Source organism: Cololabis saira, chromosome 14 (assembly GCF_033807715.1).
Source record: "Cololabis saira isolate AMF1-May2022 chromosome 14, fColSai1.1, whole genome shotgun sequence".
NCBI classification, from domain to species: domain Eukaryota; kingdom Metazoa; phylum Chordata; class Actinopteri; order Beloniformes; family Belonidae; genus Cololabis; species Cololabis saira.
The window spans coordinates 794-72882 of NC_084600.1; the positions used below are offsets into that span (position 1 = coordinate 794).

General features: G+C 39.5%; 2 protein-coding genes across 8 annotated transcripts in view; both read left to right on the top strand.

Annotated features, from left to right (window-relative positions):
- Positions 1-8276: 8276 nt before the first annotated feature.
- On the top strand, positions 8277-51367 carry LOC133459430 (latent-transforming growth factor beta-binding protein 3-like). 4 transcript variants are annotated; one of them, XM_061739332.1, is made up of 28 exons: positions 8277-8550; positions 10225-10388; positions 10469-10574; positions 15343-15429; positions 16508-16624; positions 16767-16916; positions 19319-19426; positions 20314-20327; positions 20404-20470; positions 22017-22094; positions 23553-23681; positions 25268-25399; positions 25486-25614; positions 26805-26924; positions 28149-28271; positions 28349-28471; positions 29216-29335; positions 29625-29750; positions 29995-30165; positions 31304-31384; positions 35794-35922; positions 37189-37326; positions 37419-37559; positions 41315-41443; positions 43882-44043; positions 48911-49000; positions 49099-49227; positions 50114-51367. In XM_061739332.1, the coding sequence occupies exons 1-28, from the start codon at positions 8292-8294 to the stop codon at positions 50260-50262; spliced, it is 3471 nt and encodes a 1156-aa protein (XP_061595316.1). In that variant the 5' UTR covers positions 8277-8291; the 3' UTR covers positions 50263-51367. The 4 variants fall into 4 exon arrangements, with proteins under 4 accessions (XP_061595316.1, XP_061595317.1, XP_061595318.1 ...); XM_061739333.1 differs by having other exon boundaries at positions 23556-23681; XM_061739334.1 differs by lacking the exon at positions 41315-41443.
- A 19834-nt stretch (positions 51368-71201) lies between these two features.
- The window catches only part of LOC133459431 (spectrin beta chain, non-erythrocytic 1-like), an 84620-nt gene continuing 83732 nt past the window's right edge, over positions 71202-72089 (top strand). For 3 of the 4 annotated variants that reach the window (XM_061739336.1, XM_061739340.1, XM_061739338.1), the window contains exon 1: positions 71202-71631. The gene's annotated coding sequence lies outside the window, so the exon portion shown is untranslated. Of the gene's footprint in view, positions 71632-71870; positions 71917-72089 lie in introns of those variants that run through there. The other variant, XM_061739337.1, reaches the window with a different exon arrangement.

Sequence of the window (72089 nt, forward strand, 5' to 3'; positions counted from 1 at the left end):
AATCACTGGCAAATCACGCCCCCCTTCCCCCTTCTCATGGTGGCTTCAATTACATCCGCCTTAAACCTGAATTATGGTTCCGTGTAAATCGACGCAGAGCCTACGCCGTAGAATCCCTGATCCTGGTGGATCTAAACCTACTCTGTGGAAAATAAATGATTTTTTCTGTAAATACACACCATTTCTCTTACTATTACACGTACAGCTAGCTGAGTGTCTTCTCCTCATTTGGTCGGGAGTTGCTATGCAGTCCCGCGGCCCTCGCGGCCCACACTTACAAAACTGAATTTTTTTTGCGGCCCTCTAGAGGGCGCTCGCGGCCCAACGTTGGGCCGCGGCCCTATGGTTAAGAATCACTGCTGTAAGCAACTTTTTGACCCAAACAAGGGACTGCCATCGCAAGGGTGCATACAAATATCATTGATCTATGCTGGTAATGGCAGATTCATTTACTTTCCCAGTTTCCCATTTGATTTAGAGAGTAAAAACAGCATATTTCATTTGTGTAAATCCGAGCTGTCAGACTGGAATTGTATCACATTCCCATCTGCAAATGTAATTGAATCAATAGAAGTGAATGATTAGTTGTTGATGTGGTTGCCCAGTAGGAATGGGTGATATTTTACCGTTCACGATATACCGCCAAAATAATTCCCCACGGTAAGAATTTGTCATCTCGCGGTAAAAATGATAAATTCCCGTCGATTACGTTTTTGTGTAAATCTGATTTATGGTTCTGTGTTAAATCCACGCACAACATACGTGAAGGAATTAAGGAAGGAAGGAAGGAAGGAAGGAAGGAAGGAAGGAAGGAAGGAAGGAAGGAAGGAAGGAAGGAAGGAAGGAAGGAAGGAAGGAAGGAAGGAAGGAAGGAAGGAAGGAAGGAAGGAAGGAAGGAAGGAAGGAAGGAAGGAGGGAGGGAGGGAGGGAGGGAGGGAGGGAGCAGGAGGAAAGAAGGAAGGAACGGAAAAAAGAAGGAAGAGAGGAAGAAAGAAAGAAAGAAAGAAAGAAAGAAAGAAAGAAAGAAAGAAAGAAAGAAAGAAAGAAAGAAAGAAAGAAAGAAAGAAAGAAAGAAAGAAAGAAAGAAAGAAATGAGCCTGAAAGAAAAGGGATACATTCCCGCTGGTGTACTAATTTAATTGGTTTTTATTAATTCAATTTAATTGGTGTAGTTTAGTAGTATTTAGTATCTTTTAGAGCAGTGTTTTGGGGGCTCCAAAGACTGAATGTGGTGATAGATTTATAGTTACAAAGGTGGAGTTAAATTGGTATTTTTTTTATCGTCATTCTTATCGTTATTTGAATAAATGCCAGAAATTATCATGATACACTTTTTTGTCCATACCGCCCATCCCTATTGCCCAGAATCAAAGGCGTCCACACCAAATCTGCATCTGGACTTCATTCTGACTTTATTCTGAAAGTTCTGACAGGAAGTGGTGGTGAGCTGGCACTTTTTTAAAGATGTTGGTTGACTACCTGCTATGCTGACGTACGTCTGTTGGCACAAACAGCCGTTGGAACCGTGTCGCGAGCTTTTACTTGGTTGATGTTGAGTAGGACAGTTTGGGGACTACTGTTGTGTATTTAATAACCGGTACGGTTATGGCTAACCAGACCCACACACACTTTTGTAGAGTGAACAGATCTTTCTAACAGCTCTGTGCATCTCATCACTCACAACTTCAGACGTTTTCATTCAGAGGTTCTCGCAGCCCCGGTCTCCACCCAGGAAATGTAACCTGAAGTCTGTAACACGATTCCCCTCCTTTCACTCGTGCTCATTAGTGAGCAGGAGCGACATCAGAGCGCCTGCTCTCACTCAGACACATTCCCAGCCGGATGGAGCCCCAGCTCAGCCCAAAGACTGCAGTAATTCATCTCCTCTGTCTCTGTTGGTTTAGATTGTGTAATAACATTGGGAAAAAGGTGCTTTTGCTCTCTTTCTCACCGTCTCCAATCTCACTTCCCCATATTTTTCCCAGCCTCCTCAGAGTCTGAACTGAGCACCGAGACCAAGTCTGAGCCATGGAAATGTCCCAGTGTTGCTCAGAATCAGTATCTTTATTTCTTTTTTTTGCACATGAGTGGTCCTTCCAGCGAGATGTCTTCACGTTTGTGTTGTTAATCTGTTTCTGTGGTCAAAGACTGCTGTCACATGACCTTAAAAATACTCCTGTAGAAGTTGAAGTATCAACTCAAGTTTTTTACTCAAGTAAAAGTATAAAAGTACTGGTTTCAAAACTACTTCAAGTATAAAAGTAAAAGTAATGTAAGGGGGAAAAAAGCCATTAAGGACAAAAGCCATTGAAAATGAATGCATCTTAGTATAATGCAAATATATTAAAGAAGCATATATGTGTACTATTGAGCATTAACATGTGTTTCAGAGAGCAGGAGATATGATGACTAGTTGCCTATAAGTATTGTAATGGTGCAAAAAGTCAAACTTCAGAGGCATGTTATCATTTATCCTAACCTTTATTGGAATGTACATCCAAGTTTAGTTGCAGGAATCTGAGGGAACGGATGTAAGAACAAAACTGGACAAGAACATCTGAAACAACCACAACCAAATTCACTCTATCCGGATGGAGCAATTTAACTGGATAGTTTTTGTTTAAAGGCCGAAATGAAATAGAGTAACGAGGCTGTTTTTAAAATGTAAGGAGTAAAAGTAAAAAGTCGTCTGAAAAATAATTACTCCAGTTAAGTATAGATAACCAAAAAAAAACACCTCTGAAGGCTGCCACAGGATGATCCGCCTCGTTTTTATGTTTCAACAATATCGCTTCTCCACAGTAATTGATTGAAGTCCTTTCATTTTTCTAGCAGGCTTTCACTATGCCACGATTACCCTGCTGTGTTTAAAGTGATCTAGTCCCGTAATTACAGTGCAGCCTTCGGTCCTCGGCAGTCCACACCTAATCACTTCCATGTGTACACAGCTGGCTCCTCTCCTCTCCTCTCCTCTCCTGCAGCTTCTTTGATAAAACTCAGACAAACTAAGTATATTAGGATAAAGCATTCAGGTAGGATAATATGGAGAAATAACGAAATTCCGAGTTGTATTTACAAAAGATTATGAAGGGGAAAGCAGTAGTAGAAAGAAAACACACTGGCAAAATGAAAGGGGGAAATCCACTCATGGATTAGTCTCGGTTTGTTGCTTAACAGATGGGAGGATAGGGAATAAACTGATTAGATGGCGTGATTTAGAAAACAGGCAGGATAATCCAATGCTAGTCCATTCTGACAACACTTGTGGCTGGAACCATCGTGTTTCCCAGTTTTCTACCTGTAAAAACATTTGGAGGTAGATTTCACTACATGTTGCACAGATATCCTCCCCAGCGACAGTGAGCTCATCATTTGGTGGGCAAAGTTTGGTTTGTTAATTATGATAAAATTCCTGCTAAGATGAAATGATGATCAAATCAAAATGTTTAAGTCTGTCCTGAAAAGCAAAAATGCTACCCCTAGTGGGAACGTCTCGTGGGTTGTTTTGTCTGTACAACTTTTCAAATAAAAAAATGACCAAAAATGTAATCTTTTTAACTCTTGCTTTGATTGATGACACTGCCAAACATATCCCGTTTCCTATCACAGAAGGAAAAGCTGAGTCTGGTGAGAAAATGATGTCTGAACTTTTTCATCAAAACCCAGACTGTCCCCAGACCAATAGAAGTGAAAACAATGGTGCAGCCCATCAATCATTCAGCCATTCATCATTGCTGTAGCTGTGTCACGCACATTAGAGGGAAGGTGTATTACTGAAACATCATTTAAGTTGAGTAGGTAACATACGGAAGAGTATTAGGGCCATGCAGGAGAAAAAATATTTGAGAGGGGAAGATTTTTTTTTATTGTTCACTTTGAGAACAAAGTCAAAAAGTCGAAATGTTGAGATTAAAGTTGAAATACAATTTTGAGAAAAAAGTCGAAAAGTCGAGATTAATGTTGAAATACAATTTCAAGAATAAAGTCAAAATTTCGCCTTTTTTCTCTCAACATTTCAACATTATTCTCGACATTTCGACTTTTTCCTCAACATTTCGACTTTTTTCTTGAAATTGTACTTCAACATTATTCTCGACATTTCGACTTTTTTCTCGACATTTCAACTTTTTGAGGTGGAAAATAAATGTAAATATCAGAATCAAACACATACGGAAGAGTATTAGGGCCATGCAGGAGAAAAAATATTTGAGAGGGGAAAAAATTTTTTATTGTGCACTTTGAGAAAAAAGTTGAAATGTCAAGAAAAAAGTCGAAATGTCGAGATTAATGATGAAATACAATTTCAAGAATAAAGTTGAAATTTTGTGAATAAAGTCGAAATTTCGCCTTTTTTCTCAACATTTCGACTTTTTTCTTGAAATTGTACTTGAACATTATTATCGACATTTCGACTTTTTTCTCGACATTTCGACTTTTTTCTCAAAGTGCATAATGAAAAAAAAAATCTTCCTCCTCTAAAATATTATTTTTATTTCTCTCCTGCCTGGCCCTAATACTCTTCCGTAGTAACAGCAATGTGTCTGCAAGTGAAATAAGAAAAGAGCTCGGCTCCACATGGGATGCTGCTCCTGGTTCAACTGTCCTCATTTGTCCACCCTGGGACAGGCTTGAGAAGTGACCTGGAACCCTTCCCTGCTGGGACAACGGGGAAATCCATCAGCAGCTTCCAGTCGGAGGCAGACACAACCTTCACATTTGTCATTTTGTAATTTATCATGAGGAAGACTGTGTAGACATTTAACTGAGGACATTCTCATTTGTCCTCAGTTTTCCTGGCCGTTCACTGCTTCGTCAGCTTCCTTTTTACTTACTTTTACTTTTCTATCACTTGATAAACTGACTTTAATTTTTCCAGTTTTGGTATTGTCTCATTTTGTATTTTCTTCTGGACATATTTTTTCTGCATGGTTTACCGTGGAAACGTAAGGATATTGTTCACAGTGATGCTGGCGCTGGTATCTGTGAACACGAAGCAGAACACAGCCAGGCCTGTGTTGAAAAAATCCATTCTCATATTAATTCCTAAAAATCGATTTGTATGTCTAAAGATCAATTCTTTTTCATGATTATATTACAACTTTTGGTATTTTTTTGTTTATGCCCAAAAAAAGGAATGTTTTGTTGGACATAAGAATAACTGGTGCCATGTTTTTCGCTTTAAATATGTTTAAAGGAATGAAAACATTCAGGTTTTAAGTTATAATTGCATAAATTGTCTATATTTCATTACTTTATATACTGCCATGGGGTAATATTTGCATAAAATGCTGAAAAACGAATTCTCAAAAATTAAAAACCCAAAATAGACCGAAAATGGAAAGAATTTTAACGGAATGTGTGAAAAAATAAAAGCGATTTCATACGACTCTGTTTGCTGCCCTGGATCTGTTTGGTAATTCTGACCCACAATGTTTCTGAAAGCAGTTCTATCAGCATTCTGGGAGCTGATTGGTCCTTACAGCATCATTAGCTGCCAATACTTGCTGTTGAATCTCAATATAATACTAGTATTAATATGTTTCACAACTACATGTCATATAATTCATGCAAAAGCTGAAAAAACAGTTTTAATAACACGAACCCAAATCAATATCGGAATCGAATCGAATCAGATCGAATCAAATCTTGATAATCGATTCTGAGTCTTAAGAATCGGAATCGAATCGATTGAATGAATCCCCAGCCCTAGCCACAGCATCTCTGCTGGTGTGAGGTTCCCTGCATGGCTGAACCTCAACACAGCAGGAACACTTTCTGTTTGGTTTGGTTTAACCTCTGTCTGGAGGCTGCTTGGCGCTTTGCTCACGATCCTGCTCTTTTGCTTTCCTCTCATTGTTCTGCTGGTGAGGCTTTCAAAAGTAACACAATGGAAGGAGCAGTGAAACTGCTGGGAATAGTGTATATCTCAGGAACTTCTCACCAGGAGTTTTCCCACAGTCTTCAAGATCTTTCCCATATGCCAGAATGAAGCTGTTACACAGATCAATGGCTTTACCTGCTTTCCTGCTCGGCTGACTGGCTGGAGCGACCTGTAGGTCCGTCACGCTCATGTGATCTTTATAGAGCTCCAGTTCAAAGGGAATATTTTAAATGGCCCTGCATATGCCGCGAGCTTTTCAGTCTTTCTTCCTTGAACATGTACGTATACTGTCTGTCCAGTCGCAGACTGGATACTGAGAGAACCAGGCTAGATGTCTTCATTTTACAGATCATATAAATTGGATCCATTCGATCTAAACCAACAGTTTCAGCCTGATGAAGCATGTAAATAAAAGTTCATAGATGTTGTCTTCCACATTATGATCCCACACTTGCCATGGATGTGTGCAATTTTGAGTTTTCTTACCAAATTTCCAATTTGGTTTCTGTATTCCAGTGATCATCAATTGGCCGAATCCGGCCCGCCAAACCGTCTAACCCGGCCCGCGACTGGATTCCATAATTATGAGGATCAAAGAGAAAACATCATGTGGTCCACACTATTAAAGCAACTGAAAACAGCAACAACTGAGACCCTTAACTATCAGTAATCCCCACCATTTATGACTCTATACATTACGAACAGTACTGGAGTTGAGGGGGAATGAGGGGGGATGAGGGGGGATGGCATCCCCCCTGAAATAAAAACAGTCCAAATCATCCCCCCTGTAAAACTGCCATCCCTCCTTTCCATCCCTTATGTCATTTCATCAATGAATGTGGTTTTACTGCTATTTCAACATTTAGAGTCCAGAAAAATAACTTATTTGACAATTGTCACTTGTTTCAAGTACATTTTCACTTGAAATAAGTAGAAAAATCTGCCAGCGGGACAAGATTTATCTTCTTATTACAAGCAAATAAATCTTGTTCCACTGGCAGATTTTTCTACTTATTTTAAGTAAAAATCTACTTGAAACAGGTGAAAATTGTTGTCTTTTCCAGTGATGAGTCTTGTTTTAAGTGTAATGAGATTTTTTTTTACTAAAATGAGACATTTTAACTAGAAATAAGACAAATATTCTTGTTAAGATTTTGAGTTTTTGCAGTGATCCATTTTACTTATCCTGTGAAGGACAGAATCATATTGATAAGTTCAGAAAAGTGTTTTTTATTGTTGTGTTTTGATGTATTTGATGTAAGCCCAGTGGATATTTAAAGCTTACAGAAGGCTGCATTTAACTGCTGCTATGTCATTCCTGCAGTATTTCTGCAGGTGTTTTGGTCACTGCTATTATTTGTAATATATTATATTATTTGTAATCAGCACAAATTATCTGTCCCCATATGATAAAATCCACCATCCCCCCTGATTTTTTTTTACAGCTCGAGTACTGGGTGTAGGTGACAGGAGACTTAAGGTTGAATTATGGTTCTGTGTTAAACCTACGCTGTAGGGTACACGGCTATGCGGGAGTCTCTCCGTATCCTACGCCGTAGCCTGACGTGGACCTCCCAAAAAATGTAACTACACGTTGAGGCGACGCAGACCCAACACAGTCCAAGAGGACTGTGATTGGTTTGCTTGGCAGCAACGCATTTCCGGTTCCGGTTCGTGAAGCAGGAGTGAACTTTCAGCGCTCTTTTCTTCGTGTGTGTGTGATTTTTTTTATTGTTTTTTTGCAAAATAGTTGTCCTTATCTCTTTGATTCACTGTGACCAGAAAAAACGGAAGCTAAACAAAGTATCAACTAGCGCTCTGGGGGGGTTTTGCACCGCAGCGAAATGCAGTGACGGAGAAGTCCGAAGTGTTCATGACGGCGTCACCGCAACAGTAGGCTCTGCGTTGGTTTAACACAGAACCATAATTCAGGCTTGACTCATAAAGGCTAAAAATGCCTTCAGTTTTGTAATGAAATGGAAAAAAATATAAACAATAAACATCAAATAATGTTATGCAAAAATGTGATTTTTATTAAAAAAAATGTATTTGAGGGTCCGGCCCCCAAGGTGTCTGCCCCGGTAAAATTCTGGCCCCCTTTTGTTTTGTTTTCTTCTGTTTTGGGGGAGGAGCGGGGGGTTTTGGGTAGAATTGAGTTGCGTATTAAAGTAACATTCAGTTTGTAAAGCACTTTCAAATTTATGTCACAATATAAAAAGATTAAGTTGGTTGTAGTGATTTGCTTCTCACACTATGTTTGTCAGTTGTGAGGGTGTTTTATACTGCAATAAATGTTTTAATTATGTGTATGCTCAAAAAAAAAAAAAAAAATTCTGGCCCTCTGACAAACATAGTTGGTGACCCTTGCTGTCTTGTGTCTCTCTCTGCAGTGGTGTGTCCCCTGACCTGCATGAATGGAGGCGTGTGCAGCTCCAGGAAGCACTGCCTCTGCCCTCCTGGCTTCACCGGCCGCCTCTGCCAGTTCCCACTCCACCAGACGCAGCAAGCTCAGGCGGCACGCGGCAACAAGCAGCCCATCTACTCCGTCCCGCTGAAGCCTGGCGGCCAGAAGCTGCTGGATTCCTCAGGCCTGGGGCGGACCCAGCTCGCTCAAACACACTCCGTGTTCACCCTGCCTCTGTCGCAGGCGGGGCACCACTCATCCGAGGGTATCTATATCTATAATCTATATCTATTAAATACCTTGGGATCTGGCTGGATGATAAGTTGACCTTTGATGTTTATATTGATAGCCTCCTAAAAAAGTTAAGACCAAAGTTAGGTTTTTATTTTCGTGCAAGAAAAAGATTGGTACAAAGTAGGGCTGTTCGATTAATCGATTTTAAATCGTAATCGCGATTATGTAATTAGAACGATGTTAAAACATGAAAATCGTAAAATCGATTTTTCACTTTTTTTTTTACCTTGTCTGCACACATATTAATGATTGATTGATGGAAATACCTCTCAATACCTGCGACAAGTGCCCCATAGGAGAGGCTCTTTAGTGTAGGAGGGGGCGTTGTAACATGCCACCGGGCATCCCTCAAGCCAGATGCGGTAGACCGGCTCGTGTTCCTTGCAAAAAACTTGCAAATGTGAATAGCAAATGTAATGACTGACATTACACACCTCTACCTCCTTCATGGGTTCATTATTATTTAGCATGCAAAGACCCAGTTTAGTTTAATTAGAAAATGTCTTGTTTTATTTAATTGGAAATATAACTTACTGTATGTTTGCAAGTGCTGATTTGCTGATTTTTTTTTTCAGAGATAAAACTTTATATTTCATTATATTTTTTAAAACTTTTTTTCAACTTATTTTACAGAGTTTTGCACTTTATTCATTAATTTTTGGTTTAATAAGAGCAAAGTTTGCACTTAAAGCCCAATGGGGCAAATGTTCAATAAAAAAACAGCATATTTGAAATCATTTCTTTGCCTTTTGTCAATTCACAAAATAATCGTAATCGTAATCGAAAATCGGATTTTGAGAGAAAAAAATCGAGATTTTATTTTTGGGCAAAATCGAACAGCCCTAGTATAAAGTACCTTTTTGTCAGTATTAGACTATGGTGATGTAATTTACATGCATGCATCTTCATTTCTTTTGAAAAAACTGGATGTAGTTTATCATGCTGCCTTGCGGTTTGTAACTGGCTCAAGTGCACGTACACATCATTGTAATTTGTATCAAATGGTTGAATGGACTTCACTGAGTCTAAGGAGAAAATCACATATGTTAATATTTATTGCAAAAGCATTACTGGGTAAACTACTGCTGTACATATCCAATTTATTAAAATATTACTCTAGTAGCTATAACACTAGATCATCAGAGAAAACAAGCACTCGAACAGAGTTGGTAAATCAGCCTTTTCCTTTTATGCACCGCAAGCTTGGAATGAGCTACAACACATACTCAACCTTAAATATTTACCCTCTCTTAACATGTTCAAACATGTTAAAATCAGTTTTCACAGAACAATGTCATTGTTTTTAATCAAGTGTCATTATTTGTCATGAATTATTTTTATCTTTCTGATCCTTGTATGTTTTATGTTTGTTTGTCTCTTGTTTTGATAGGTTTTTATTTTTTTTGTAAAGTTACTTGTCCTTGTATGTATTTTCTTTTATATGAAACTGAATTTATTTTTCTGCTGCCATCTTGACCAGGACTCCCTGGCAGAAGAGATATTGTATCTCAATGGGACTTTCCTGGATAAATAAAGGATAAAATAAAAATAAAAAGTATCTGTCTGTCGCCTCAGCGGGTCTCACTCTGGGATTCTTGGGGTGTGTCTCATTCTTCTGATATCTTTTTTTTTCCTGTGTCTCCAGTGCAGATCAACGTACGTGTCCACCACACGCCCGACACCTCCGTGGTGATTCAGTCTCACGACCAATCAGACGTCAAGCCTCCTCACAAGACGGGACAACGCTTCATCCCACCACGACACAAGCCCAAGGGCCGCTGCTTCCAGGAGACCACCCCCAAACAGGCCGTGGGTTTGCTAACACGTGACCAGGCTTGTGTATACGTGCTCGTATTGGCCACCACATGACCCCGTTTCTCCATCTTTAGTGCAACAGCACCCCACTTCCTGTCCTGACCAACCAGGAGGATTGTTGTGGCAGCGTGGGGAACTCATGGGGACAGAACAAGTGTTATCAGTGCCCCAAATTACCAAGTGAGTCTTCTTTTACTTCCTCCTTTCAGTTGAATTTCTACAACGGAGTATTACGGCCAAACTAAGACAAAAGAAAATTGGAAATTATGAGAATAAAGTCATAATATTATGAGACTAAAATCGTAATTTTTGAGAATTTATGAGAACTCTAACAGGAAGAGCACATACGTCTTTTATGGAAGAGGAGCTGTCTGGTATAGTATAGTATAGTATAGTATAGTATAGTATAGTATAGTATAGTATAGTATAGTATAGTATAGTATAGTATAGTATAGGTGACTGCAAGGCTAGCGGTCGTTCCATCTGCTGCCATTCAACGCAATTTCTTCCAAGTCTGTGTGGTTCCTTCTTCGAAATACACACAGTCGTTTGCACATTCGTTTTAAAGTCCTTATACTGATAATAATTTGATGCTGATGTGCCAAAAGATTTAGTATTTCCTTATTTGTGAAACCGATACCAAAATATAACTTCACAAGATGCTCAATATTCCTCATTTTAACACAGGGAGAAGAAGCTCTTCCTATTAGAGTTCTCATAAATTACCACTTTATTCTCGTAAATCACGACTTTATTCTCATAATATTACGACTTTATTCTCGTAATATTACGACTTTATTCTCGTAATATTACGACTTTATTCTCGTAATATTACGACTTTATTCTCATAATATTACGACTTTATTCTCTTAAATTACGACTTTATTCTCGCAACATTATGACTTTATTCTCATAATATTACGACTTTATTCTCGTAAATTACGACTTTATTCTCGCAACATTATGACTTTATTCTCGTGATTTCCAAAAATTGTTTTGTCTTAGTTTGGCCCTAATAAGTAAATTTCAGATGTAAAAGGGCGAAAAATGCTTTCTTTTTTTTTAACAATATCTTTATTGATTTTTTATTCACATACAGGATATTATTATAAAGGACATTTCACAACAACTTTTAATTTATCAGTCTTAACCTCCCCCCATCCCAACCCACATCCATTCTCTCTTTACATCTCTCTTCTTATAAGGTCCAAAATTAGTACAAAGTAGAATATGACAGTTTTGTAAGTACAGTCCAATGGTAACTCTAGCAAATTAAAGATATACATAAACAAAACTTACACATAAACAAAAATGACTCTTTTGCTGTCGCCCTCCAAGACCCTTCCCCTTCCGAGCTTCACCACTACTTTGATATTTAGGTTCCTGCCCTGCATTTTCCTCCCGTAGAAGCACCTACTGTACACTAACAATTTTGTGTTTTCCATGAAATGTCACACTTATTCACCACCATACGTTGTGAAATGAATAAAACATCAAGACAAGTCAAGACATTGACAAGGTTAGAAATAATGATTTGTATTTGAAATAAGATTTTTTTTACATCAAACTTTACTTTCGTCAAAGAATCCTCCATTTGCAGCAATTACAGCATTGCAGACCTTTGGCATTCTAGCTGTTAATTTGTTGAGGTAATCTGGAGAACTTGCACCCCACGCTTCCAGAAGCAGCTCCCACAAGTTGGATTGGTTGGATGGAACTTCTTGCGTACCATACGGTCAAGCTGCTCCCACAACAGCTCAATGGGGTTCAGATCTGGTGACTGCGCTGGCCACTCCATTACCGATAGAATACCAGCTGCTTCTGCTCTAAATAGTTCTTGCACAATTTGGAGGTGCGTTTAGGGTCATTGTCCTGTTGTAGGATGAAATTGGCTCCAATCAAGCGCTGTCCACTGGGTATGGCATGGCGTTGCAAAATGGAGTGATAGCCTTCCTTATTCAGAATCCCTTTTACCCTGTACAAATCTCCCACCTTACCAGCACCAAAGCAACCCCAGACCATCACATTACCTCCACCGTGCTTAACAGATGGCGTCAGGCATTCTTCCAGCATCTTTTCATTTGTTCTGCGTCTCACAAACGTTCTTCTTTGTGATCCAAAAACCTCAAACTTGGATTCATCCGTCCACAACACTTTTTTCCAGTCTTCCTCTGTCCAATGTCTGTGTTCTTTTGCCCATCTCAATCTTTTTCTTTTATTGGCCAGTCTCAGATACGGCTTTTTCTTTGCCACTCTGCCCTGAAGCCCAGAATCCTGCAGCCGCCTCTTCAGTGTAGATGTTGACACTGGTGTTTTGCGGGTACTATTTAATGAAGATGCCAGTTGGGGACCTGTGAGGCGTCTTTTTCTCAAACTAGAGACTCTATTGTACTTATCTTCTTGCTCAGTTGTGCAACGCGGCCTCCCACTTCTTTTTCTACTCTGGTTAGAGCTTGTTTGTGCTGTCCTCTGAAGGGAGTAGTACACGTTGTAGGAAATCTTCAATTTCTTAGCAATTTCTCGCATGGAATAGCCTTCATTTCTAAGAACAAGAATAGACTGTCGAGTTTCAGATGAAATTTCTCTTTTTCTGGCCATTTTGAACGTTTAATTGACCCCACAAATGTGATGCTCCAGATTTCAATGTGACCCCAAACTTTTGAACGGTATTGTATATCTCCTTTTTTAATGAATTGATTAAATGGTTTCCAGATTTCCTCGTGTATCCCGAGTTTGTTTTTTAATGTATATGTAGAAAATTGCTTCCTTATCATATTCTTTGGGAACATTTTCCTCCGCTCATCGTCCTTCACGTTTCTGAGAGGAGGTTTTTACTGAATAAAACATTTCAAGTATCCTGCCAGTTTATACCTGCTACCTTATGAAATGATGGCCCTGGATTGAAACAAATACTTCTTAGTCCCATAAGAACGACTTTGAATATGTAGGTGAAAGGCAGCGGTAAGGTGAGTCAGTGAAACGTTGAGAAGGAGAAAACAGAAGAAATTATGGGAATAACACTCAGACGGTGGGACAGAAAAAGAGAATGTGGAAAATAACCCTCTACTTAAGCATGTTCCTATGGGCCTGCCCGGCGCAGGACTGTCATCACTCTGCTGAAGATTGAATTTCAAGAATATCTTGGCTACTCGCATTTTTCCACTCTGGTATTATTCCGTCTCAGTTCTGGCTCAGACAATGTGGCCTTTGACAAAACCCGATACTGTACATCTGGTGAGCCTGTAGATGACTGGGTTCTCGCCCAGACTGCTGTGGGTTTTGTCACACACCAGTTCAATGTTAGGCCCCTCCCTTTTCTTGAAAATGGCAAGGTGAGCCGTGGATAGTTTTTACTATGTGCTGTGTTCCCACATCTTTGTTATAAAACGACCCAACATGTGTCCGGTCCCTTGCAGAACACGCCACGCTGTTCTGATCAAGAATAAGATGAAGATAGCAGAGTTTTATGAATTCATGAGGTTTTAATGTATGTATGTATGTATGTATGTATGTATGTATGTATGTATGTATGTATGTATGTATGTATGTATGTATGTATGTATGTATGTATGTATGTATGTATGTATGTATGTATGTATGTATGTATGTATGTATGTATGTACAGGACTGTCTCAGAAAATTAGAATATAGTGATTTTCTGTAATGCAATTACAAAAACAAAAATGTCATACATTCTGGATTCATTACAAATCAACTGAAATATTGCAAGCCTTTTATTATTTTAATATTGCTGATCATGGCTTACAGCTTAAGAAAACTCAAATATCCTATCTGAAAAAATTAGAATATTCTGGGAATCTTAATCTTAAACTGTAAACCATAATATAATAATAATATAATATAATAATATATAATAATAATATTATTATTATATTATTAATAATATAATGATAAAATAATAAAAGGCTTGCAATATTTCATTTGTAATGAATCCAGAATGTATGACATTTTTGTTTTTTTAATTGCATTTAATCATTTAATTGCAGAAAATAAAGAACTTTATCACAATATTCTAATTTTCTGAGACAGTCCTGTATATATGTATGTATGTGTGTGTATATGTATGTATGTATATATATATATATATATACATACAGTATGCGCGTGTGTGTGTATGTATGTATATGTGTAGGTATATGTATGTGTATGTGCATGTATGTATATATACTGTATGGAATGATATTTAGTAATGACATGTGGAATATGCTGTATGTTTATTTACAGTTATTTTTTTTATACTCCAGCAACTTCTCATAGGGATTTATTTATGAATTTTGTTTCATTCTCTAAATCCCAAATGCGTTAGTTTATAAAAGCTAACATTTTTATTTTTCTTGTGAAAAGGGTAGGCGTCATAAGCTTAGGCTTATGACGCTTATGACGTCTACACCTTTTGGTCCTTGGTTTTTAGTTAAAATTGTATATATATATACCAAAAAACCCACTTTGGCAGATGTTTTCTGCAGAAACTTTGATGGTCTCGCATTTGTTTGTACAGGTGAAATGTGGTGAAAGTAGTAATGCGTGGATGTGGAAGAATTTCATTAAGACTCAAGGTTTGCAGGAAATGCCTTGTGGGCTCTTAAAGGTTGAGGCTAAACATCCAGTGGAAGTTAATCTACTTAGCTGAATCCTAAATGCTTCTGTATGTTTCAGAAGTTTTGTACTAGGAATTTTCTTTGGTGTACATTTTCACTCATCCACACCGTGAGCTGAACTTTCTTTCCTTTTGTTCTATTTGTTGCCTTTTATTCAACATTTTAAAGACTTCCCAAAGCCTCTATGCTCAATAGTCAGTGATAAGGAAAATGCTCATACTGTACCAACATTACTTTATTTTTATTTTTTAAACCGTGAGTTTTACAAATTGATTTGATATCATTTGTCTGGAGAACTTTGGTGATTTGTTTTCTCCGTCTCCCCTCAGATGCATCAGTCAAACAGACCATTGTGGAAGAGTACGGCTCCACCTGCCCACAAGGTTATAAAAGGTTCAACAACACTCACTGTCAAGGTAACGCTGGCTCAGTTCTGCAGCTTTTTTTCTTTTCAACTTACAAACGCTTACAAATATATAAACACTCAAAGAGGATAATGGACAAATATCAATTTAAATGCTACATATTAGGGCCAGGCAAGAGAAAAAAAATCGAAAAGTGGAAGATTTTTTTTTATTGTGCACTTCGAGAAAAAAATGTCGAGATTAATGTTGAAATACAATTTCGAGAAAAAAATAAAAAAGTATTTTTTCTCAACATTTCGACTTTATTCACGAAATTTTGACTTTTTTCTCGACATTTCCACTTTTTTCTCGAAATTGTACTTCAAAATTAATCTCACCTTTTCGACTTTTCTCTCGACATTTGGACTTTTTTCTTAAAATTTCGACTTTTTTTCTCAACATTTCGACTTTTTTCTCAACATTTCGACTTTATTCTCGAAATTTGGACTTTTTTCTCAACATTTTGACTTTTTTCTCGACATTTCGACTTTTTTCTCGAAATTATACTTCAACATTAATCTCGACTTTTCAACTTTTTTCTCGACATTTCGACTTTATTCACGAAATTTCGACTTTTTTCTCGAAATTATACTTCAACATTAATCTCGACTTTTCAACTTTATTCACGAAATTTCGACTTTTTTCTCGAAGTGCACAATAAAAAAAAATCACCCCCTCTCAAATATTTTTTCTCCTGCATGGCCCTAATACTCTTCCGTAAAATGCAATATGAAAAGAAAGGAAAAAAGGGGGATTCTTGTAAGGAATACAAAAAACAAAAAGCAAGGTGCTCTAAGAATGAAAAGGTGCATATGATTAACAAAATAAATTAAGCATTTAAATTCACATAATGGAGCATAGAAAAAGGAGAGGAATTATTAAATTAGAATAACAAATAACGAGCAATGTCTAGACTTATTTTACTTGCATTTTTGTTTTCTACTCTTTTGAGACATGTGAAAAAAATCTTAAAATCCCGGTTCTGGAGCTGCTCTCATGTACTGAAGAAAACTGTTGTTCCCTTGTGAAAAAAACAAACAAAAAACTGCTGTCTTGTGTCGTTGTTCTTCTGTTTTTCCGTACCGTGAAGACATCAACGAGTGCTCCATGCAGGGTGTCTGTCAGAACGGAGATTGTCTCAATACGCTGGGCAGCTTTAAATGTTCCTGCAAGTCCGGTTTTGTCCTGGAGAGGAACCGATGTGTTGGTGAGTCCGAGGCCTCGGCTTCGTCCTTGTCCTCACTTTTTTTTGCTGCATGTCCACTGGAGGGAGAAGACCTTTTCCTCCCAGATTGGGACTTTTCCATGACGATGAAGCCGTGTCTAATGAAAGCCTGTGGATGTGTTAGAGTCCGAGCAGGCTCAGTGCTTCCTGATTGCGTCGGAGTCCCGGGGCTGTGAGTACCCGCTGCCCACGCAGATCACCAGGGAGATGTGCTGCTGCACGGTGGGCAAGGCCTGGGGCCACGGCTGTGGGAAGTGTCCTCAGGTGGGCACAGGTGAGACATTTTCACTCAACATTTCAGTCAGTAAAAGTTTACTTCAGGCCCGGTTCTACGAGGGTGCATAAGCATGCATTGCACCCTCAGTTTATGTGTTTGCATGCTCAGTTGAAAAGACGAAAAAAAAACTGACAAGTGCACGCGCGTTAAGGCTGAATTATGGTTCTGTGTTACACCAACGCAGAGCCTACGCCATAGGCTGAGCCTACGCCGTAGGCTCTGCGTTGGTGTAACGCAGAACCATAATTCAGGCTTTAGTGTACATCAATCATCTGCATTACCTGCAACAGCAAGACACTGCTCTGTGCTGCACCGTTAACACGTTGAATGTAGCATTTTCTTTGTTCTGCAGCAATATTGCTGCAAATATTCTTGTTTTGCTAGTATCATCAGAGCAAAACAGGTTCTGGATCACAGGGCCCTCCACATTCTTTACTGTTCACTAGTTCTTCCATATTTCACTTACTGTGCAGAAATTTGGGGCAATAATTATAAAACCAGGTTACACTCATTACTCGTACTTCAAAAGAGCAATACGATACATTCATAAGGCTGGATATCGAGATCACACTAACTCACTATTCTTACAGTCTAAAGTACTAAAATTCATGGATCTAGTGGCATTTCAATCTGCACAAGTAATGGTTAAAGCAAAAAATCATTCGCTACCGGATAACATTCAGAATTTATTCATTGGGAGGGAAGGGGGTATAATTTAAGGGGAAACCTAAACTTCAAATCTTTATTCATGCGTACAACAAAAATACGTTTTTGTGTATCAGTTTGTGGAATTAAACTGTGGAGTGGTTTGAATTTGGAGTTAAAAGAATGTACAAAAATAAAACAATTTAAGAAGAAATATAAAGAAATGGTTTATTTGAGGTATAAAAGTGAAGACTGTGTTTAAAGATTAAAGTTTAAAGCTGTGTGTGTTCTGCTATTTTGTCATGTTGTCTTTGTATGTTTATATACGTAGATATACGTATTATATATATATCATAGTTGTATTATATTTATGATAGAGCTTACATCTTGTATTAAACAGGTTATTTTTTTTAAATTATATATATTTATACAAATTAGTGTATAGTATAAAAGATAAATACAGACATATCATTTATGTTTAGTTGTGAAAACGGGGTGGGATTAAATAAGTTTATACTTCCTCCCACTCCTTTTCGAACATGTAACTTGAAATATGTGTTTTGATGTTGGTTTTTTTCTTTATGTGGTGGAATGCCCACCTGTATTTGTTTTCTTGTCTTTTTTCTTGTTTTTTATACATGTTCGAAATAAACTAACGAACCAACGAACCAACCAATTGCCTCAAGGACTTCAACAGATCTAAGGCTTTCTTTTTTTCTTTCTAACGCTCATTTGAGGGACTGCATGTTTTGCCACTTCCTGGATGATGTCAGTTTAGCCAGCAGGATGTAATAGACTTTTTGAGTGCTGCTGGGGATTTAAATGTGAGATGACTCCGACAGAGAGGCCGAAATAAGATCCTGTCAATACTTGACCAGTCAGAAATATTTATAGCTCCATCGTGAAGGTTCGAGTCGATCTCAACAGTCCCTCCTCACCAGAGCTATTTTTGAAGTAAAATTTCTTCCTTTGACTCTGTTTGGCTACTGGTTTCCGTGGTAGTTGAGAAGAAGACACTCATAAAAGACTCTTGTGCGTTTCCTGCAGTCAAAAATGCAGCTTTTGTTAGGTTATGTTACGTGGGCATTTATCTTTCTGGCCTCAAACACATTGTATCTTCGTTAGGTGGGTAGTTGAGTGAGTGAGCAAAGAAGTTCTTAAAAATGTTCTCACACATTTTCCATCCCAGTTAAATGAACTTTGAACTGGATCTCCTGGTTCTTATCTTGAAGTGCTCAGACATTTTTACAACAGGGCTAGATTAGAGTATTATTAGTATAGTATTAGAGTATTAGGGCCATGCATGAGAAAAGATATTTGAGAGGGGAAGATTTTTTTTCATTATGCACTTCGAGAAAAAAGTCGAAATGTCGAGATTAATGTTGAAATACAATTTCAAGAATAAAGTCGAAATTTCGACTTTTTTCTCAACATTTCGACTTTTTTCTCGAAATTGTACTCCGACATTAATCTCGACATTTCGACATTTTTTCAAAGTGGATAATGACAAAAAAAAATCTTCTTCCTCTAAAATATTGTTTTTATTTTTCTCCTGCCTGGCCCTAATACTCTTCCGTAATATATATAATTTTTTGTATTTTAATTTTTTTTACAACACGCTGGAAGAAGGTGTAATTTCTTTCAAAACAAAGTTTCAACTCCAGGAAGTTATTTATTTTCTCAGCACACTAGGTTTGAACACAGTGAAATAAAGTAACATTAAAGTCCCTTTTCCTCCTCCGTGTGGTGTACAGTGGCTTTCCGTCAGATCTGTCCTGCTGGGAAAGGATACTCTTTCCAAAGTATTACAGAGACCTTCACCTTCCCCGGCTCCATCTTTCCACTCAAGATGGACATTGATGGTAAGCCCTGGAATACTCCAAACGCCAATTATATGTCTTTCATACTGATCATGTATGGGTGTATATATGTAAATACAGGACTGTCTCAGAAAATTAGAATATTGTGATAAAATCCTTTATTATCTGTAATGCAAAAATGTCATACATTCTGGATTCATTACAAATCAACTGAAATATTGCAAGCCTTTTATTATTTTAATATTGCTGATCATGGTTTACAGCTTAAGAAAACTCATCCTATATCCTATGTCATAAAATCAGAATATTCTGGGAATCTTAATCTTAAACTGTAAGCCATAATCAGCAATATTAAAATAATAAAAGGCTGCAATATTTCAGTTGATTTGTAATGAATCCAGAATGTATGACATTTTTGTTTTTTTAATTGCATTACAGAAAATAAAGGACTTTATCACAATATTCTAATTTTCTGAGACAGTCCTGTATATGTGTATGTGTGTGAATACGTGTGTAAGTAGATATATATTGATATAGAGCAGATGGAGTTAATATAGAGATAGTATGGTGTAAATAAGTATATTTATATAAATATCTATATGGACACGTGTGTACAAATATATAGAAATACTCAACTATGTGTATGTATGTATAGGTAAGTGTGTGAGTATAATTATAGTATAGTTAGTTAATATAAATACGTGTTAATAAATGATTAGTGAATGGGGGTAGGATTAAATAAGTTTACACTTCTTCCTACTCCTTTTTGCAAATGTAAATTAAGATATTAAGTGTTAAAGTATGAAATGCTTTGTTTTGTTTTCTTATCTTCTCTTTAATTGTTGTCTTTTACATGTACAAAATAAAAATAAAATCAAATCATATGGCTTCATAGGTTTAATATCCCTGTATCTCTTTTTCATTTACAGAACCAGATCAGAGGGTAAGATCATTTCAGTATGCAGTTGTCACTTGTTATTTTTGCTGTTGTGACTTACTTCTTTAACCCGTGTAATCAGGAGCGTCCTGCAGAGACCAGCACGGTGCAGCAGGCTGCCAGCAGCACCAGCAGCCCTCGCGTGCCTGGTAAACTCATCCTCTCCCATTCAGAGATAGCTCCAAACATCATTTAACACAGTGAAATCCAGAGTTTCATCTCTACTGTTACTAAATGTACTTGAGCTGGCACATTGAGGGGAACATTTTTGTCTTGCCGCTAACCAACAGAGTACTGTTGAGAAATGTTACCTTTGTGAGGTACATGTAGTATGGGCAGAAATATGTGCCACTAGAAACTGAATTTGAATCATTTATATTTGAATTTGAATTGCTCAACTTGAATAATTGTATTAAAAAACTGAATATGAATCACATCATTTGAATTTGTATTGTTTAATTTGAATCATTGCATTGAAAAACTGAATCTACATTCAGTTCTCACAATTCAAATTCAGTTCTTGCAATTCAATTTCAATTTTACTGTGCCAAACATCCGGGTCTTCCGGAGGAAGAGCAATTGAGTGCAGATACAAAGAACTTCTTTTCACGTAGCCTACTACAGAGCCGTCTGGGAGAGTTGCAAGGCCCTGTGCGAAATGGCCGGGGGGGGGCCCTCGAAATTTTGTGTTTTTTCGGGTCAGATCGGGTGTCTATATGCACAATTTTAACTCTCCAATTAGCAAAATACTGGATACCTTCCCCTGCCTCATCATCATTTGGCTTGCCTCAACGCGGGGCCCTGCGGCTGCTTGAGACCCAGTCGGATCGGTGATTTTTGTAACAAATTTATCAAACGAGCCTTTCAGAGAGGCATTAAACTCTTCCATTTTCTTTAGTTTTTTTCTTTTTTCATCCCCTGATGGAAATTTCCTGAATCCGTCTCGTTCTCTCGAAATTGTGTGACAGTTTGTTCCAACTGCACCCGTCTGGATCAGAGCAGCTTGTGTCTGCGCTTGGTCTGATCAGTTGTATTGAACAACAGACACGCACATCATATATTTATTGATATTAAACAAAAAAACAGACACACGCATCATATATTTATCGATATGAACAGACTAGTTCACATTTAGGTCTGTAATGGAACGTGACTGTTAATATTTATAAGGGAAAAAACGAGAAAAAAAACGGCCCATAGCGCGAGGCCCCTTGGGGTGCGAGGCCCCGTGCGGTCGCACGGTTCACACACCCCTTGCGGCGGCCCTGGCCTACCATAACCTCTACTTTCTTTCAACGATATAAACGACCAATGGGAGCTACAGTAGATATTTCGAAACCTATTGTGTTTTCTCCATTCTGTGTAAAAAGTGTAGTTTTATATCTTGCCGTTTTGTAGAAAATCTTCTGCTGAGGAGTGTGTGAAGATTTGCGGAAACGGGTGTAGATTCAGTTTTTCAATGCAATGATTCAAATTAAACAATACAAATTCAAATTATGTGATTCAGATTCAGTTTTTTAATGCAATTATTCAAGTTGAGTAATTCAAATTCAAATATAAATTATTCAAATTCAGTTTCTAGTGGCACATATTTCTGCCCATAATGTAGCTACTAAAATATCAGGGCTAAAGTTCAACATGTCATAGTTCCTCCTGAAATCTGTTGGCTTCATTTCTCCTTTGTTGGATCTACAGTTGTTAAACCCACCCCTCCGCCAATCATCCGCTTGAACCCAGGCAATGACCCCCTCGAAACACAGACAAAAGTCTTCCGTGAGTTTCACACAAGCTCTTCATTCACCTTGTAAAAAGCTATATTTTGAAACACTGGTTCATGTTTCATGCACCGTATAAGTGGAAATCCAGGCTCCCACCGTTCCCCGGTGAGACGTCGTTGTGCGCTTCAGGCCCACTTCACTCAGATGACATGTTGACTTTCTCCGCGCTGTTAATGCATCTGTGACAGCTTGTGAATGAGTTTCCTCACATTTTCAGTGCTAAAGACAATCCATGTTGTTAAAATTATAGATAGAAATGTTTACAGCTTAACACCAAGACAATTCCTTTGCATGTATTTTATAAATGAATAATTGATTCATTTGGGCATCATGCATGTTGTTGTGTGCATCCAAACCGTGAAGCATGAACCAGCCAAGGGGGGCTACGTACACACTTTCTGTTTTGTGGAAGTTGCAATGACTGCACTTTTCGACAGTTTTTGAATATTATATGCACTGCAGTTTTATTAAAAAAATTAAATAAAAAATAATCCTTCAAAGACTAGAGTGGTAAACTGGGACTATATGATATAGATGGAAGCCTGATGGAAGCCTGCTGTATCTGTATAATAATCCTGAATTATGGGATTGGCATAATGTGTTTGTGCGTGCGTGCGTGCGTGCGTGCGTGCGTGTGTTGTTGTTTTATATATATATGTTTCAGAAAATTAGAATATTGTGATAAAGTCCTTTATTTTCTGTAATACAAAAATGTCATACATTCTGGATTCATTACAAATCAACTGAAATATTGCAAGCCTTTTATTATTTTAATATTGCTGATCATGGCTTACAGCTTAAGAAAACAAATATCCTAAAAGTCGAACATTTGGACTTTTTTCTCGACATTTGGACTTTTAATAATAATGGCTTGGTTTTATATAGCGCCCTTCAAGGCATCCAGAGCTTTACAGAGACCATTATTCATTCATACACATTCTCACCGGTGGTGATAGCTACGTTTGTAGAAAAAAGTCGAAATGTCGAGAATAAAGTCGAAATTTTGTGAATAAAGTCGAAATTTCATTCAAATTTATTCACGGAATTTTGACTTTTCTCAACATTTCGACTTTTTTCTCAAAATTGTACTTCAACATTATTCTCAACATTTCGACATTTTTCTCGAAGTGCATAATGAAAAAAAATCCTTTAAAATAAATATTATTTTTATTTTTCTCCTGCCTGGCCCTAATACTCTTCCGTAAAGATGTGAATAACTGATAGTGTCACATAAAACTGATTACTTCAGATCATTTCTGCCAAAAAATTCTTATTTTTTGGTTAAAAAAAAAATATATATATATAATGTGTTGTTTTTCTCCCTGAAAATCAAGACCTGGAATAGACCACATGATTATTTTTCATTATGTCATTGTTTACAAAAGCTTGGAATTGAAAGAGGGTGTATTTGTTTTTCACATGACCCCCATTCTGTCTTTACCCCCCTCTGAAGCAGAGGCAGATGAATGCAGGCTAAGCAGAAACATTTGTGGTCATGGAGAGTGTGAGAACAGCCCGAACGGCCGCACGTGTCACTGTTACCCAGGTTACCATCTCAACCTGCAGAGGAACATCTGTGTGGGTAAGAGACGCTGGTGTCTGTGCTTCAACAAAAAAATCAAGTCCTCCCATATGTTTCAGACAAAGTGATGGAAAGGATGCCTTCTGCTCCTGAAAGCTTACAAAATAGCATTGAATGGGTTCTGCCGTAAAGTGGACATTAATGTTGTAACTACTCTTAAAAGCTTGACTACAGAAGAATATTATGGCCAGGCAGGAGAAAAATCAAAATAATATTTTAGATTCTTTTTTTTCATTATGCACTTCGAGAAAAAAGTCGAAATGTCGTGAAAAAATAATGTTGAAATACAATTTCAAGAAAAAAAATTATAATTTTGAGCTAGCTCAGGTGGTAGAGCGGGTCGTCTAATGATCGGAGGGTTGGCGGTTCGAATCCCGCTCCGTCCCAGTTGCTGTCGTAGTGTCCTTGGGCAAGACACCTTACCCACCTGCCCCGTGTGAATGTGTATGAATGTTGGTGGTGGTCGGAGGGGCCGTTAGGCGTGATATGGCAGCCACGCTTCCGTCAGTCTGCAGGGCAGCTGTGGCTACAAACGTAGCAGCTGTGGCTACAAACGTAGCAGATGTGGCTACAAACGTAGCAGCTGTGGCTACAATGTAGCTACCACCACCGGTGAGAATATGTATGAATGAATAATGGTCTCTGTAAAGCTCTGGGTGCCTTGAAGGCGCTATATAAAACCAAGCCATTATTATTAAAAGTCGAAATGTCGCGAAAAAAGTCGAAATGTCAAGAATAATGTTGAAGTACAATTTAGAGAAAAAAGTCGAAATGTTAAGAAAAAAGTCAAAATTTTGTGAATAAAGTTAAAATGATGAGAAAAAAGGCGAAATTTCGACTATATTCACGAAATTGTATTTCAACATTAATCTCAAAATTTCGACTTTTTTCTCGAAATTGTATTTCAACATTAATCTCGACATTTTGCGGACTTAGCGGACTATTTAATCTCTTGTCTGCAAGTTTTTTAACAAGCCATAACTCTTTCCTTGGGTTTCCTTGGTAACGGGAGATATTCTAGTCCGCTCAGCTCCACTCGGCTATTTTCTTTTCTCTCCTCTTCAGCATCCCAGTCATCAAAATTGTTAAATTCACCAAATAAATTAAAAGAAATTACAAAATCACTAATGTCGCCGTCCTGCGGTAGCCGGCTCTTCTTCTCTGAATCTCCGTTGCCATGGTTACCACCTGGCAGTTTATCCAGCGCAATGATATTAAAGTTATCAGGCAATTTGACCAAACTTGTTTTCTAGGTGTAGGTTATCACTTTTAATGTACACCTGCCAGCCAATCAGAATGGAGTATTCACACAGGCCGTGGTATAAGCGTCTGTATAGTATGCTGTGTGTGTGTTTGTTGTATGAATGAGGGTACGGGGAGTGGGGGGGTCAAGGGGGATTGTTTCTTTTCTCTTTTTAATGTAAAGCACTTTGTGTTGCATTTTATCTGCATGAAAGGTGCTATATAAATAAATAAAGTTAAAGTTAAAAAAGGTCATGAAAAACGCCCTCTGTCCTCAAACCCCGGTAGCCTTTAACTGTGTATGTAATAATCGTATTGTACTTTTCCCTCTGACTTCACTCCAGATGATAATGAGTGTGAGTCAGAGCCGTGCGGACACGGCAGAGGCCGCTGCGTTAACATTGAAGGATCATACAAGTGCCTTTGTCGCACGGGTTACAAACACACAGTGCAGAATAAAAGACTTAAGTGCACTGGTAAGTTATTGCTAAGCTATAATGCTGCTGTTTCATCTATAAGCAACCAGACCCTGCACCAGCCCTCACCTTTGTGTTTGTTGCAGATGTGGATGAGTGCTCCAAACAAGACATCTGCGGCGTCGGGGGCTACTGTGTAAACCTGCCAGGTTCTTACAAATGTGAATGTCACAGCGGCTTTAGGAGCAAATCACACCGACATCCAGCCTGTGAAGGTACAGAAGCACGGCTTCCCGTGGCATTATGGATGCCCCCTCCCCAGGCTTTCTCCTGACTAAAATACTGTTTGTGAATTAGGGGTGTAACAATATATCGTGACACGAAATTTTGCGATACAAAAATGTCACGATACGTGTCGTAGAGGTGACAAACTGTATCGCGATATTGGATTATTAATATTAATCTATTGTGTTGACTAGTAACGCGCATCCGACCACGACTCGACCCGCGGACCAAAATCTTACTCCGCTCAGAAGAAACTAGTACCGTTTTGGTCTCGATCACAGGACTCTTGCAGGGTTTTGAGCTCTGAACCTTTACTTATGTAAGGCTGGTGTAAAGTTAAGCCTTACCTTATTAAATTAAACCTTTTTGGGGTCGTGAGTAGGATAAACACGGGGACAACTTCTGCTGAGTTCCAGTGTACTTTAATGTCCCTCAACAGTGTAGGATTTTAGAACATCAACACAGCACCTAGTGCCGTACTGTGGCGTATCACTCCGCCCAATCTAAAACAGACTAATCACTACAGATAAACTGACTAGTGTCATTATAGTCCCTGATTTACATCAGAATATAAAGAATATATTTATAAAATAATGAACCCTGGATTACCAAAATAACCTTCTTAACAAAAATAAATCTCCTCTTACACTTATAAGGTGAGCATGAATCAATCTGTTTTATGATGTAAAATTGTATGTATTTATTTACTTTTATTTATTTATTTAATTTTAGTTGTTAAATTTCTGGAAAAGAAAAAAGTCAAATCATACATGAGAGAAACTTTTCAGTTTGTGGCAAAATATTTGTACTTGTATGAAACTGAAGATCATAATGCAAACCTGACATTTACTTTTAGTTCAGTTTGTGGAAAATGGTTGGCCTGGCTTTCTCTTTAAAACTTAAACAGTTATAAAGCATTACAAACTGTTACAATAGGTCAAACGTACAGCATTGTTTTGTATTTTGTGTCTTTCAAATAAAAGACCATTTATTCCAGTCATATGTTCCTCATTTAAGGTTGTTAAAAAAATACTGCTATAATATCGTATCGTTATCGTGACCTCAATATCGTGTATCGTACCGTATCGTGAGATTAGTGTATCGTTGCACCCCTATTGTGAATATATGTATGAATCTGAACTTTGAACAGTTATGCAAACCTTGTACACATTCATTGCAGACATTAATGAGTGTTTGAACCCGGACTCTTGCCCCAATGAGCAGTGTGAGAACACTCCCGGCTCCTACGAGTGTGTTCCCTGTCTGCCTGGACATGAAGCTCACGGCGGTACATGTTACGGTGAGTGCAGCTTCGCTACAGTAGAACAGCACTCAAATAAACAACAGTATAAGCAAATGGTGGAAAGTCCAGGAAAGCTTGCAGGTTTTCTAAAATGCTACAAAAATGAATACTCATATTCACTGACTTGCTTGGACCGTCACCAAACAGTATGAATGCGCTGCTGACATCAAATTGTAGATTTGTTTATGTTTTCTAAATACACTGAAGTTGATCCTGTGTACTTGTGTGAAAATTTTTTAGAAAAAACCTATTTAACTTAATTTCAATCTGTACAGTACTTAATAGAAAATCAGGCATTGCAAGCATTAATGTACAGAAGCGTATTGCATTCACTTGAGAGAAAAAAAATCTCCTCTGTTTTTCTGAATTAACGAGATAATTATCTCAGGATTCTGAGAAAAGTTTTAATAAAAAAAATAATTCTGCTCTGTTTTTCTGAATTAACGAGATAATTATCTCAGGATTCTGTGAAAAGTTTTAATGAAAAAAATAATTCTGCTCTGTTTTTCTGAATTAACGAGATAATTATCTCAGGATTCTGTGAAAAGTTTTAATGAAAAAAATAATTCTGCTCTGTTTTTCTGAATTAACAAGATAATTATCTCAGGATTCTGAGAAAAGTTTTAATAAAAAAAATAATTCTGCTCTGTTTTTCTGAATTAACGTGATAATTATCTCAGGATTCTGTGAAAAGTTTTAATGAAAAAAATAATTCTGCTCTGTTTTTCTGAATTAACAAGATAATTATCTCAGAATTCTGAGAAAAGTTTTAATGAAAAAAAAAATCGTCTCTGTTTTTCTGAATTAACCAGATACCTCACAACTTGCATGAAGCTTTCATTCACTTGAAAGCTGGATTTCATGGAAGCAAACATGTTCCTGTCCAGTTTAATCCAGTTTTATTTCGCTTTTGGTTCGAAACATTGGGAGATACTCTCGTCTTTAAGTTTTATAGATGGTATTGTTATTAGTTTGTCAACTTTGCGCAGGCACCTCAGGACTTTGCGGTTGTTCAGACGGAAAGCCAATTCTGATCTGCTGGACATTGCAACTTTTCTCCAGGATCACTTTTCTGAGATAATTAACTTGTTAATTCAGAAAAACAGAGCAGATTTTTTTTTTTCTCAAGTGAATGCAATATGCTTCCGTATTAATGCCATTGCCCCGATAATGGTTTTTGCACCAAACATGCGTCTTCACCTCTCTGTGATATATCCCCAGACATTAATGAGTGTCACAACCCCGGCATCTGTCCTAACGGCATCTGTGAGAACCTCCCCGGTACTTACCGTTGTCTGTGCGACGAGGGCTTCCTTCATTCTGTAGACAGCAAAAGCTGCAGTGGTGAGTACCGTGAAGTTAACCTGCCGCTTACATCCACATGTACTGGGACTGTCCATTAAAGAAGGGCTCTTTTGCAGACATTGATGAGTGTGCAGACATTCGGCTCTGCGCTTATGGCCGCTGCATTAACACAGAAGGCTCCTTCAAGTGCCAGTGCTACCCGGGGTACCAGCGCACGCAGGAGGGAAGCCACTGCGAGGGTACGACTTCACCCAGGAGCCTCCCACTCACAACCTGTACACAGGGACATCATGTCAAATTCATTTCACTCAAGAGACTTGTGGTTACGGAAGAGTGTTAGGGCCAGGCGGGAGAAAAATAAAAATAATATTTTAGAGGAGGACGATTTTTCTTTCATTATGCACTTCGAGAAAAAAGTCGAAATGACGAGAAAAAAGTCAAAATGTCGAGAAAAAAGTCGAAATGTGGAGAATAATGTTGAAATGTTGAAAAAAGGAGAAATTTCAACTTTATTCACGAAATTTCGACTTTATTCTTGAAATTGTATTTCAACATTATTCTCAACATTTCGACTTTTTTCTCGAAATTGTATTTCAACATTAATCTGCATGTAATCTACATGTAAGTCCCACCCACTTTTCCAGTCTGCTGAGAAGAATGTTATGATCAACTGTGTCAAATGCAGCTCTGAGATCCAATAATACCAGAACAGAGGATTTTCCTGCATTCCTTCATTATTCAGATGAATATCATTGATTGAGACTGATGAGTACAGTCTCAGTGCTGTGGTGTGGCCGAAGTCCAGACTGAAATGCATTAAAGAGGTTGTTTTGCATCATAAAAGCATTAGTAGTAGTAGTAGTAAAGTAGTAAAAACTCGATTTTTATATATATATTCATATATCCCCTTTAAGAGACGATTCAGAGCTGCAGCAACCCACCGAATTTGCAAAAAGTTTTCATTTTCATTTTTTTCATTTCAGACATCAATGAGTGTGAGAGGCCTTCCAACTGTCTGAACGGTCGCTGCATCAACAACATGGGCTCGTATTACTGCGACTGCCCCAAAGGGTACGAGCTGACCCGGGGCAGGGGCTGCCAAGGTCAGTCCCCTAAACACAGAGTAACCATAGCAAGACTCAAGTGCAGAAATGTCATTTGCCATTTATAATAACTGTTTTTTGAATCTGTATCTGTTCAGTAAGTTCACTCATGAAAGACTCATCACAGTACGAGTTATTACACTTTTTATATTCACTTTGTTCTGATATTTTATTTCTGTTTAATATTTTTGTTAAAGATTGCAAATAAGAAAATGACTCCGTATTTGCAGCTCAAAAAGTGTTTGGATTGAAACAAACGCTTAGAACGGGCTGTGATTCTCCCCTGCAGACATAGACGAGTGTGCGGTGGACAGAAGTCTCTGCCAGCCCAGCTCCTGCGAGAACAGACCCGGCTCGTTTGTGTGCGTGTGCAATCACGGTTATGTCCTTTCAGAGGACAAACACAGCTGTGAGGGTAAGCCTGCCCCGGGGTTGCTTTGCTTGAGAGTAAACCCACGTTCATCCCGGTGCATTAACACCATTAAACCCTGCCTGTGCCGCTACTATCGTTTCCCATTCAATTCTCCAAGGCCTGAAATCCAAACCATCCTAATCAGATGCCATACATGATCATAATTTGATCAAACAGCAATGGCAAAGCCATGTGGTGTGTTCACTAATACTCCTGCTTCTCATCTTTACCTCGCCCGCTCCTGCAGCTGTTCAAGTAGTGACAGATGACAAGAGAGAGTGCTACATGAACCTGGAAGACGCGGTTTTCTGCGACAGCGTTCTGGCCACCAACGTCACCAAGCAGGAGTGCTGCTGCTCCATCGGAATGGGCTGGGGTGACCACTGCGAGATCCACCCCTGCCCCGTCTCCCACACAGGTACGTGCAGGGCTGGGGATCCATTCAAGTGTCAAGAACTGATTAGATTCCGATTCTTAAGATGCAGAATCGATTATCAAGATTTGATTCGATCCGATTCGATTCTGATATTGATTTGGGTTAGTGTTATTTAAATTGTTTTTTCAGCTGCGCACGAATTATATGACATATAGTTGTGCAACATATTAATATTAGTATTATATTGAGATTCAACAGCAAGTATTGGCAGCTAATGATGCTGTAAGGACCAATCACCTGCCAGAATGCTGATAGAACTGCTTTCAGAAACATCATGGGTCAAATTACCAAACAGATCCAGGGAGGAAACAGAGACGGATGAAATCGCTTTTATTTTTTCCCACATTCCGTTTTAATTTTTTGTCCATTTTCAGTCTATTTGGGTTTTTAATTTTTGAGAATTTGGTTTTCAGCATTTTATGCAAATGTAACCCCAAGACAGTACTGTCTCAGAAAATTAGAATATTGTGATAAAGTCCTTTATTTTCTGTAATGCAATTACAAAAACAAAAATGTCATACATTCTGGATTCATTACAAATCAACTGAAATATTGCAAGCCTTTTATTATTTTAATATTGGTGATCATGGCTTACAGCTTAAGAAAACTCAAATATCCTATCTAAAAAAATTAGAATATTCTGGGAATCTTAATCTTAAACTGTAAACCATAATCAGCAATATTAAAATAATAAAATGCTTGCAATATTTCAGTTGATTTGTAATGAATCCAGAATGTATGAGATTTTTGTTTTTTTAATTGCATTACAGAAAATAAAGAACTTTATCACAATATGCTAATTTTCTGAGACAGTCCTGTATATAAAGTAATGAAATATAGACAATTTATGCAATTATAACTGAAAACTTTAATGTTTTCATACCTTTAAACATATTTAAAGGCAAAAACATGGCACCAGTTATTCTCGTGTCCAACAAAACATTCCTTTTTTGGGCATGAACCAAAAAATCTGAGAAAGTGGGAAAATCGATTTTTTCAACACAGGCCAAGGTACGTGTGCACTTTACTGTGCGTGGACGTGGAAATGAGCTCAGGTCTGATTTCAGGTTATAATATTTGGTATTTACTGCTAATGAAACTCCGATCTTCTCCCCCCCAGCTGAGTTTCATTCCCTGTGTTCTAACGGGCAAGGCCTCTACTCCGGGGAGGGACTCCAGTACAGCCTGCCGGCCTACCGAGGTAAATCAAACCTCACTGGGTAACAATCCCCTCAACACACAACAAAGATCACGCTTCCTTTGGACTTGCTTTCCAAAGAAGTACAGAACTCCAAATATTTTCGTTAGTGCAACAGTCATTTGAGCAGACAACACCTCCCAGCTTTTACTTCTTTTTTTTTCTTTATATTATAGATATTTTTATTGATTTTGGTTTTAAAGTAAAGAAACATGACATAAGGAAACATAGGAACACCATATTCTACACAGAACACACTGAGCAGGAATTCACACACGATGATGAAGCAAAATGAGTAAATATATATAGAGAAGAAGAAGAAGAAAGAAAAAAAAGGGGGGGTAAAGAAGAAATAGATGTACAATGGTAAACAGAGAAACAAACAAAGAAAACAAAAAAAAAAGGGGAGGGAGGGGAAAGAAAACTGTCAACAGTTGAATGGGTACATGACCAAATATCCAGGCAGTGAGGTGTTACAATATTCCGCTTGGTTAAAACTCAAGTATAGGCTTCTCTAGGAATATACAGTGCCTTGCGAAAGTATTTGGCCCCCTTGAACTTTGTGACCTTTTGCCACATTTCAGGCTTCAAACATAAAGATATAAAACTGTATTTTTTTGTTAAGACACAACAACAAGTGGGACACAATCATGAAGTGGAACGAAATTTATTGGATATTTCAAACTTTTTTAACAAATAAAAAACTGAAAAATTGGGCGTGCAAAATTATTCAGCCCCCTTAAGTTAATACTTTGTAGCACCACCTTTTGCTTTGCGATTACAGCTGTAAGTCGCTTGGGGTTTGCCTCTATCAGTTTTGCACATCGAGAGACTGAAATTTTTGCCCATTCCTCCTTGCAAAACAGCTGGAGCTCAGTGAGGTTGGATGGAGAGCGTTTGTGAACAGCAGTTTTCAGTTCTTTCCACAAATTCTCGATTGGATTCAGGTCTGGACTTTGACTTGGCCATTCTAACACCTGGATATTTTTTTTTTGTGAACCATTCCATTGTAGATTTTGCTTCATGTTTTGGATCATTGTCTTGTTGGAAGACAAATCTCCATCCCAGTCTCAGGTCTTTTGCAGACTCCATCAGGTTTTCTTCCAGAATGGTCCTGTATTTGGCTCCATCCATCTTCCCATCCCATTTGAATTTTAATTCAATTCAATTTTATTTGTATAGCGTCTAATACAACAGATGTTGTCTGTAGACGCTTTCCAGAGACCCAGAACATAAACCCCCGAGCAATTATTACATAAACAATGGCAGGTAAAAACTCCCCTAGTGAGAGAAAAACCTTAAGCCAAACAGTGGCAAGAAAAACTCCCCTTTAGGAGGGAAGAAACCTGGACCAGGACCTGGATCATAAGGGGGGACCCTCCTGCCGAAGGCCAGACTGGGGCGGTCGGGGACGTCAACAGCACACAGCAGTCAGGTGGAAGCAGCAACGGGATGGCCGGGGTAGGGGGGGGGGACCAGGACCGCAGGCCAGCACGCAGCTCCCGAAGCTTCGGCCTGCAAACATGCACAAAAGAGAAAAAAAAAGGGGGCCAGCACAAGAAACTACAGGACCAGGAGCAAGGAGAAGAGAGGAAGGGAAGAGGAGAGGAGAAGAAGGGTGAGAGGCACCGCCCAGTGGATCATGTTGGTGCCCCCCTGCAGCAGAGGCCTATAGCAGCTACCACAAAGCTATGTTTGAGACTAACTATTATAGTCTTGTTCTATAGCTGCAACTATGACTACTGACTCTAACACACTAGAGTTTACACTAACTAGAGGTTTACTAACAGCAACTAGAGGTTTACTAACACTAACTATAGGCTTTACTAAACAGAAAGGTTTTAAGTTTAATTTTAAACGTGGAGGTGGTGTCAGCCTCCTTAACCCAGATTGGAAGTTGGTTCCATAGTAATGGGGCCTGATAGCAGAACGCCCGCCCTCCAAATCTACATTTGTATACTCTAGGACAGGGTTCTCCAACCCTAGTCCTGGAGAGCACCTATCCAGCATGTTTTAGATGTTTCCCTGCTTCAGTACACCATGATACAAGGAGCTGTGTCATCAACAGAACTGTCCAGACCTTGATGGCAAGTTAATGACGACCATTGATTAGAATCAGATGTGTTCATGCAGGGAGACACCTAAAACATGCTGGATAGGTGCTCTCCAGGACCAGGGTTGGAGACACCTGCTCTAGGAAATGGTAAATGGTAAATGGCTTACACTTATATAGCGCTTTCCAGCTGTACTCCTACAGCCCCAAAGCGCTTTACACTGAAAACATTCACCCACACACGCACACGCACACATTCACACACCGGTTGTTGGCGGAGCTGCCATACAACGGCGCTGGCCTGACAACCGGGAGCAACCAGGGGATTCAGTGTCTTGCCCAAGGACACTTTGGTGGACACAGGAGGAACTAGGGTTTGAACCACTGACCTTCAGGTTCATGGGCAAACGCTCTACCAACTGAGCCACCTTCCCCTACGAACTAGGAGCTACGAGTAAACCTGCACTCCGAGAACGGAGAGCTCTGCCAGGAACATAAGGCACTATCAGGTCTTGCAAATAACATGGAGCTAAGCCGTTTTGGGCTTTATATGCAAGTAATACAATTTTAAATTGAATTCTGAATTTTACAGGTAGCCAATGGAGCGACGCTAACACTGGAGAGACGTGGTCTCTCCTGCTGATTCCTGTCAGCACTCGTGCTGCTGCATTTTGGATCAGCTGGAGCCTATTCAGCAAATTACTTGGACATCCTGCTAATAACACATTACAGTAATCTAGTCTAGAAGATACAAACGCATGAAATAGTTTTTCTGCATCACTCTGTGAGAGGATTTTCCTAATCTTTGTTACGGAGATCAAAAAATGCTATTTTACAAACCTGATTAACATGTGGTTTAAACGACAAATCCTGATCGAAAACGACACCAAGGTTTCTCACAGTTGCACTGGAAGCCATCGCACCACCATCAGTTTAGCTAACGGTTCTGTTTCATCCGGCTTCATAGACAAATAGAGCTGCGTATCATCAGCATAACAATGAAAGTGTATGCCGTGATTCTGGATTATACTTACCAATGGCTAGGGCCAATCTTGTTCAGTTTACAAGATTGGCCCTAGCACTGAACCCTGCGGAACACCATAACAGCGCCTTGACTGTTTTGAAGAAACCTCATGTACATGAACAAACTGGAACCTGTCAGATAGATATGATTTAAACCAACGTGTGTAACCATCTTCCCTGTCCCTGCTGAAGAAAAGCAGGCCCAAACCATGATGCTTCCACCACCATGTTTGACAGTGGGGATGGTGTGTTGAGGGGGATGAGCTGTGTTGCTTTTACGCCAAACATAACGTCTTGCATTGTTGCCAAAAAGTTCGATTTTGGTCTCATCTGACCAGAGCACCTTCTTCCACATGTTTGGTGTGTCTCCCAGGTGGCTTGTGGCAAACTTTAAACAACACTTTATATGGATATCTTTAAGAAATGGCTTTCTTTTTTCCACTCTTAAAGGCCAGAATTGTACAGTATACGACTGATTGTCATCGTATGGACAGAGTCTCCCACCTCAGCTGTAGGTGACCTCTGACCTCTGCAGTTCATCCAGAGTGATCATGGGCCTCTTGGCTGCATCTCTGATCAGTCTTCTCCTTGTATGAGCTGAAAGTGTAGAGGGACGGCCAGGTCTTGGTAGATTTGTAGTGGTCTTATACTCCTTCCATTTCAATATTATCGCTTGCACAGTGCTCCTTGGGATGTTTAAAGCTTGGGAAACCTTTTTGTATCCAAATCCAGCTTTAAACTTCTCCACAACAGTATCTTGGACCTGCCTGGTATGTTCCTTGTTCTTCATGATGCTCTCTACTCTTTAAACAGACCTCTGAGACGATCACGGTGCAGGTGCATTTATACGGAGACGTGATTACACACAGGTGGATTCCATTTATCATCATTAGTCATTTAGGTCAACACTGGATCATTCAGAGATCCTCACTGAACGTCTGGACAGAGTTTGCTGCACTGAAAGTAAAGGGGCTGAATAATTTTGCACGGCCACTTTTTCAGTTTTTTATTTGTTAAAAAAGTTTGAAATATCCAATACATTTCGTTCCACTTCATGATTGTGTCCCACTTGTTGTTGATTCTTCACAAAAAATTACAGTTTTATATCTTTATGTTTGAAGCCTGAAATGTGGCAAAAGGTCACAAAGTTCAAGGGGGCCAAATACTTTCGCAAGGCACTGTATGTCCAGATAAGTCCATAAAGGGCCTCTCTGCAAAGTCTGTGCACGCTCTGTTCCGGTGTAATCTGAAGCCTATGAATTATCCAGCTTTTACTTCTGTGTGCATAGAATCTTTGAACCTCAAAGTCACCAAATGTTTGGTTGGTTCTCCACAGATATTGACGAGTGTTCTCTATTTGCGGAGGAAATCTGTAAGAAGGGTCGCTGTGAGAACACGATGCCGGGCTACGAGTGCTACTGTCAGCAAGGCTTCTACTACGACGGCAACCTTCTCGAGTGCATCGGTAAGTGCTTTAATAGGCAGCGGGAAACTGCACCGCCTATGGGGGGGAGTAAATAAAATCAGTAATGTAATATTGATAAGTAAATAAATAATTAAAAAAATATAAAATAAAATTAAAGTATAAGAAAAAAAATACTTTAAACTATAATTAAAATGAAATTAAGATAGAATCAAGTGCCAGGATTGATTTGATTTGATTTGAAGATTTATTTCGAACATGCAAAAATGAATACAAAAAGTAAAAAAACAGAATACAAATACTGTTAATAACTGTTCAATACAGTGATATAATACTCAATTATATGTATATATAAATATAGTCAAAATCAAACAAATGAAGGCAAAGAAAACAAAACAAACGCCCCCATTTAGTTGTGCTAAAGTTGTGTATGTTTGTACTAATTATAATGTACTTATAATTACATTATCATTACTTTACTATAATACTACTATATAATATAGAACAATAGACAGCAATGGCATAACAATATACTTGAATAACTATATAAGAGTAGATATACTATGTATACACTGGTTCAAATATTTACTTCCAATTATATACATAAAAATTACTATAAATCTATATATCGACATATCTACATATAACTATAAATCAGTATATATTAATAGAGATATAGATACACAAATACTGTACGTATAATAGAACTAAATATATATCCATATACATACCTACATATAACATATCTATATCCATAATATACATCTATATATATACACATATTAATAAACGTACATATCTACATATATTGCCTGTACCAACAGAGAGAAATTCCTGTTCAAAATAAGATAGAAATGGTTGCCAGGCTTTGTAGAACTTTTGAGAGGAGCCTCGGCAAACATGTATCATAAAAACTAAACGATGGAAAGGCTCACTGGTAAATATATGGCCGTACTGCTATGGGCTCAAATTAAAGCCATAAATATTTTGCATTTGTAAATAAACTTTGTACTTGTAGAAATATTTTGAGCGTGTGCAAAAAATATTTGTACTTGCAAAAAATATTTGTACTTGTAGAAATATTTTGTGCGTGTGTAAAAAATATTTGTACAAGTACAAATATTTTTTGCACATGCACAAAATATTTCTACAAGTACCAATTTGTTTTGCACACGCACAAAATATTTCTACAAGTACAAAGTTTATTTACAGATACAAAATATTTATGGCTTTAATTTGAGCCCATATACTGCCAGATGTTTGGGAACAGGACCGGCTTGTTTTACGGTTGTTTCCTGTTCTCCTCAGATGTGAATGAGTGCCATGACGAGTCTCTGTGTACTCACGGCCGCTGCATCAACACTGAGGGAGCCTTCTACTGCATCTGCAGCCCCCCCTGGACCCCAGACTCCAACAAGAAGAAGTGCGTGATGGCAACAGTAGCAGGTCAGTTCACTGTTTGTTCAGAGCTGGAACTGCCTTTTTTTCTAGCTGGTGAAAAAAATAACCTTAAACACACCGTTCTTTGTGTTGCGCAGATGTGAATGAGTGCGAAGACCGGGAGAACTGTAAGAATGGCATCTGTGTGGACATTGTAGGGTCCTACTACTGCGTGTGCACTCTGCCCTGGACCTTGGCCACTGACCGTAACAGTTGCGTGTCTCCCGAGGAGCAGGCTGGTAAGTTGGGACCGTCGGCCCTGGGATTGAAGTATCACGCTACAGGGGGGGCAGTAGAAGTTTAGGCTGGGAAAAAGAAAAGAAAGAAGAAATCAGCAAAATGTGTAAATCTGTTGTTCCTTCTGCATCTGTGATAAACGTTTGTAGTCTTCGATTAGAGGGATCACTTTGAAAGCTTCCAATGTGTATTTTACACATTTCCAAATTTTTTACCAAAGGTACCTGGGACTTAGGTTCCAGGAACTGTTTTCCAACAGTAAAAGCTTACCCCTCACTAGAGCTTTGTCAAGTTCTGCAACAAAGTCCTACAAAATCTATTCAACTTAAAGTCTGAAAAATACAGGACTGTCTCAGAAAATTAGAATATTGTGATAAAGTTCTTTATTTTCTGTAATGCAATTAAAAAAACAAAAATGTCATACATTCTGGATTCATTACAAACAACTGAAATATTGCAAGCCTTTTATTATTTTAATATTGCTGATTATGGTTTACAGTTTAAGATTAAGATTCCTAGAATATTCTAATTTTTTGAGATAGGATATTTGAGTTTTCTTAAGCTGTAAGCCATGATCAGCAATATTAAAATAATAAATGGCTTGCAATATTTCAGTTGATTTGTAATGAATCCAGAATGTATGACATTTTTGCATTACAGAAAATAAAGGACTTGATCACAATATTCTAATTTTCTGAGACAGTACTGTAAGTCTCTCCTCCCTGACTTTAGCACACGCTCGGCAAATGTGGTTATACAGAGTTGTGGGTGTTTTTATTTGTGAGTTATAATGCAACAGCTGTGAAACAATAACAGTTAAAGTTTTATATCCACAATTAACTGGCACGCTCTCGTCATATATTGCCGTTCTCTCCTCTATTCAGTGAACCAGTTTTGGAAGTCTGAATGTTTTGCATCTTAAATTTAATAGTGTTCATAGGTTAATATTAGTGGTGGGACTCGATTAAAAAAATTATCTAATTAATTAGAGGCTTTGTAATTAATTAATCGCAATTAATCGCATATCAATATTTGACACGAGAAGCAACGTTTTTCAATTTAAATGGATTTTGGTATATGACTGAATCATTGAATTGACACATAAATGAGCTTAAACAACAAAATTGTGTTTATTTTGATAACTGAGTATTAACATGAAGTGCAATATGAATAATAGGAATATGATTGCATTGTCCACAAGGCACAAACTTAAATTCAAGTTAGCTATATTCAAGCTTATTCAGGACTTTTTGTAAACTTTTCTGTCTTAAACACATTTGTTTTTATTTAGTACAATTAAAAAACAGCACTTTCAAGCACATTCCCGAAAAGTGGAAACTGAACATTGCAAAATAGTTAAAATATCCTTGGAATAAAATTAACAGACCAACAGTTAAACATAGCGTGCCCTTTCTACCATCTTCTAACATGTTTGGCATTGAGGTGGTAGCGGAGGCTGGAGCAGCTCTGGTGATAGGCAAATTCTTTCTTGCACAATTTGCACACAACTGTGCTTTTATCCAGGTTTCCACTCGGTAGTTTTTTAAAACTAAAATTTCCACCCAGCAGCGACTTTGCATGGGTTTGGGTTTCCATTGTTGTTTCTCATGTTGAGTACCATGCATCAGTATTACGGGTAACTTATGAGAAACAGTTTGGAGTGCAAAGGTAAATTGCGATTAAATGAGTTATTTTTTTTTTTGGCGCGTTATTTTTCTGTAATTAATTAATGGTAATTAACGCGATAAAGTCCCAGCCCTAGTTAATATTGATGTTGGATATGACTTGAGATGACTGAGACAGTGAGGTTCCAATAAAAAGCTGATATTCCGCCTGTGAGCAGATAGATGTGGCCCCGGCGGTGCTGGGCTACCTGTGGGCTAGTGAAGACTGGAGGAGCAGGCTTTCTCACTGGGATCCACACACATTTATACCTATTTCTTTTATTTTTTACACTATTAGAATCAGTTACAACTAATGAAAGTTTATGTCGTGGAGTGTCAGTGTCAATAAGTACAGCTTCATCTCGGAGTGTGCTGGTGTCAGATTAATATCTACTAAAAGCCTCCAGATGATTTTTCTTGGCCGCCATGGTGCGCCAGAGTGCAACTGTATACTCGGCCCAATCTCTTTGTCTTGTCATTGCTGAATTGAAGATGTTTCCTCACAGCCGAAGTCAGATTACATCCTTTTAACAGACGGTTGAAGCTGAAGCACATTTCTAGTTATGCTTATGGCTGCAAGTCAGTGAGAACGAATGATTGTTCCTATTATTGCAGCACTCTATTTGTCTTTTCCACATTTAACAGTGCAGTATAAACTATAACAAGTTGACAATTATATTTTTACACCTAAGACATGTTTTTCTTTGCTATTTTGGGACATTTTGCTTAGATTTATGAAAAGGATGAATGTACTTGAATATGAGAGAAATAACAAAATGACTGAAATGACAAGCAACACATGGAATATTACACTGTGTTTTTACTTATTAGTATTATTAATAAAAACTGTGTAATTATTCATAAATACAGAAGCAGTGAGTGAAAAACACACTTGACTTTCTGAATGAGTTAAGAGTGTAAGTCGCAGCCAGATGTAAACATTTCTGCGAAAGCAAAACCTTTGGCACAATGCCAAAGAGGAAAGACATCAGCATTGTTCTCAGAGAAGTAACTGTTGCTGCCCATCGATCTAAAACGGATTTTAAAGTCGTTTCTAAAAATAGATCAGAATTCTAGCCAAGAATTCAACAGTCAGAAAGAATACTAGCTTTTAAGACCGTTGCCAGTCTTTCCTGGATTGAGGCAAGCAAGTCCCCCATTCAGATTTTGCGATGTTCAGAGAAGAAGAAAAAAAGCCCAAGAGCTAAATCCCAGACTCTAGTGTAATTGAACAAAGACAGCACAAGTACGACTTATTGGTAAAGATTCAAGGGAAAAAAACTCTTCGTTGTAAAAGGAACATGACAGGTTTGCAAAGTTCCACCAAGAAACTGTAAAACCTCATGGAACAACGTCCTTTGGCCAACGAGAGCAAAGTGAAGATCTTTGTATATACCGTATTTTCCGCACTATAAAGTGCACCGCAATATAAGGCGCACCTTCAATGAATGATATATTTCGAAACTTTTTCCATATATAAGGCGCACCGCATTATAAGGCGCACTGCCGGTTTTTGAGAAAATGAAAGGCTTTTAGGTGTGTCTTATAGTGTGGAAAATACGGTTATTAATAGTATCAGGTTTGGTAAAAAAAAAAAACAACAAAAAAAAACAGAGAATAAGCAGGAACACCTCATTCCAACTGCAAAGTATGGAGGTTCGGGGGTGATGATTTGAGCCATTTGACTTGCTCCCCTTGCAGATATTGACACAAGAATGGATAGCTGGAGACAAGGAATTGAGAAAAACATGGACTTGCATGTGCGCCTTTGACATGAGCAAAAACATTGTTACATTGTTATTTAAGCAAGTGCAACATCACCACAACCAATGTTGCTCCGAGAGCTTGAAATGTTCATTTTTCATTTGGTACTGTTTCAGAATTATGTTTATTCTGCTCTGAGTTGTCCAGTTACACAAAGAGCATATTTATTAAGAAAAAACTAAATCAAAACCAAGATAAAAGTACAAAATGTGCAGTTAACGTTACAAATGGAGCATTTATTTGGACTGGATTATTCTGAAATTCATGCTGTAACACAAGCCCCAAGTAGATGTTCATACTGTAACTAGTGTCTGTGGTGCCCTTTGCAGATGTGAATGAGTGCCAGGACCCCTCATACTGTAAGAATGGGAGGTGTGAGAACACGCCCGGCTCCTTTCACTGTTTTTGCGACCCTCCCCTCACCTTCAGTGCGGCGCTGAAACAGTGCGTCTATGACGGTGGGTAAAATCAGCTCGCCTGAGCCAGTCCGCTAAAAAACGAGTTGGCCTTCCCTTTCACATCAGCCGCTCATGTTGGTCTTTGTATGTCCACTCAGTCGCTGTCTACTGTGGCTGTTAAAGCCTTTCCCCCTTTGACCCACTTTATGGGGACATTTTTTCCATTTTTAGACAAGACACCAGTTTCTTTTGTATCTGTGGAAAAAACGGATACAAGTACATTTGCTGCGAGGAAAATGTAACACCTTTCAGCACTTTCCCCTGCATGTGTATCTTTCCAAAAGCAGTTTGTGTCTTTTTGTCTGTGTTAGTAATAGTAATCAAATGGATATGTTATGATAAAATCGGACACTCCTGGCATCTGGAAACTACTGAAAAGCGACCAAAGCCTAATAGTAATAACCAGTACTCGAGTTGTAAAAAAAAATCAGGGGGGATGGTGGATTTTATCATATGGGGACAGATAATTTGTGCTGATTACAAATAATATAATATATTACAAATAATAGCAGTGACCAAAACAGCTGCAGAAATACTGCAGGAATGACATAGCAGCAGTTAAATGCAGCCTTCTGTAAGCTTTAAATATCCACTGGGCTTACATCAAATACATCAAAACACAACAATAAAAACACTTTTCTGAACTTATCAATATAACTCTGTCCTTCACAGGATAAGTAACATGGATCACTGCAAAAACTCAAAATCTTAAGAATATTTGTCTTATTTCTAGTTAAAATGTCTCATTTTAGTAAAAAAAATCTCATTACACTTAAAACAAGACTCATCACTGGAAAAAACAAAAATTTTCACCTGTTTTAAGTAGATTTTCACTTAAAATAAGTAGAAAAATCTGCCAGTGGAACAAGATTTTTTGGTTGTAATAAGAAGATAAATCTTGTCCCACTGGCAGATTTTTCTACTTATTTCAAGTGGAAATCTACTTGAAACAGGTGAAAATTGTCAAATAAGTTAAAGTTATTTTTCTGGTGATGACTCTAAATGTTGAAATAGCAGTAAAACCACATTCATTGATGAAATGACATAAGGGATGGAAAGGGGGGATGGCAGTTTTACAGGGGGGGATGATTTGGACCGTTTTTATTTCAGGGGGGATGCCATCCCCCCTCAACTCGAGTACTGGTAATAACATAATAATATCTAATATTGTTAATTTACAGTAATTTTTTATGTTTTGTTTGAAATATAAATAATGCATTCGTTCACTTTAACCACACGATCTGCGCATCCTTTCTGCAGCAATTATCACAGCCATGCCAAGCGCACAATATGTCAAGCTTGCTTTTCAACGCTAAATATTTGCACAGTCTGCGGTGGTTTTTTGCAGCACAGAGCTCAGGATAACTCTGTGTGTGTTGTGCTCTGAAAGGAAAAGTACTTTAGGTGTAACTTACCGTTGTGCATCTTTTTCTAAATTACACCAACAGCCAAGTGTCAGGCACAAATCAAGAGTAAATCTCCCCGTATGTGTGCTGCAGGTCACTATGACTCCAGCAGAAACCTAACTTTGACTTATTCAATCAGTGAGCAGAGTCTGCAGAAGAGTGTGAGTGACTTTCTGTACCATTTATGCCACTTCTGTAAGGGTATTGGGGTTTGGATGTATAAATACCAAGCCTAAGGCGAACTTGCAAGAGCTAAATGTGTGTGGAATTGATTTGCCTAGCATTAGAAAGATATTATTCTTGCCATCTTTACAATTAAATGCACTCTTTGACCCTGAAACAGCAAACAGGCCCAAACCATGATGCTACCCGGACCATGTTTCACTGATGCAGGGATGCAGGTCATGCTGGAATGCACTATTCTCTTTTGAGGTCTACGTGATTTTATACAGGATCTTAGAAAATTGGAAAGGGTTCACAGAATTACTGTGATTCCTTTCAGTGAAAAGGTGCCTATGGACCAAAAATAAAAACCTCTACGAGCTTTTTCTTTGGTTGCATTGGCATCACAGCTCATTATGGCGGGAGGTGAGATTCATGATTCAGTTCAAGAAATCCTAAGTTTCCCAGTTGTACCTTTTTAGAGATGAAGTTAAGAACTTATATATGGCAGTCTTTTTAGAGATGTTTAATTTTTGATCTTGTCATGGTATGTTCTGTATGTGTTGTGCTCAAAAAAGATCCTATAGAAGCAGCTGTATGAACTCCAATACGCTGCAGTTCCTATAGTGTGGACGCACAAAAGACAATAGAAACGTCTCCAATAGTTCCAAGACCTTAGAAAAGGTTTTTTTGTCATCCGAAAGCACTTTTGAATGACACGTGTGGAATACCCTTAGATGACCCTGGGTGTTTAAAAGACGTCCAGAGGGACTATTGCCGTTAAATATACTGATTTAACTATTGATATTGCTGCAAATGAGAGACTGAGAATATCTCATGCCTCGTCTGCTTCTTTTTTTTGTGACCTAGATCGCACAGCGGCACACAAGGACGTGTGCTTCGTGCAGGTGGACGAGGGTCTCATCTGCAGCAGGCCCCGGAAAGACGTGGTGGTGACGTACTCGGAGTGCTGCTGTCACTACGGCCGCGGCTGGGGGCCCGAGTGCAACACCTGTCCTCCCAGAAACTCAGGTGAGCCTCAGCGAGATCACTTCCACCTACTGGCCACCACTTTCCTTTTTCTTTTGGACTAAAAGAAACTGGACTATTTTCTTCTGGGACATTGTCAAACTAAAAACTCTACAAATCATATTCAAAGCGAGAACTGATTCACTTCCAGGCAATTTACAGAAAATGTTTTGGGACAGGGAAGGGGGTTATAATTTAAGAGGAAAATTTAATTTAAAAAAACAATATGTTAATTCTAAAAGGAAAATCATGTGTATCTCAGTTGTTGGAGTGGATCTATGGAATGGGTTGGGTGATGGGTTGAAGCAATGTACAAATATAAATCAATTTAAAAAACGGTACAAAAAGGAAGTTCTGGGAAGTTATTTGATTGAGGAGGAGTTATGTTAAAGGTATTGTGACATCATTTTTAACATGCTTTTAACACTATTAAAAGTCTTGGCCAACATCCCTCAAATGTGTCTAAAAGAGTGTAACAAGAAAAACTTCACTCTAGTACTCCATTCCTGGCTTTTTATTACAGTGTTTTTTTGCGCCGTGAAAAACGGGTCCTTTTTCCCCTTTCCTGTCAATCATTGCGCCGCCCCTCCTCCAAACCTCCTCCAACCAACCGCTACACACTTCTGCCGTCTTCACACACACGCGCGCACACCAAACCACAAACACCGACACACAGCCCAGACAGGGCGACTACAGCCCGAGGATGAAGTCCAACCGGGACCAGAGGACCGGGACCGCAGCTCACAGCGGCGTCGGAGAGTTAAAGCCGGGAGCGACAGGCGAAGCATGCACGGAAAAGGAGCAGGGCGAAGCAGACAGTCCACAGCAAACAATCATAAAAATAAAGGCATGCAAGCAGCAGTGTCTCCTTATCTTAAGTCCAGTCAGTGGCCGCGGGTCTTCTTAGCAGTTTTCCTCCAGTGATTAGAACAGAAGAGGCTCTAAACTGCTCCGTGTTAAGCCTGATTTATGGTCCGCGTTAAATCGACACAGAGCCTACGCCGTAGGGTTCAGCGTACGTAGCGCGTCGCCACGTAACCCTACGCCGTAGGGACTGCGTCGGTGTAACGCGGAACCATAAATCAGCCTTTATGGTGCGCTGGAGAGGAGAGGAGGCAGGGAGCTGGGTGGAGGGGGCGGTGATTTAGCGGGCCCTGACGTCACGGCCCGCCACCAAACCAGGTGCGCCGTTTTTGCACAGTTATGCGGAAAATCCCAGAAAGCACATAATACACTGAATGTTAAAAGTTCGTTGTTTTTTGAATGAATGAATGAATGAATGAATGAATGAATGAATGAATGAAAATATATTTATTTCGGTCAGGTCATTCATAATGTAGTCACCACTGAAAGCATTAGTTCACATAAAAAAACAAACGAGACCTAACCGAAAAGGAATAGGCTGAAGCTATTGCTTATTTACGCCTACCCTTCTCACATGATCAACTTATTCAGATCAAACATACAAAACATAATATAAAAAAATAAATCATATTGTTTACACAATCCCAAAACATAATTCAGTAATAGTATCATCTACTGGATCCCTCATATTTTTCAAACACATTAAACTTAAACAAACGTTTGAAAGCATAAATCGACTGGCACATCTTCAATTTATCATCAAGTGCATTCCATATATTTACTCCCCTTACAGTAATACATTGATCTTTAATTTTAGTCCTAGACTTTGGTTTTTCAATCATATGTTTCCCTCGAAGCTCATATCTACTTATCCTTATTTTAAACATGCTTACAATTTTACTAGGTAACAATCTGTTGAACACTTTGTACATTATCAGTGCTATTTTGTATTCCACTAAATCCAAGAATTTAAATGCCCTTAATTTAATAAATAATTCATTTGATGGTTCTCTATAATTTGATTTTGTGATAATCCTTACCGCTCTTTTTTGAAGAATAAAGATCGGTTTAGTATGGGTAAAATATGCACTCCCCCATATTTCTAAACAGTATGTGATGTATGGAAAAAACATAGTGCAATACAAAATATACAAAGCACGCTGGTTCAACATATCTTTTACCTTATATAATATGGCTATTGATTTAGCTAATTTATTTTTTTTTTTTTTTTTTTTTTTTTTTTTTTTTTTTTTTTTTTCTTCACCTTGTCTGCACACATATTATTGATTGATACCATAACGGTAGAAACCAAAAGTGTATATATGTGCATTATTACTATATGTAATATATACATATATATACGCACACATATGCGTAGACATACATAAATATACACATACAAACCCAGTGTTTTTTTTTTTTTTTTTTTTTTTTTTGGGGGGGGTGGGTGGGGGGGTGACGACATCCACTGCCAATCCAGGAAGCAGGAACACACGGAGACACACGTCAAGCACTGGAAATCTGCAACAAAAAAACCACAAACAAAGCACGAAACCGGCACGGAGCCATCCAAAACACGAACAGCAATCGACCTAAATCTTGAGATCTGATCGCAGTCTGAGCTAAGCTATCGCTACCGCTACCTAAACCCAAAAACTAGAGAGCCAGCATGCAGGTGAACAAGCCAGTGTGTATGTCTATGTGTGTGTGTGTGTGTATGTATATGATCATGCATGTGTGTGTGTGTGTGTGTGTGTGTGTATGCATGTGACTAAATGACTATATGTGTGTGTGTATGTGTGTGTGTGTGTGTGTGTATGTGTGTGTGTGTGTGTGTGTGTGTGTGTGTGTGTGTAATAAACCAAACAAAGCTCCACCTGAAGTGTATCTATAGTGGGGGAGGGGGGGGAGCAACCCCGCCACCCGCGAGACCAGAGGCCGACAAGGAAGAGCCCGGAACCCAGGCCACCGGCAACCCCACAGAGGGGAGAAGTAGGAGGGAGGCAACCCACCGCCTGCGAGGCCCCCCCCCCACCCGGCGGCGGCCGAGGGGGCCCGCGGGCGGGGCCCCCACGGCGCGGAAAGAAGCAGCCAGGGATCCCGCGGCGGCTGACCGCGACCCAGGCAATCCCCGGCCACCCGGTCCGGGCCGGACACGCGGCCAGGAGGCCCTCACCCTTCAGGCCAACGACCCCCACCCGGCAGGGGGCCAGCCTGCCCGGAGAGACAGAGCCGCCCCGGCCGCCGACGCGGGCAGGCGCACCCGTCCCCCACGAAAGTGGCCCTCCAAGACCAGAGGGGCGCCCCGCCGTAGAGGCAGCGGGGGGGACCGGAGACGGGCCCGGAGAGAGGGAACCCCCCAACAAGGCGACACCCGCGCAGGCCCGACAACGGAGGGCCCCAGACCCAGGCATCCCATTCATTCATCCATTCACCTATTCGATACCTATACTAATAATAATATAATATACTATACATAATAATAATAATAATAATACTAATAATAATACTAATAATAATAATAATAATAACCATCTTTGTATAAAATAATATTGATAAATTATTAAGTTTTTGATGTCCTGCCAATGGAGGCTCAAATCCTCCATGGCAGGACCCTTCCATACCGCATTCCCACCGACACAGACATACAATCACGCACCGTTTCCCCCTCCCCGGGGGGATCCAGCACCGCCAGAAGCCACCCCAGGCTGCACGGCGGGCCCCGCCAGGCCCGGGTAACCCGACCCACCCGTCCCAGGCCCAGGCCGGTGAGGGAACGCGGGTGATGTGGGACCCCCTCCCGCCCCTTGTGTTGAGTGCATGTGATTAATGCCATAAAAACAGGGAGGAGGGAGGGCCAAGTATCGATTGACACAGACCCCCCCCCCTCCCGAACTACGTGTCCTTGTCAAATGTATTTATTAAGTGTTGAATGTGCAGTGTCTATTTTGCTGTTAAAACCGTGAGGCGGGGAGTGCCAGGCCCCGCGGGACAGTGCCCCCCACGACCCGGACCCCCCGCCTTTCGCCTATGTGCGTATGAATCGTGTAGGGGGGGCAAGAGGGGGAGCGGAGGCCGAAGCCAGGAAGCAGGACCAGCAAAGCCGGCCCTGATAAGACACCCGCGTCCCCCCACCGGCCGTCCAGTAGACGGGGGCCGGCCCCCCGAGCCGGGCAAGGGCCCCACCGTACCTCCAAGGGCGCCCCCGGCGCCGCCGGAGCCCCCAGACGGAGGGGGAAACGGTCCAACATCCTCCCATTCATACTGACAACATAAGACATAGATACCTGGGAATGGTGCCACCCCGCCGTCGCGCCCGCCCGTGCACCCCCCGGTCAGGGGAGGCCCGCTTTTAGCTAATTTAGATTTGACATGATTAATATGCATCTTCCAATTTAATTTATGGTCCATGATGACACCTAAAAATTTTGTCTCAAACACCCTTTCTATTTCTTTATCTTCTATTCTCAATTTAACTACCTTATCTATTTTACGGTTCCCAAATATCATAAACTTTGTTTTACTTATATTTAAAGATAACTTATTTACATCAAACCATTTCTTTACGAGTTTCATCTCATTTTCAACAGTAGCTATAATAGCAGTTTTTTGGGTGTAATTGATGTCAAGACACCCAACAAAACACAAAAAATCAAGAAAAATGTGTTTTTCATGTCACAATACCTTTAAGGAAAGATTGTGTTTGTGAGCTGGTTAGGTGCAAAGGCTCAACCAATGGGAAAATCGGTAGCCTAATAGGTAAATTAGCAGCTATTTATTATTAATATTTATGTTTAATTTATAATAGAGGTAACAAAGGGGCAGGGTTAAATTTTCGGACACTGTTTTTTTTTTTCCCTGTTTGTATTACGTTTTTGTTGTTGTTGCTTTTTTCTGTATGTTTTGAAGTTGTTTTAAAATTTTATATTTTTTTCCTTATGTGTTCGAAATAAACAATTCAATCAATTAATCAATCAAAGAAAACACGCTTGTTTCTTGCATACAGAGATGTTCAGTCGTCTGTGTGAGATGCATCTGGAGACTGATTCTGATGGGGAGCCGGATTTCCTGCCGGCTTTTGTCAACTACAACCCAGGTGAATTCCTTTCCCGCATCTTTGTGGTCAGTGGCGCTGTGTGAGTGTGACACGCTCATTCTTTATTTTCTCTTTTGCACCTGCCTGTTTGTACAAAGGTGACAGTTCAGAAGAGGATTCAGACGAGTGCAGCTGTGGAAATGGCCGTTGTGTCCGTTCCTATCTGGGCACCATGTGTGAATGTAACCCAGGCTTCAGGCTAGACCACTCCCGCGCACGTTGTATAGGTTTGTACTTGCTACATAAACAAAAATCATTCTATATTTTGTTCATCAAATATTTTATACAAATATCTATACACTCTAGCCGATATTACGGAAGAGTATTAGGGCCATGCAGGAGAAAAAATATTTGAGAGGGGAAGATTTTTTTTTTATTGTGCACTTCGAGAAAAAAGTCAAAATCTTGAGAAAAAAGTTGAAATGTCGAGATTAATGTTGAGATACAATTTCAAGAATAAAGTCGAAATTTCGTGAATAAAGTCAAAATTTCGAGAATAATCGACTTTTTTCTCAAAATTGTACTTCAACATTATTCTCGACTTTTTGACTTTTTTCTCGACATTTCGACTTTTTTTTCTAAGTGCAGAATGAAAAAAAAATCTTCCTCTTCTAAAATATAATTTTTATTTTTCTCCTGCTTGGCCCTAATACTCTTCCATACGATATACAGGACTGTCTCAGAAAATTATAATATTGTGATAAAGTTCTTTATTTTCTGTAATGCAATTAAAAAAACAAAAATGTCATACATTGTGGATTCATTACAAATCAACTGAAATATTGCAAGCCTTTTATTATTTTAATATTGCTGATTATGGCTTACAGTTTAAGATTAAGATTCCCAGAATATTCTAATTTTTTGAGATAGGATATTTGAGTTTTCTTAAGCTGTAAGCCGTGATCAGCAATATTAAAATAATAAAAGGCTTGCAATATTTCAGTTGATTTGTAATGAATCCAGAATGTATGACATTTTTGCATTACAGAAAATAAAGGACTTTATCACAATATTCTTATAGTAATATTATAATATTTTTTATTGTTTTAATGTATCTTGTTCTTTTTTTTCATCCGACACTCACCAATAGGCACTTGTGCTTGTTTGTTGCAGACATTGATGAGTGTGCAGAGTCCGGCAGCCGCACCGGTCCCTGCAAGCACGCGCGCTGTGTGAACACTGTGGGCTCATATAAGTGCTTCTGCAAATATGGCTTTGTGAGCACGGCCAACAAGGATGTATGCCGTCGCAGAACTCGGTAACCTTTCAGTGTTGCCCTGCGTGCCCCACCTGGTTATCCCTCCACCCATGCAGCCACACCCCCGACGTGCTGCATGCACACCTCTCTGCAAGGTTTCCCACGCAAGGCTGTGAGAGTGAGCCTAAAAACACATCTCATCAGGAGCCCTGTCGTAGCAAACGCTCCAATGAAATGTACAAAACAGTCAGCTCCTCTTTCACCTTCCATTTCTCATTTAAAAAGCCATAAAAAAACAAGGAATTTGTTCATTTTTTGTAATTATTGTTTTTCGTTTTTTTTTTTTTTTACTGTTTTTGTAGTTTGAGTTTAAACTGTACATTTTTGTGATTTTTGTTCCTTGGTCCTCCGATAATTTGACTCTGGTCTAAAGAAACCTCACGTTTTAAGAAGGAGATGTGTTTCAGAGATGTGAACGGTATTACTGTTGTTTTCAACCCACTTGTTAGCTGTTGGAATACCATGAGAACTTTTACACAATTCGGTATTCCCCTTTACATTCCCATCATAATGCACATTCTGCCATGTTTTACTCTAAATAATCATAAGTGTATTTTTTTACAGTGCTCACACACTGTCAACTTTGTTTTATTGTACAGTCTGTTCAGTGGAAGTGTTCCTGCAAAACCCCCACTTATTTGTCTATGTAAAATATGAGAAACCTGAGGTTTTTGTGCAACATGTGCAACTAAGTGGACTTATTGGACAAGTAAAAGAAAAAAAAAGTTTATGCACTAAGCAGTGAACGCAGTGGGAATATTTGCTATATGTAGCTTTTTCTTGACAATGAATTAAGTTCACTATCTAATGTCATAATTGTTTAAATTTGAAGTATTTAGAAAACCAAAGACAATGTTGTGATGAGATCAATTTGATTAAAAGAGATTGTTTTTTGTGTTTTTTTCCCCGTGTGTGTGCTTGGTGGACTTTGAGATATTTTTCATACATGCATGTAACAGAAAATAATGAAGGTCAAGACTAGACAGATGTAATGAAAGTTCTCGGGCTTTAAACGTGCAGGACTGTACTGAGGATGCTTCCGTGTTTTCATTTCAACTAGAAAGGAAATAAACCCAGCACATATCAAGGTTTCTATAGATGTATATCTCTGCTCTTTTCCTCTTCCTGTTTTTTTAAGTATCGATCTCTAATATTCCTAAACGAATAGTTTTTTCTTTATTACCAATTTTGGTGGGTTAGCGTGCCGTTTTAGGGAGCATTTATATCATTGAAGGTATGTGTCTTTAACCATAGACAATTTGAAACCAGACTGACCAACATTTTACAACTGTCCAGTTGGCCTATTAACAATCTATACTTATATACTATGCTTTAGGCGTAGTTTTGGGTAATAGATAATGGCAGTAGCCGAGCTTTGATTCACTATGGACCTGAAATGGTTGCTGCTTATGTCTCTGCCTGTTCTCGGGTCTGTTGGTTTTTTGTCTTACAGATCTCCAGGGCTTGTATGCTCGTTGTGCGTTTCCCTGTGTTTTTTGCGTTTCAGACTAACAGCGGATGTCACCCTTTCACATTAAAAAAAAAAAATATATATATATATATATATATATAAATAAATATATATTAATACAATAAATATATATGATATATTAAAATATATATGATATATATGATATATATTATATATTAAAAATGCATATACAGGACTGTCTCAGAAAATTAGAATATTGTGATAAAGTTCTTTATTTTCTGTAATGCAATTAAAAAAACTAAAATGTCATACATTCTGGATTAATTACAAATCAACTGAAATATTGCAAGCCTTTTATTATTTTAATATTTTTTGAGATAGGATATTTGAGTTTTCTTAAGCTGTAAGCCATGATCAGCAATATTAAAATAATAAAAGGCTTGCAATATTTCAGTTGATTTGTAATGAATCCAGAATGTATGACGTTTTTGCATTACAGAAAATAAAGGACTTTATCACAATATTATAATTTCCTGAGACAGTCCTGTATATGCAGACAAAAAAAAGAAAACGGCTTTAAATACTACTTAATCGGAAACTTCACCTGAGAAGGCTTCGATGCAAACCATCTGAAAAAGGACAAGTACTGCCCATAACTTTCTATCAAAGTTATGTGCAAATCAATATGACGAACCAGCTCCAAATGGAACAGCAAGTAAAAAGCAGCGCACCAATGTCAGCCGACATCACACCTGAAACCCAGGCTGATCCAAACCCTGGTGCTTCGGCCACAACTAACTTTAGTCTTTGGGAGCATGGCTGTTTTTGTGTGTTCCTGATATTGCAAGTCTCACATGAATCCACCTATGGTAAACTTGCGTTTATATTCTACAAGGCTGAGAAAGCAGAGCAATGTTTTGCTTCTTCATTGAACGTAAGCGTCTCAGGTTGTGTCAGGGACACAGACAATGACCATCAATGACCATCTGAAGATGCATTTCATCCTTGGTAGGCCCAAGCTGGATCCTATCAGATACTTAAAGAACAGTGTCCTCTTGTGGGCTCTTGGTGTTACTACAGTTCACACAAAACAAATGTTTCTTTAGATGACATCAAGTTATCTGCAGGACTGTTTCAGAAAATTAGAATATTGTGATTTTCTGTAATGCAATTAAAAAAACAAAAATGTCATTGTGAGAAAGTGAGCAATCCCTCCCCTTCTCACTGGACTTTTTTTTAATGTGTGTGGAGGATTGGGCGTGGTCTGCGGGGGAGCAGCACACAGGTGTGCCTGGTTCTGTTGATTGTGGTACACCTGTGTCCAATCAACCTCTCCACCCTGCCTGGGGTTAAAAACAGCGGCTGGATACCAGAAAGGGAGGCTGCTGAATGGAGGAAGCTTGTTGCGAGGCTATGCCCCATTGTGCCTTTTTTATTAGAATATGGGTTTTGCCTTCCGCCTGTATGTCTGTGTTTTCTTTACATTTTACATTAAAAAGCCTTATTTTTTGGCATTCTACGCTCTGCAAGGTTCTTTTTACACCTCATCACCCAGGTCCAGTTTTGCCTTGTCCCCTTGTACGTGGGGAGGCCGCTCTGGTTCCTCACAGTCATACATTCTGGATTCATTACAAATCAACTGTAATATTGCAAGCCTTTTATTATTTTAATATTGCTGATCATGGCTTACAGCTTAAGAAAACTCAACATTGAATTGGGTGCGCAGGCAAATTTTACACTACATGGGCCCCTTTTTCTCATACAGGACTGTCTCAGAAAATTAGAATATTGTGATAAAGTCCTTTATTTTCTGTAATGCAAAAATGTCATACATTCTGGATTCATTACAATTCAACTGAAATATTGCAAGCCTTTTATTATTTTAATATTGCTGATCATGGCTTACAGCTTAAGAAAACTCAAATATCCTATCTCAAAAAATTATTATATATAAAAAATTAATATTCTGTCAATCTTAATCTTAAACTGTAAACCATAATCAGCAATATTAAAATAATAAAAGGCTTGCAATATTTCAGTTGATTTGTAATGAATCCAGAATGTATGACATTTTTGTTTTTTTAATTGCATTACAGAAAATAAAGAACTTTATCACAATATTCTAATTTTCTGAGACAGTCCTCCTGTAAGTCTTACTGATGCAGTGAGGGATTGTCTTTCCTTAACCAGGCTTGTTGGAAACTAAATCCTGTGGTTATGGAAAAGATGTGTGCTCTGTTTTAGAAGAATCTAATTATTGATCAAACATTAATGAATCAAATAAAAAAAAAACTATTGCTGAAACTGCTAGACTTTGGTTAAGATCTGCTTGTTGCATTATTAAAACCTGGAAGGAGATTGACAATCGACGACAGAACTTATGGCAATGTTTAGGTGTGAATGTAAGGGCATTAAGAATATGTGGAGCGTAAGAATATCCAGTATAAGTCAGGGTTGTAAAAATAAAATATTTGTTGGAGAGCAAAAAAGATTGGATTCTGGTGCAACAGATTAATGTCATAAGGTCTGATATTCCAAAATGACAATGCCAGGATTCATCCAGCCATTCATTATTTATCCCCACTTATCTCTATTCAGTGTGACGGGGCTCTGCTGGAGCCCTTCCAACCTGCGAGGGAGGGAAAGACACCCTGGACAGATAAGCACGTCCAGGTTGGCTAACTTGTAGACAAAAACACATTCATATGGTCAATTGTGGATCATTTATTAGTCTAAAATGCATGTTTTCGGACTATGAGAGGAAACCTGATCCCTAGAACTCATCCTTCCATTTTTTTTTACAGCTGCTTCAGGTTTGCAAGAAAGCAAAAATGTTAGCACGCCTCAGGTGTAGATTGAAGATAGCGGAAACAATGCTATTCATTGTCTTTTTCTGAAAAGGCAGAATTGATGGAGTAGAGCCCTTCCTGTGTGGAATCTGCATGTCTGCATAAGTTGTTTCTGGGTACTCTAATTTCCTTCCACAGAAACAAAATGAGGTTATCTGATGATTATAAATTGGATTGAGGAATTCTGTTTATGCTCAAAATAGTGCAAAATCCTCTTCTGTAACCCTTCACGTACTGTATGTCCCGACAACAGAGGAGGTCAGTTTACATCACAGTCAGGTTTATACTTTATTGTGTTTTCTCTCACTCTCATTCTTATTATTATTATCTTATTATTATTATCATTTTCTTATGTCTGTACTCATGCAGTGGTGCCTGCATATTTGCATATTTTACATATTATCTTTACTCACAAAAAATAGAGAAAAGGGAAATTAAAAGGTAGGACAATGTGAACTGATTGTAAACATGCCTCCCAGCTCTTTTTTGAGTGTCGTGCCTGCATCAAATTCTTATTTTAATTTTATAAATATGATTAAGTTAGCCAGTAAAAATAGTTTAAATCTTTAATCAGTTCAAATCTAAAAAAAAAAAATGTAGCTAAAATAGCATACGCTTTATTAACTGAAGTAAACCCAATTTTAGAAGATAACAGCACTTAATTAAAGCACTTAATAAATAATTTTATATTTAATTTTATATTTTCCACGTGGGTGTTGTATGTTGGAAAAATCACATATCACCGAAATAGTAACCCAGACGTTCCAGTGGAGGGAGCTGCTCGTGCAGGATCTGTGCAGGATGTGACTGGGGGAAACAGCAGCATCAACATGCCGTTGCAGGCGGTAGATTACTGGTATGCTGGAAAAATGGAAAACTTATAGATGTAATTGCCTTTGTTTCTTTATTAGCAAGACGTTTAATTTTACTTGGAAGGAAATCTTCTACAGCTCCTACTCATGTTTCTTGGATCAAATCTATTTTAAACTGTATAAAACTGGAAAAAATAAGGTGCACATTGAATGGGTGCGCAGACACATTTTACACTACATGGGCCCCTTTTTTCTCATACAGGACTGTCTCAGAAAATTAGAATATTGTGATAAAGTCCTTTATTTTCTGTAATGCAAAAATGTCATACATTCTGGATTCATTACAAATCAACTGAAATATTGTAAGCATTTTATTATTTTAATATTGCCGATCATGGCTTACAGTTTAAGAAAACTCAAATATCCTATCTCAAAAAATTAGAATATTCTGGGAATCTTAATCTTGAACTGTAAGCCATAATCAGCAATATTAAAATAATAATAAAAAAAAAAAATAATGTTATTTCTCCTAGTTGTGTGCGGGTATTTTTTTTTTTTTTTTTTTTTACATATGTATATATGTTTGTGTATGTATGTATGTTTTACTTGTTTTCACCCTGCTGGATGGATGTGAGGATAAGACACAGTCTAGTTAGAAACATGAGGTGCATCAATATGGTGAGTTATGGTTATGAGGTTATGAGGATTCCACTGTATCATCTGGTCGATCTGTATGTAACTTAGTCAAGGCATATTGTTGATGATTTGTTGTTTTTTTGTGTGTGTTTCTTTGTTTTAGGACTATTTTTGTCAATGACCTTTACCTAGGCATTATAATTCATAAGTGCATTTATACTGTTAATGTTTGTCGTACCAAAAATTCAATAAAAAAACGTAAAAAAAAAAAAAAAAAAAGGAAAGCTTATTAAGATGAGTGTTTGTCTGTAAAGATTCTCTTTGCTCGTTCACTGCAGACAATATACTGATTTATTTATTTTTTCTCAACTCCAAAGTTGTGAGGGAAACATGCTGTGGGGGATTCATTGCATTCATAAATAAAACCTGTATTTTTTACACTCCGTTGTGGAAAGACACGTGAATATTTTCACAAATGAATTCTAACTTTGACTAAACTGAATAAAATGTATTAGTTTAAAAATGTAAGAGGTTTTTACATCCATAAAAGATGCAACTATGAATGGAGGCATGAATGAAAGCACTGGTGTATGATGATTCCCACCGCTAATCAAACAGCTCGTCTTCTGACGTGCACACACAGAAATGGGTATATAACTCCCAAAAGTGACACTTGTTCTCTTTGCCTCAATCCAACGACGGTCCTTATCCTCTTAGCTCAGTTAAGTCACGTTGCACGAGAGTGCTACCACGGCTCCTCGCTGTCCTGGTTTCATTCTGTCTAATAATTATATAATTTTGAAGTAGAACGGCAGGGTGACCTCCAGCAACTAGTTTAGGGAGGAAGAGAGATGAGAAACAGGACAGGAGAGGCAGGGGATGAGCGAGAACCAAACCAGAAATAGAATAGTTGTCCTTTGGAGACAACTTACAAAAATAAAAAAAATCTGCATTAGGGATATAAATATCTTAAAGTAGGCCACGCTGACCGGACTACAACCCACTGGGAAGCGATGGCTGCAGACTGCTGCTAAACTTTGTTGGTGGGGTATAACTTGCCCTGGTTTTGTGGGACAAATATGACATGGCAAGATAATGGTGATATTAAAATCCCTTGGAAATTTCTGCCACTTGTAAACATGGAGCACAAGAACATTGTTTTCCATGACGTTTACTGTGCAGCCTCGTAAAAACCCGAGTCTGCTAATGAATTAGATTAAGCCAGTCATTCAGTCATTTCAGAATAGTTCAGTCATCAATATGGATGTCATGGCAGTAGCTGCTTTATACAGCGTGGAGCAAAAGGGGAGGCAGCGTTGCATGTTGGAGTGTTTTATGACCTACTTAGGAAACAAGATTGTTGATTTATAAAAACGTACTTTCAATGGATTTTCTACAAATGTAGCATTGTAACACAGATTACATTACATCTGCTGGAGGAAAAAAAAAGGCAACCAAAGACCTAAGACTTTGATGTACCGGTATATTAAGAGTGGCACTTTATTTTTACATGAGAAAAGATTTATTCGCTTTTATTCCATCACCAAATTTGGAAGACAAATTGATATCAGACCATCAGAGTTGTTGCTAATAAAGAATAACCTTTGTAATACCGTATTTGACCCGGGCTTTGTACGTTTTGACCGTGTAGAAACGTAATTCTTGCCATTGTAAGAATGAGATGTACCTGCTGTACTCTACTGCCCTTACTTTTTAACAACTTGTGCTTTTTATTATTTTACCTCTTTTCTTATCATTTTATTTCATTTCATTTGTTATTTACTGTTTAATTGTGTCTTGCCGCTTTTAATGTTGATGTAAAGCACTTTTAAATACCTTGTGTTGAATTGTGTTATACAAATAAACTTGCCTTGCCTAAATGAACACTCAGTATTCTTGTTACAGTACTGAAAACAGTAATATTGGATAACATAGCATGAAAACAATCGACTGAATTTCAATGACTGAACGTCTTTTTATAAATCTTTTTCCCTTAATTAGAAAGATTTGCATTTATTTTCAAATTTGGTGTTACCATGTTGACATTTTACTGTACATCCCCTTCTTTTTTGTTTCTTTATCTGTTTTTTGGGTCCAGACAAAGACCAGGATTAGATCCATACGATTCAGCTACTAGGAATATCAGTCACTTACATAAATGTGCTGGAAAAACAAAAACAAGAATAACATGCGCCCCCATCTCTAAAGGTTTACAGTGGAAGCAGCTTCCCCACCCTAACCCCCCCCCCCCCGGCAGCACCCTGGTCCCTGAATGCACCAGGGATGACCCCGCCCGCCCATGTCCCCGCTAGAGCCGGCAGACAGAGGGGGGTTTAGCTCAAATTGCTGCAATCTGCAAAACTCACTGTGCTGGAGCCACTCTGGCAGCCAGCGGCAGCCTGATATCCTGCGCTCAGCTCTTTCCCTTTGTCATGGAGGATTGTGGATGAGCCGTCTGCTGGTCGTGGCTCTGAGCAGAGGTGGGGACCAGGGGCCAGGGACCAGGGGCCAGCAGTAAACAGCTTCTGTGTTTGTGTTTGTGTGTGTGTGTGTGTGTGTGTGTGTGTGTGTGTGTGCTATCAATGGTGACACACAAGCCTGCAGCTCAGATGACTGATTTTTGAACATCTAGGTTTTTCTTTTATCCCGCACTGAATTATACATTTGGACAGAGGCTTGTTGGAGTTACTCTGCAGCCTCTGGTTAGTTATAGGCCTGTGTTGAAAAAAATCAATTTTACGATTCTAAATCGATTCTCATATTAATCCCCAAAAATCAATTACCGGTAGTATGTCTAAAGATCGATTTTTTTTTTCATCATTACAACTTTCGGTATTTTTTTGTTTATGCCCAAAAAAGGATTTTTTTGTTGGACACAAGAATAACTGGTGCCATGTTTTTGCCTTTAAATATGTTTAAAGAAGTTTTCAGTTATAATTGCATAAATTGTCTATATTTCATTACTTTATATACGGTCTTTGTCATGGTTCGGTTTGCTGAGGACCCAAGTGCAGGAGAGCAAGAGCCAGGAGTTGCAACAAAAAAGGATTTATTCCACCAAAAGCCAAACTAAAATGCTGCAGAGAAGGATCAAAAACACAAAGTAACAGGGATCAAAACTTGGAGCACATGGAGGGAACAAACAGTACGGTCCTACAGGGAACAAAGGAATGACAAGACAAGATATACTGAGGGGATAACGAGACATGACGAGACACAGGTGCAGACACAATCAGGGCAGATGGGACACAGGCGGGGCAAGACAGAAACTGAAGGCTGGGGGGAATGTCAACCTTGACAGTCTTGGGGTTACATTTGGATAAAATGCTGAAAACCAAATTCTCAAAAATTAAAAACTGAAATGGACCGAAAATGGAAAAAATGTAAATGGAATGTGGGAAAAAATAAAACTGATTTTATCCGTCTCTGTTTCCTCCCTGGATCTGTTTGGTAATTCTGACCCACAATGTTTCTAAAAGCAGTTCTATCAGCATTCTGGGAGCTGATTGGTCCTTACAGCATCATTAGCTGCAATACTTGCTGTTGAATCTCATTATAATACTAGTATTAATATGTTGCATAACTACACAGTCATATAATTCATGCAAAAGATGAAAAAACAGTTTTAATAACACTAACCCAAATCAATATCGGAATCGAATCGATTCAAATCTTGATAATCGATTCTGAATCTTAAGAATCGGAATCAAATCGATACGTGACATTTGAATCGATCCCCAGCCTAGTTAGTAACACGCAAATCCACTTCAACTCGCTTTTTTCTTTTCTGAAACATATGCATTGTATGTGTGGTATGTTACTCTTTTGTTAAAGATTAAAATATGTATACACAAAATCACATGGCTGGACCAATATATATTTGTATCACTGAATTAAATTGACCAGATTCCTGGATTAGGAATTCCATATTTTTGAGATGACAGAAGCAACGTTGTGTTTTCATGTTGTGAGTGTTATTCAATGTTCAAAAGAGACTATGCCACTTAAAAATCAGACCAAAGTCAAAGCAGAGCTTTCCACTAACTTCATACACATTTGAAAAAGTTTTTCTTTTTCCTTTTAATCTCTGAGTGTTCATCTTACTATTTAAGGTGTCCGATGAGGGCACGTGGTTACAGGATGGAATATGATTCAAAACATTTTGCCCCGGTCAGACTGAAATAGTTAAGCACTTTTGTTCAGCGGTATAATTGCTAAAAAGGTACTTCAGTTGTCATGGTGATAGTGTAAAGTCCCAAAGCCTCTAACATTTAGGCCTGGATGTGCAGATAAGAACTTTGAGTACAATCCTCATATGTCTGGATGTTCTGGGTCTCTTGCCTAGAGACAACTTGTGTTGTAGCCTAATTGATGCTATATAAATAACATTGATTTGAATTGAATCATATAAACAGACCATGGTAAAACATATAAACATATAATCATGAGAAAATCTGAACCTGATCCCCCCAAAAATTGGAACACTGAATCAGAATGTAATGACTTGTTAACCATTTCACCCTTGAATTTGACTGAAACTGTTAGAAAAACAACATATTTAAAAGGTTCAAGGTTCATGGTTCACTTTATTGTGATTCCAAAAGTCCAAGTACATGTAGACATAAATTTCGTTGCCACTGGCTCAAAGCAAGCAATCAAAACAATTAAAACACTAAAAACTCTAAACACTAAAAGATAAGGACACTAGGCTAAAAACTAAAACGCTGCGTACTCAAAAGAGCATAAGGATATACAGACAGAGTTCAAAGTGCTTGGTGCAGAACTGTAGACAGTCATTGTCGAGGGTAGACAGGGAACGGGTTCTGTTTATTTAAAAGTCTTATGGAGTGGGGGAAAAAGTGATATATGCAGAAAAACACCTGGACAGATTGATATTTATGGATGACAGATCACATCTTCTTTTGACAACAGTCAGATGTCATGAGATGTCAAACTGATCATCATTCACTGTGTGTTTCCTGATGTGCAAGTGACCCATACTATGTGCACTAATGTGCCCCCATGCTGGACCATGAACTATTTGCTGATACTCAGCTGGAATGTCTCTCTCTCCACCCACTTGTGTTAACTATATTCTTTGTTTGGTAGAGTTTTATCATGCATTTACTGATGCAGCAACAAACGGACATACAGGACTGGCTCAGAAAATTAGAATATTGTGATAAAGTCCTTTATTTTTTTGTAATGCAAAAATGTGATACATTCTGGATTCATTACAAATCAACTGAAATATTGCAAGCTTTTTATTATTTTAATATTGCTGATCATGGCTTACAGTTTAAGAAAACTCAAATATCCTATCTCAAAAAATTAGAATATTCTGGGAATCTTAATCTTAAACTGTAATCCATAATCAGCAATATTAAAATAATAAAAGGCTTGCAATATTTCAGTTGATTTGTAATGAATCCAGAATGTATGACATTTTAGTTTTTTTAATTGCATTACAGAAAATAAAGAACTTTATCACAATATTCTAATTTTCTGAGACAGTCCTGTATTTGAATATTTCCTGTATTCCATATTTCTTTGCCAATTAAAAGTGAACATGTGGAAAATAACTACAACTTTAAATTTAGAATCTTTAACAAAAGAAATACAGAGAAGTTTCAGAGGTTGGTTGACAACATTACCTGGGACGATGTTTATGAACATTCTTCTGTCCAACTTGCTTATCAGTCATTTATGAGTTATTTTAATTCTGCCTTTAATCATTGTTTTCCCCTGGTTAAACCCAGGAAGAAAACTGGTGAAGGTCTTCGGAAGCCCTGGTTTACAACAGGTCTCAAAAGATCCTCTATGATAAAAAACAAATTGTATAAAAAATTTCTTACTAATCCTACTCCACTGAATTCTGCAATCTATAAAAAATATAAAAATAAATACATCCATCTATTGCTGATGTCTAAGAAACTGTACTTTTCAAATAAATTCAGAGAATCGTCAGACATTAGGTCCACCTGGAAGGTTGTCAACGAACTTATCAACAAAAAAAAGTGTACTGCCCCTCTCCCATCTCAGTTTAAGAATGGTAAAAAGATATATGATAACCCTACCGATATAGCAAATTAATTTAACAGTTTCTTTGCAAATGTGGGTTCTTCTCTCTCAAAGGATATGGGAGTTTCAAGTAGTAATCATTTAGATTACATTAAGGGCAATTTCCCTACTATTTTACAGTTTGAAGATACTAACGAAACAGAGGTCTTAGATTTAATTTCTAATTTGAAGATATCAGCAGCTGGTCACGATGATATTGCTGCTTCATTGGTTAAATCAGTGTCTTTCTCAATTAGTAAACCCCTTATGCATATTTTCAATTTATCTCTGCAATCTGGGGAGGTTCCTCAAGACTTAAAAATTGCCAAAGTTATTCCCCTGCACAAATCTGGAGATCCAAGAATCTTTAATAATTATCGCCCCATATCAATTTTACCATGTTTCTCAAAAATATTGGAAAAACTGGTTTACAACAGAATGTTGCACCATCTAAACAAACACAATATCTTATACGAGCATCAATATGGTTTTAGAAAAAATCACTCCACAGATATGGCCCTTTTACAACTGGTGGAAAGAATCTATACTGCTATTAATAATAAAGAATTTGCTCTTGGCATTTTCATAGATCTTTCCAAAGCCTTTGATACTGTGGATTATACTATATTACTTGACAAATTACATCATTATGGTTTCCATGATATTACTTTGAAATGGTTGTCTAGTTATGTTCATAACCGCGAACAACATGTGCATGCCAACGGTTGTTTTTCTTCCAATGTTAAGATGTCATGTGGAGTCCCTCAGGGGTCTATACTAGGACCCCTTTTATTTCTCATTTATGTAAATGACCTGGCTACTGTATCTTCATCCTTTACACCAATCTTATTTGCTGATGATACCAATTTGATACTAACTCACAGAAATTTGGATTCACTTATTGAGCAAGCTAATTCTGGTATAGCAATGCTTTCAAAATGGTTCCTTGCAAATAAGTTGTCGTTAAATGTTAACAAATCTAATTTTATTGTATTTGCAAGTAAAAACAAAAAATATTGTCTGTAAAAAGCTAAGATTTCTATTGGTGGTATTACAATCAATCAGGTTTCATCCACCAAATTTCTAGGTGTCTTTGTGGATGAGAATTTGTCCTGGAAAGAGCATATACATTCTGTAACTAACAAAATCTCTAGATCCCTTGGTATCATCAGAAGAATCAGAGGTTTGGTCCATCAGGCTTGTCTCGTTACTCTTTATTACAGTTTAATTTATCCTTATCTCATTTATGGCAACATTGTTTGGGCAAGTACATATTCATCAAATCTACACAAATTACTCATTACTCAAAAGAAATTTGTAAGAATAGCTACTTCTGCCTCCTATTTGGCCCCATCTGCCCCTTTGTTTAAAAAATTAAATTTATTATCCATCTATGATATTAACATACTCCAATCATGTGCTTTCATTTACAAATGCACTTATCTTGCAAATATGCTTCCAAGTACTTTCAAAGATTTTTTTAAGACCAATTCGCAAATTCATAACTATAATACCAGAAAATTTGAGGATCTCCATTCTTCATTCAGTCGTACCAATAGCAGTCAGTTCTCCATCAAAGACAGAGGTGCCTCCCTCTGGAACTCTCATATACTTATCGCAAAATCTTCACTGTCTATTAATAGTTTTAAACAGAGATTGAAGACCAGCCTTATTGACCAAGCGTCTAGAAGTGCTTCCACTTAATGTGGACTCACTTCTGCACGTGCACACCGAGAAATTGTCTGTTTATATCCATCTTTTTTGAACGCTGTTTTTTTTGTTTTTGTTTTTTGTTCTTGCTATTATTTCAATACAATGTATTTTTCCTGGTGAGAACTTTGAATAAGCCCATTTAGGGCTTCCTTTCTCACCTGCACATATTTTCATGTTTTTTTATGTTCATTTAAACTTTTGTACCGTTTTTTTATGTTGTGCAAATAAACAAATCAAATCAAATCAAATCAAATCAAATCATGAAGTATTCCTGTAGGATTGACCAGAGCAGAATGACCTGAAGATTATAGCCATGTATACATTAAAAAAAAATCTGGATTCTCTCAGTTTTTGAATGACATTATGTCTTAGATGATAATCTAAATAACAAACATTTGTTTGTTTGCCAACAGACCTTCAGAGAGTGGGTAGCCTCTCACAATCTTTTCTTCTGTCTATACAGCAATCCTGTTATTGAACTATGGACAGCTAACCTAATTAGCTGGGGGATGCCCTGCCAGGAGTTTCTTTTCCCAAGTCTATATCATCGGGCCGAAAAGTGGCATGCTCAACTCAAAAATCCAAATAAAGTATAATGAGTGCTGAGCCAGGGGCAGCACGGTGGCTTAGTGGTTAGCACTGGTGCCTCACAGCAAGAAGGTTCCTGGTTCGACTCCCTGGCCCGGCAGGGTCTTTCTGTGTGGAGTTTGCATGTTCTCCCTGTGCTTGCATGGGTTCTCTCTGAGTGCTCCGGCTTTCTCCCACAGTCCAAAAACATGTATAGTAGGTTAACTGGTGATTCTAAATTTGCCGTAAGTATGAGTGTGTCTGGTTGTGTGTATCTACAGGACTGTCTCAGAAAATTAGAATATTGTGATAAAGTTCTTTATTTTCTGTAATGCAATTAAAAAAACAAAAACGTCATACATTCTGGATTCATTACAAATCAGCTGAAATATTGCAAGCCTTTTATTATTTTAATATTGCTGATTATGGCTTACAGTTTAAGATTAAGATTCCCAGAATATTCTAATTTTTTGAGATAGGATATTTGAGTTTTCTTAAGCTGTAAGCCATGATCAGCAATATTAAAATAATAAAAGGCTTGCAATATTTCAGTTGATTTGTAATGAATCCAGAATGTATGACATTTTCGTTTCTGTAATTGCATTACAGAAAATCACAATATTCTAATTTTCTGAGACAGTCCTGTATACACACAACCATGCACACTCACGCTCACACCTACGGGCAATTTAGAATCATCAATTAACCTAGTAGGCATGTTTTTGGACTGTGTGGGGGGAAGTACCCGAAGTACCAACCACCAAGCCACTGTGCTGCCCAACAAAAAATCATAGACTAGCAAATAAAGTCAGTACATGTCAGCAGTCCACATTAAGCGTGCAGTACGCTGCATCCCGGCTGAAAAGAATGTACTCATTTCAATTAAAGACTTTTCGAAGCAATATAAAAGTTTGGATGTCAAAGGCCATTTTAAACACCCCCCCCCCCCCCCCCCCGACAAAAAAAACCCAGAAAAAAATCACAATATCAATTTTTTTCTATACACTTTACTAAAATGAGTGTGCTGAGTCAGGTAATTTTCTGATATGTGTTGATTGTGCAAAATTATTATTACTGATACTACAGACGCATTGGAAAAGAGTGTTTCCTTTTAAACTGTTTCAGTTACAATAACACAGTACATTCACACCAAGCTTGCTAAAAAGACTCAAACCACACCAACAACACGGTAGAATTTCCTCATGACCACTAACTGCTTCTAATGAGTAGCATGCTACTTTGTGAAGTGCTCAACCTTCCCTCAGAGACCCATCATCTCCATAAAAGCTTGGCCACTACCACTATTTTGGGGAGCTACACCCATACTCACAGATATGGTACACACCCTGCAGAAAACAGGCAGCACAACAGGGAGCCACTCCTCCTAGAGAGTAATTACGGTGGAAGAGTTTGGGTGTTCTTGATTCCCTGTCAACCGAGTACTGAGTAGGGATCATTTCTCATTCAGCAGCTGCAACCATAAAACCCATCCATCCGTCCATCCATCCATCCATCCATCCATCCATCCATCCATCCATCCATCCATCCATCCATCCATCCATCCGAGAGATAGAGATAAGATAAGATAAGATAAGATACCGGTAATCCTTTATTTTCTCCCTCAGTGGAGAAACTCTCTTTGTTGGCAGCAGTACACTTAACACACACATGCGAGGAGGGGTAAAAAAAAGTCAAAAGTAAAAAATATGTAGAATTACAAAATATGAACAGTATATACAGTACATTGGAAAAAAAGAAACAGTGCAACAGTTTGAAGTTTGAATTTATTCACAATACCATAATAATTTACAATAATTAGTTACAATAATACAATCAAATTAAGTGGGTAGAGTGAATGGGTCCCCCAAGGAAGCTAGGAAAGCTTATAGGTGGGGGGCTATAGTTCATATAACGGTAGTGGTACAGTCAATGGTATAAGCAGTTACCATCTGTAAAAAGATGGTGATGGATAAATGCACACAAAGTACACCAATACACTTAACATACGTACTTAACATTACATACACATACAATCATACACATACTGTACATCCCAGCAATCCATGAAGAAGCTTTTTATATTATATATAGGTTAGTAAAAGATTATTTTTTAGTTGTTTTTTAAACTTGGAGATAGAAGGCAGCACCATCATCAATCCTATTCCAAATCTGCAGCCCCCTGCAAACAACACTCATACTGGCGCGCACATGTCGGTGACATTTCCCTAATATGAGTGTTTTGATTCTTGTTTGGTATGTGTGCTGAGGACTGGAGATTTGCACAAGACTACTAAGTCTAGGGTTGAGCCTGTTGACAATTTGAAACATAAGACAAGCATTATGATAATTGTTTAGCTCAGCCAGTCTTAGCAACTCAAAGCGGTGAAATAGAGGGTGGGTGGGGGAATTTATCTCTGACCAAGACAGGGCCCGTATACTCTTTATTTCCTGCCCATGTATTTTAAATAGGCAGTAACCAGTGTGGACAAACAGTGCAACAGTCCCTCCCTCCCTCCCTCCCTCCCTCCATCCATCCATCCATCCATCCATCCATCCATCCATCCATCCGTTTTGGTATTTTTTTGTTTATGCCCAAAAAAGGAATGTTTTGTTGGACACAAGAATAACTACTGCCATGTTTTTGCCTTTAAATATGTTTAAAGGTATGAAAACATTAAAGTTTTCAGTTATAATTGCATAAATTGTCTATATTTCAATACTTTATATACTGTCTTGGGGTTACATTTGCATAAAATGGAATGTAGAATGTGGGAAAAAATAAAAACGATTTCATACGTCTCTGTTTGATAATTCTGCCACACAATGTTTCTGAAAGCAGTTATTTCAGCTTTTTGGGAGGTGATTGGTCCTTACAGCATCATTAGCTGCCAATACCTGCTGTTGAATCTCAATATAATAATAATAATAATGACTTGGATTTATATAGCGCCCTTCTAGGCACCCAGAGCACTTTACAGAAATCATTATTCATTCATACACATTCTCACCAGTGGTGGTAGCTACATTGTAGCCACAGCTGCCCTGGGGCAGACTGACAGAAGTGTGGCTGCCATATCGCGCCTAACGGCCCCTCCGACCACCACCAACATTCATACACATTCAAACGGGGCAAGGTGGGTAAGGTGTCTTGCCCAAGGACACTACGACAGCAAACTGGGACAGAGCGGGATTCGAACCGGCAACCTTCCGATCATTGGACGACCCGCTCTACCACCTGAGCTACTGCCGCCCCTAGTATGTATTAATATTAATACTAGTATTAATATGTTGCATAACTACACAGTCATATAATTCATGCAACAGCTCAAAAAATAGTTTTAATAACACTAACCCAAATCGATATCAGAATCGAATCGAATCGAATCGAATCGAATCAAACCTTGATAATCGATTCTGAATCTTAAGAATTGGAATCAAATCGATTCATGACATTTGAATGGACCCCCAGCCCAATCCATCATCTATACCTGCTTATTCAGGGTCATGTGGGTCTGCTGGAGCCGGTCCCAGCTTAAGTCCGAGCTACACCTGGACCTGGGACAGGTCGCCATTCCATAACAGGGCCGCATACAAAGCACCAACAGCACACACACTCATATGGGCAGTTTAGTATAACAAGTGAACCTTATATTCCTGTTTTCAGGACTGTGGGAGGAAGTGGGAGTACCTGGCAAAAACCCACGCAAGCACAGGGAGAACATGCAAACCTCACAGCGAAAGAACTGTACCAAGAGTCAAACTGGGAACCGTGTTACTGTGAGGCCACAGCCAGCAACTAGGACACCACGCTGCCCCAACCATCAAATCCATTTAGCCTTGGTGAGAAAAGCCAAAGGAACAACTCTTGTCCCAGTCCACAGAATCTCCTGCATGAGTACCCTCTCAGGCTTTATGAATAACTCACATCTTGGTGACTTGCTTTACGTCTCAAACCTGCCATGCAGGTGCAGCATACAGTAGTGTGTCAGGAATAATTTAGTGCCAGTGCCGGCCCTACAAGTTCACCTGATGGAATGAATGGAGAGGAAAAGGATGCAAATGTCAAGAATGTGGCATTGAGACTTGGCTTTTGATTTGTAATATTTATTATCAGTAGAATGTGTTTGTCAGTGGACTATATTATAATGTACCGCTTAATTAACAGACAAGTGTGTATGTTTATATATTTGATTGGAATGTGAAATATTGTAGCATTAGCACCAGGGACAGCACCACGCCGAGGGAAGAACATTTCCTTCCTTTTGCTGTTTCAGCGCCAACAACACGAGCATGTGAAGGCTCAGAAATGTGAGGTGTAGGTGGGTGGGAGGTGTAGGTGGGGGAGTGAGGTGTAGGTGGGGGTGTGGGGGGAGTGAGGTGTAGGTGGGGGTGTGGGGGGAGTGAGGTGTAGGTGGGGGTGTGGGGGGAGTGAGGTGTAGGTGGGGGTGGGGGAGTGAGGTGTAGGTGGGGGTGGGGGTGTAGGTGGGGGTGTAGGAGGGGAGTGAGGTGTAAGTGGGGGTGGGGGTGTAGGTGGGGGGAGTGAGGTGTAGGTGGGGGTGTGGGGGGAGTGAGGTGTAGGTGGGGGAGTGAGGTGTAGGTGGGGGGTGGGGGTGTAGGTGGGGGTGTAGGAGGGGAGTGAGGTGTAAGTGGGGGTGGGGGAGTGAGGTGTAGGTGGGGAGTGAAGTGTAGGTGTAGGTGGGGGAGTGAGGTGTAGGTGAGGGGGTGAGGTGTAGGTGGGGGAGTGAGGTGTAGGTGGGGAGTGAGGTGTAGGTGGGGGTGGGGGAGTGAGGTGTAGGTGGGGGTGGGGGTGTAGGTGGGGGTGTAGGAGGGGAGTGAGGTGTAAGTGGGGGTGGGGGTGTAGGTGGGGGGAGTGAGGTGTAGGTGGGGGTGTGGGGGGAGTGAGGTGTAGGTGGGGGAGTGAGGTGTAGGTGGGGGGTGGGGGTGTAGGTGGGGGTGTAGGTGGGGAGTGAAGTGTAGGTGTAGGTGGGGGAGTGAGGTGTAGGTGAGGGGGTGAGGTGTAGGTGGGGGAGTGAGGTGTAGGTGGGGAGAGTGAGGTGTAGGTGGGGAGTGAGGTGTAGGTGGGGGTGGGGGAGTGAGGTGTAGGTGGGGGTGGGGGTGTAGGTGGGGGTGTAGGAGGGGAGTGAGGTGTAAGTGGGGGTGGGGGTGTAGGTGGGGGGAGTGAGGTGTAGGTGGGGGTGTGGGGGGAGTGAGGTGTAGGTGGGGGAGTGAGGTGTAGGTGGGGGGTGGGGGTGTAGGTGGGGGTGTAGGAGGGGAGTGAGGTGTAAGTGGGGGTGGGGGAGTGAGGTGTAGGTGGGGAGTGAAGTGTAGGTGTAGGTGGGGGAGTGAGGTGTAGGTGAGGGGGTGAGGTGTAGGTGGGGGAGTGAGGTGTAGGTGGGGAGAGTGAGGTGTAGGTGGGGAGTGAGGTGTAGGTGGGGGTGGGGGAGTGAGGTGTATGTGGGGGGAGTGAGGTGTAGGTACACCCCCACCTACACCTCACTCCCCCACCCCCACCTACACCTCACTCCCCTCCTACACCCCCACCTACACCCCCACCCCCCACCTACACCTCACTCCCCCACCTACACCTCACTCTCCCCACCTACACCTCACTCTCCCCACCTACACCCCCACCCCCACCTACACCTCACTCCCCCAACTACACCTCACTCCCCCACCTACACCTCACTCTCCCCACCTACACCTCACTCCCCCACCTACACCTTACTCCCCCAACTACACCTCACTCCCCCCACCTACACCTCACTCCCCCACCTACACCTCACTCCCCCAACTACACCTCACTCTCCCCACCTACACCCCCACCCCCACCTACACCTCACTCCCCCACCTACACCTCACTCTCCCCACCTACACCCCCACCCCCACCTACACCTCACTCCCCCACCTACACCTCACTCCCCCACCTACAACTCACCCCCACCTACACCTCGCTCCCCCACCTACACCTCACTCCCCCCACCTACAACTCACTCCCCCACCTACACCTCACTCCCCCACCCCCACCTACACCTCACTCCCCCACCTACAATTCACCCCCACCTACACCTACACCTCACTCCCCCACCTACACCTCACTCCCCCCACCTACAACTACACCTCACTCCCCCACCTACACCTCACTCCCCCCACCTACAACTACACCTCACTCCCCCACCTACACCTCACTCTCCCCACCTACACCTCACTCCCCCACCTACACCTCACTCCCCCACCTACACCTCACTCTCCCCACCTACACCTCACTCCCCCACCTACACCTCACACCCCCACCTACACCTCACTCCCCCCACCTCCACCTCACCCCCTCACCTACACCTCACTCCCCCACCTACACCTCACTCCACCACCTACACCTCACTCCACCACCTACACCTCACACCCCCACCTACACCTCACTCCACCACCTACACCTCACACCCCCCACCCCCACCTCACACCCCCACCTCCACCTCACTCCCCCACCTACACCTCACTCCACCACCTACACCTCACTCCCCCCACCTCCACCTCACACCCCCACCTCCACCTCACTCCCCCACCTACACCTCACTCCACCACCTACACCTCACACCCCCACCTACACCTCACACCCCCACCTCCACCTCACACCCCCACCTACACCTCACACCCCCACCTACACCTCACACCCCCACCTCCACCTCACACCCCCACCTACACCTCACACCCCCACCTCCACCTCACACCCCCACCTACACCTCACACCCCCACCTACACCTCACTCCACCACCTACACCTCACACCCCCCACCCCCACCTACACCTCATACACCTCACCCCCACCTACACCTCACTCCCCTCTGCTCCACTCCCCCCTCTCTCCACCACCACCACTCTTCCAGTCACAGGAGCGGGAGTCGGCAGGCTCGCAGCGGCCGTTCGGATGCAGCTCGGCCGCAGGAGGAGGTCAGAGAGAGGCTGCTGCTGCTGCTGCGGATCTCCGTGTCCTAGACCACCCCTCTCCCACCCGGACACCCACCCACCCGGGGCTTCTTAGCTTTCCTGGGTCTCCCCCCGGATGCCTCTAGTGTGTGTGTGTGAGTGTGAGCCCTGCCAGAGCCAGAGAGGGAGCGTGGTTTCGTAACGCGGGCTGCGACCAGAGAGCGGAGGAAACAGCTCTTTCCGAGGATGCGGACCTGAAAACACAGCCAGCGCCATCAGCATCTAAAAGCCGAGTCTGAAGCCTTTTTTTTTAATTTTTTTTTAATGTATGGTGAAATATAACATCCAGCGAGAAAATATCATTGGCAGACGGAGAACTGCGGGGTAAGTGGGGGGGTTTTTGTGTGTTTTGTATCCTCTCCGCTGCCAGCAGGCTGCCCACAAATCGACGCAGAGCATACGCCGTAAGTCTGATTTATGGTCACGCGTCACACCAACGCAGAGCCTACGCTGTATGGTTGGCGTAGCCTACGGCGTAGGCCTCTGCGTCGATGTAACGCGGAACCATAAATCATCCTGTCAGTAAGGCTGAATTCAGGCTCTCCGTTCAACCAACGCAGGTGACTGCTGTTAGCCTCGCCGCTACTATTAGCTCTCCAAGTCAAAAAGGTAGCGCTTTTCTATTGCATTTTCTCCAACAATAGAATACATACATGTGCTTATATTTGTGATGTGTTCACTGCCTGTTTGAGACAGAGACAGAGCCGACAGAGCCTTATTTATTGGGAGCCATCTCTCTCTGCATGTGTCTCTTCTCGCCTTTGTTTGAATCGATGTCAAAA

What these genes read in the sequence shown, in the direction of transcription:
- LOC133459430 (XM_061739332.1), top strand. Translation starts at nt 8,292, where the DNA reads ATGAATGGAGGCGTGTGCAGCTCCAGGAAGCACTGCCTCTGCCCTCCT. An exon ending in GGAGAGGAACCGATGTGTTG is followed by an intron (nt 16,625 to 16,766) that starts GTGAGTCCGAGG and finishes TGGATGTGTTAG; the next exon opens with AGTCCGAGCAGGCTCAGTGC. An exon ending in CGTGATGGCAACAGTAGCAG is followed by an intron (nt 37,327 to 37,418) that starts GTCAGTTCACTG and finishes TGTGTTGCGCAG; the next exon opens with ATGTGAATGAGTGCGAAGAC.